This window comes from Durio zibethinus, chromosome 19, assembly GCF_047325235.1.
Source record: "Durio zibethinus cultivar Kanyao isolate XHJ-2024 chromosome 19, ASM4732523v1, whole genome shotgun sequence".
In the NCBI taxonomy this organism is placed as follows: Eukaryota; Viridiplantae; Streptophyta; class Magnoliopsida; order Malvales; family Malvaceae; genus Durio; species Durio zibethinus.
In genome coordinates, this window is record NC_143180.1 from 18,846,831 (window position 1) to 18,918,919 (window position 72,089).

Consider the following 72,089-nt stretch of genomic DNA (forward strand, 5'->3'; position numbering starts at 1 on the left):
ATTCTCTTTATATGTTTATGGTGTCCTGATTGTCACATAATAGTCTTGGGTAATTTCTTACATGTGATATCAAAGCATTGTTATATGATATTAGGACCTTAAAATCATGTTTCAAAATTTATTTTTGCTTATTTGTTTGTTTGGGGCGAAAATTTATGGTTGCCATAATCCTATTTTCGATTTTTTTAAAATTAATTTGGGGCTTTTGTTCTTCCTTGTAAGAGGATTAAAACCATATATAAATCGTTTCTTAATTCGACCTATGGATCAAGAAATTGGGGTTGAAAGATTTGGGTTCAAGTTTTAGTTTAACTTTAAGATTTGATTGAAACATTGGCATTTTATATACTTCATTGGAAATTAATTCTTGAATCATGTTTCTCATGTGTTGTGAAGTTAAACAAGAGTATTTAATTTCATAAAATGTTAATTTAGAATGCTGAATATGAAGAAAATATAATCGAGTTGAGTATGAGTTTTATTGATCTAAGAATTTTCCCAATTGATCTTGTTTTCATTGGTTTTTTATGCGTTTCTCATGTGGGTTTCACAAGAAAAAAAAAAGTTAATTGAGATTTAGGCATTTAAGTTTTACAAAAATAGTTAGAAAAAACATTAAAATTGAATAAAATTTTAAATTTTCGTAGCCAAATAATATCCATAGAGTGAGAAATAATTTTCGTAATAACACTATAACATAATTTTCTTGATACGGACAAAAAAAAATTATTTGAGCATGCAAACGATATTTATAAACCATAAAATTCAAATAATCATCCTAAAACATCATGCTTTGATATTTGAAAAGAATCCAATCAAAACAATACATGAAAAATTAATTTTCTAACATCTACATAACAACAATAAATTGCAATTAAAATAGTTTTGATATTATAAACAATCAAACAAACTTTTAATTTGTATAATCTATATTTAAAGGCTTTGATACTAATTGAAAAAAAATTATGCATCATCATATAGAGTTAAAGCAATGAAATTTTTAAAATTTTAATTATCTAAATCCAAGATCAATCAATAAAATTACATAAATATACAACTTTACAAGTTGTGTTAAAAATTTATATATATATATATATATAAATTATTAACACAACTTTGATTCTCCAAAACTATATCACTGCTTTAAAGTGCTAAGTTTTTATATATTTTCAAAATTATTCATTATATTTAAATTTTACCTTTTCATCTTAAAGTTACAAAAGATATATGACAAAGCAATATAATTTTTATTTTTTAAAATTTTTTTATATTTGATATTATTAGGATTTAAACTTTAATGATTAGATTTAAAAATTCTATACTTTATGATTTAATTTATTTTTTATTTTTTAATTTTATGAACAAAATTTATATATTTTTTAATTTTTTAATTTTTTTCTGCAAATACATCAATGATAAAACTATTTTTCATCCTTTTATTTTTTTTCTTTTCAATTTTATATCTTTTCATTTTTTATTCATCATATCAAACAAGGCTTTACTTGGTGGTCCTACCGACACGATTATGTCTTCTATGAAACTAACTGGTTACTTGGGGCATCATTTCGACAACAAAAATGTCTATTCTAATTGAGCTGAGTTTATGGCAATCCATTAAGCACTTTCAACTTTTTAAATGGGGCTTTAAGAAAAAAAAAACTTATTTTTCTTATAAATCTCATTCATCTAGAACTTTGAAGTTGAAAATTTCAAGATAAAAAATTATTTTTTTATCTACAAAATTTTAAAATGAAGAGGGAATAATTTGGTTGGAACCCGAACTTCATGTCTTATTTAAGATTCTTTTATCATTAAATCAAGAACTGAAAGATAAAATATCAAATTTCATATATGCTTTTGGAACATAATAAAACTTTACATTGTCGTAATCTGCTTTTAAATTTTGATGGGTCCTTGAAAACTCCCTCCTATGGAGCAACTAATTAAAGTTTCAATGCCAATAGGCCACCAAATGTCCTAAAAAAAACTCAATATGCGTGCTTTGCTTTTATATATAATAAAATTAATATCACTTTGTAGAGCAATACCTTTTTTTTTTGGTATACATATATATTTTAATTTGCAAAGAAAGAGATTCGAATCCAATTTTTTATTCGAGAAATACATACACCAAAGGGGCATAAGATTTATAGATTTTAAGATCAAGAAGGAAAGTGATTCAAGAGGAAATGATATTGAAAGAGAATATGTAATTTTTGAGTTTTATTAACCTAAAAAATATAAGATTTTTGTACTTGATTTAGAAGAAAATGAGATTACCTAATAAAATTTTTTACCAAATTATTCTTGATGACATTTAAATAAAACGTAGCATTCATAATAAGTTACACATGAATAACATATTATTTTTGTTGAAATTAAAGAAGTTTGAAAATATTTTTCATATTTAAAATAATATAATCTTACAATCCTAATTACTATTCTTACGTTAATTGTTTCTACACAAAGAAAATATGCAAATTGATCTTAAATTTTATAAGTAATAATATTTAGTAAAGAAATTTTACGTTATATTTTAATTTTGTTACGAGTAGCAATATCTACTATGTTTTTTTTTTTTTATTTTAAAAGCATTATCTTTATTAAAATTTCAAAATGTTGAAAATAGTTTCAACTTTCACTATATTTTTATCTTAAAAGCATAATTTTGTTAAAATTTCATAATTTTAAAAATAAAGCTTCAACATTTATTACATTTATTATCTTAAAAACGTAATCTTTGTTAAAATTTTATCCTTTAAAAAATATAGTTTTAACATCCATTACGTTTTTTATCTTAGAAATGTGATCTTTATTAAAATTTCAGAATTTAAAAAATATAGTTTCATTATTCATTACATTTTTTATCTTAAAAATGCAATCTTTATTAAAATATCAAAATTTCAAAAATATAGTTTCAACATCCACTATATTTTTTATCTTAAAAATGCAGCACTTGTTGAAATTATAAATATCAGCAATTACATTTGCTTTGTAAATTTAGGAGACTAGAAAGGATAATATAGTTTGAAAATAGAATTAAGTGAGGGTAAATGAGGTAAAATTTTTATTTTCTTTTCGGAATCTAAAAACACCTAAAAAAGATAAGAGTTTTTGATTCCCCTTATTTTTCACTTTTTTGATATTATTAAGAATCTTAAAAAAATCTTAGGAGTCACATTTCGTAAAACTAAACTAAATAATTAAATTATGAAAAATAAGATTTCAACAAAAAATCTTACTTTCCCTTGAATTAAACATCCCTCAATAATTAAATTATACTTGAGCATGTTACATATAAATTTAGACTATATAATAATGGTTGTATTTTCTTATTCCATTAAACTCTTATAAGTCCCCTTGTTTCATTTCAAGATAAAATCAAACACGGTTTATTGCTTTAATCATTTCTAAATTAGTTGTGACCATCACTAGGCACAGTTTATTATTTAGACCTACATTAGCATTACTATTGAAATTAGTTTTTGCATTCAAATTTTGTTTTTGACCTAACTTCAATATTAAACAATAAAAAATTTAGTTTTTTAGTTTAAAAGTTTGGTTTTAAAACACGAAGCAAAAAGCTCTTTAAGAGTTGTTTTTAGGGTGAAAAAATGTGTATGGGATAAAAAAATCACTATATTATCCCTATATTTCTAATAATTTATTATTTTATACATTTATTTTTTAAATATTTTAATTACTCACGATTAGAAATATTCAAAATATGATCATAATTTGATTAAGTAAAAACTTAGTTATAAGAGAAATCAAATTTAAGCTATTTAATAGCTTGAAGTAATGTTCCATGGTAAAAAAGGATTGATTCAAAACTTAAAAGATCAATGAAAGTTAACATATTATAGAAGTAGTTGATTGTTTTATCAAGAGTAGTTGATTGTCTTAGCAAGAGCAATCAATTGCCTTGTTCTTAACTAGAGGACCAATCGATTGCTTATGATAAATAAGTAAATTGTTTTGAATTTTATCTATATTTAATAAAAAATTTAATTTTTTATTTTAATAAGGGTAGAGATAGATATTATATTGTATGTATAAAAATAAAGATAGATATGATTTTATTTTTTTTATATGAGGATGAAAATGAAAATGGATAATATAACACTTGTTTCGTATTTGTACCCTACATATATGTTTATATATATTTAGTATATAAAATTTTTTATTAAAGTAATATAAATTATTATTTTATATTAATTAACATTAATATATTTTTATTAAAAAATATATATTAATATATATTTATAAAAAATTACTTAAAATATACAAAATAAAAATAAAAAAACACTAAAAAATTTTAGTTTTTGTTATTATTATCATAACGTATAGATTCATGGACTTACCATTAGATATCATTTAAAAGGGTCACTACTAATATTTTTTGTTAGGGTGTAATTGGCCACCTGACAGATTTTATCTTACTTAAAGAGGAATCTAAAGATTGTCTTAAGTATCTTTAAATAGTATATTCTAGTCTACGAAACTAGATTTTAGGTTTAGGAATACCATTACGTGTGAAGAATGTTATAGCATCTTCATAGGGCCCGTTTAAAATATGGTACCGATTTAATTTTAGATTATCCAAGTCTTAAACATGTTTATAATTTACCAAAATATTTACTATTGAAAAATTAATCTTAAGATTATTCTAATAGTTTGGTAGTAATTTAAGATAATTTTTTCATCTTAGGAGTATTCATGGAGACTAGTGTCTTACCTTGAAGAGGCTCTGTCATCGAATTTATTAATGGATTTAACTCAAGAAAGTAATTAATAAAATCCTCCAATAGTTTGGAAGGATTTATTTTGATGTAAATTTCTTAATAGTTTGATGAGATTTTATTGTAAAATATTTATAATATTTTACTTTTGATAAAATTCATTAAATCTTTCAATAGTTTGGTAAGATTTAACTTAAGATGCAATCCTTCAATAGTTTGTTAGGATAAAATACAAAATATTTTTGTTAACACTTTTTTTTTTGAAAATTCATTTATGTTATTTTTCAATAATTTGGTAAAATCCATAAAATTTAAATTCATGAAAAATCCTCTAATAATTTGGTAGAATTCATGAATATATTTGAAAAGAGAGTTTTTTTTTTAAATTTTTTAGAAATAAAATAATAAAAAGTAATTTTACAAAAGTATTTAAAAAGTAATAAATTACTTAATTTAAAATTAGTAAATAATAATGATAAATAAAATAAAAATAAAAATAATAAAACTAAAATATGAAAAATGCAAAAATAAAATAAAAAAATGAAAATAAAAAAGAAAAAAAAAACCTACGAACAGGTCAGGTTGTTCCACAGGCAGCATGCGGATCCTAAACGAGTTCATGTGAATCTTATGCTGGATGAAACGACGTCATTTGATGTGGGTATAAGCTTTTTTTCAGAAGCCTTTGGTCCCCTCTCTCTCTAGCCAGAATTCATTCTATCTTTTCTTCAAAAAACCCTACAACAAGCCACTGAAAACCGGGTAACTCGTTATTTTTGGAAAATGTCACTAGAATCTAGTCTAAAAATTTAAACTCCGCTAAAAAATTCAACCAAAAAATTCAAACATTCAAACAAAAAACCTAATTTTTCTAGATTTTCCCAAAATTTTCCAAATATTTCCTAAAAATTCAATCCAAGTCCAGAAATTCAAACTTTAAACCTACAAACTTCAAACCCAGAATCCCAGAAATGTTAAACCCAAAAACTTCAAACCCATAAATTCAAAACCCATAAATTTTAAACCCAAAAGGTTTAAACCCAGAAATCTTTCCCAAAAAATCAACCTTGTTTTTCTCTACGATTTTGTGTCCAATTGACAACCAGTTCTTAATAAAGTTTTAAAACTCGAACAAAACCAATCCAAGCTTGAATCTTGGGATTGGATTCTATCCAATGTGATTTAGACCTAAGTTTTTGCAAAGTGGTCTGATTAATTCAATTCTAAATTAAAAAACATATTCAATTTCCTTTCTTTTTTGTTAACACAGATTAATAATAATAATAATAATAATAATAATAAATCATTTGACCTGGACATTGATAGGTGTCTACAGCTGCCCCTTTTCACACATCCTTGTTAAATAGGAAAAATGCAAAGACCTAGACATCCATTCTATCTAGGTCTAAAAAAAGTCAAATCAGTAGCAAAAAATAATCAGGACTAAGCCACAAGTCAAAAAGATGATATGAATTGAGTCGAGATCAAAAATGAGTGACTGAAATCAAATCGTGAGTCAAAATGATGATTTAGACCGAACTAAGATTAGAACGAATAACTAGGGTTGAATCATTAGTCAGAATAATGATATGAACCGAGCCGAGATCAAAATGAACAATTGGGTTAAATCGTTGGTAAAAAAAATGATCTGGACCCAACCAAAATCAAATGACCAAGATTGAACCGCAAGTTCAAAAAATTAACCTAAACTGAGTTGAGGTTGAAAATGAATGACGAGATCTTACCGTGAGATAGAAAAATGATCTAGACTGAGTCGAGATTGAAAATTGAGTGACCGAGATTAAATCATGAGTCAAACAGATGACCTAAACCTTGCTGAGATTGAAAGCAAGTGATCGGGATCAAACTATGAATCAGAAAGATGACCTAGACTAAGCCAAGATCAAAACAAGTGATAAATAATAATGCAACGATGCAAGTGCATGCTCTATCTAGGATGCAAATGAAACTTCAATTATGGTACTAAAGTTCCAACAACATTTTTTTGTATTCTTATCTCTATATACTTATCATAAGGAGAGTATAAACTATTCTTCATTACTCAGGATAAGTACTTATCTTCGTCCAAAGAGAAGCTTTCAAAATTAATGACTTTATCATTCTTTGAAGATTTCATCTTTGGCCCTCATCCCTTTCAATTCTCTTAAAGTAATACACAATTTCTTATGATATTACTCAATTATTAATCATTATTCCAATTTCAAAATATAAGATGCGAATTATACACTTCCTTTATTCATGGCAAAGCATAAAAAGGGAAAGGCAAATATTGAAAGCGGGGCATAAATAAGATGAAATGAATATCATTTATTTGGATAAGAAGTAAATTACATATGATGGCAAAGGAACAAAATAAAGGTGTATAGGGATGGCTATTTGGTTAGTGATGCCCGAAGACATCCACTATATTTTAGCATTTTGAAAATATAATTTCAACATCCACTACATTTTTTATCTTTAAAATGTGGTCTTTATTAAAATTTCAAAATTTAAAAAATATAGTTTCAATATCCATCACATTTTTTTATCTTAAAAATGTAGTCTTCATTAAAATATCAGAATTTCAAAAATATAGTTTCTACGTCCACTATATTCTTTTATCTTAAAAATACAGTATTTGTTGAAATTATAAATATCAGCAATTACATTTGCTTTGTAAATTTATGAGACTAGAAAGGATAATATAGTTTGAAAATAGAATTAAGTGAGAGTAAATGAGGTAAATTTTTTATTTTCCTTCTAGAATATAAAAAAACCTTAAAAAGAGAAGAGTTTTTTATTCCCTTTACTTTTTACTTTTATGATACTATTAGGAATCTTAAAAAATCTTAGAAGTCACATTCCATAAACTAAACTAAATAATCAAATTATAAAAAATAAGATTTTGACAAAAAAATCTTAATTTCCCTCAAATTAAACGTCCCTCAATAATTAAATTATACTTGAGCATGTTGCATGTAATTTTAGACTATACAATAATGCTTGTATTTTCATATTCCATAAAACTCTTATAAGTCCCCTTGTTTCATTTCAAGACAAAATCAAACATAGTTTATTGCTTTAGCCATTTCTGAATTAGTTGTGACCATCACTAGGCACAGTTTATAATGTACACTTACATTAGCATTACTATTGAAATTAGTTTTTGCATTCAAATTCTGTTTTTGACCTAGCTTCAATATTAAACAATAAAAATGTAGGTTTTTTGTTTAAAAGTTTGGTTTTCAAACACCAAGCAAAAAGCTCTTTAAGAGTTGTTTTTGGGGTGAAAAAAATACGTTTGGGATAAAAAAAATCACTATATTATCTCTATATTTCTAATAATTTATTAGTTTATACATATATATTTTTAAATATTTTAATTACTTACGATTAGAAATATTTTCAAAATATGAAAATAATTTGATTAAGTAAAAGCTTCGTTATAAGAGAAATCAAATTTAAGCTATTTAATAGCTTGAAGTAATGCTCCATGGTAAAAAAAGATTGATTCAAGACTTAAAAAATTAATGAAAGTTGTCATACTATAAGAGCAATCGACTGTTTTAGCAAGAGTAGTTGATTGTCTTAGTAAGAGTAGTCGATTGCCTTGTTCTTAACTAGAGGGTCAATCGATTGCCTATGATAAATAAGTCAGTGGTTATAAATTTTATCTCAATTGTTATGAATTTTATCTATATTTAATAAAAAATTTAATTTTTTATTTTAATAAGGGTAAATATAGATATTATATTGTGAGTACAAAAATAAAGATAGATATGATTTTTTTTTATATGAGGATAAAAATGAGGTTGGATAATATAATATTTGTTTTGTATCTGTATCTTATATATATTTATATATATTTAATATATATTTTATTAAATAATTAAATTATTATTTAAGATTAATTACAATTAATATATTTTTATTAAAAAATATAAATTAATACATATTTATAAGAAATTACTTAAAATATACAAGATAAAAATAAAAAAACTAAAAATATTTTAGTTATTATTATTATTATTGTTATTTTAAGTTATGGATATGGATGACTTATACTCGTTAAATGCTCAAAAAAATAAGAATAAAAATAAATTTAAAATATTTGTTAGATATAAATATGAAAAAAATATAATATAAAAATTCAAAATCCAAAATTAAAAAATTCTATTTTACTCACACTTTACCTATCGACATCTATGTGATTTTCATGCCTCCATCAATCCACATGTGATAAAATTAATTAAATACAATAATTTAGTTAAAATCTTAAATTTATGTTGGGAAGTAAAATCATATGTGAGTACAATAATTTAATTGATTGGACATTTAATATTTAATTTATCTATATCCTATGACAACAGAATCTATTAATTATAAAAAAAATAACAATTATATTAAATTTTTTATATTTAATTTCAAAAAAATCATTTAATATCAATCTAACAAACAATTTAATCTCAGCCTAAACATCGAATAATCACAATATTCACACTTATGTACACTTTTATTTTTCTTTGGTCCTATTAAATAATACAAAATCAAATATATAAACATACTCTTATAGACATTCTTAATCTCTTTGAATCCCATAAGATTTTTATCCATAAAACTTTGCTCTTATCATTTATTAACCTCTTAACTTACACACAAAAAATGTCTTTTTTTTTTTTAGAATTTTTAAATTGTTTCTAGATATGAAATTCTTAACTCTTAAATCTTTTTATTTATCAAGTAATATTTACCTAATTTCTATAAGTCTCAAATAAATTTATTACCAAATATTTCGAGTTTTTAATTAGTAATTTTTATAATCTATATCTTGACTTAAATTTTGTTAAAATATTGATTTTCATAAAATTCTTAAATTTTCACTTGCAATGGATGTCACATAATATATATTTTTTCATCTTAATCAACCGACATCATAATCATCAACCATCGATCCGAATATAATCTTGATGCCTCTTGTTATGATTTCTTCCGTCTCTAATACTGTTATTAGATGAAATGCTCCATCAAGCAAGAGACATCAAATAATCAAATACAAACAACAAAATTCCACACAAATCACACATTCATTAACAAACTTTCAAATTACAATAAAGAGGCATTTGGTTTGGGAGAATTCACACAATTTTTTTGGAATCTTATTCTTGGGTATTTGATATCTTTATATTTTTTAAATGGTTAACAGCCATTGCCTATATTAAAGAGATTATAATAATTATTTAGGATTTAATATATGTGAATTCCCTTCAATTAAACGAGTAAATCTGAATAAAGAATGTCTTGAAAATGAAAAAAAAAACTCAGAGTATCGTAATTTTTCAAAAATCATACTTTTTTTTTTTAAATCTATGATTTTATGAACCAAATACCCCCTAAAAGAGTCACATGGTAATTTGGGCAATTAGTGATTTATGATTAGTTTTTGAAGCTATGCTGAATCATTTGGTACGTTGGAGTGTATCATTGATATTTACTAACTTAGATTATTATTAATGGTGTTTTCCTTAACCTTTTAATTGCTAGCTTCGTAACTTTTTAATTGCTTTAATAAATTTGGCTTATGAAAAAAAATTCTAATTCCTTTTCCATCTCACCAATCTCTCTTGTAATCTCACAGACCCAAAACTCATTACACCCAATTCTCTCTTCCATTATATAAAGGTGTCTTATAAATCTCCAAACAACACACACATAACCCTAACATAACCACATATTTATAAGATCCAAAAAATTCTGAAGTAAATTATCATAGTAAAAAATTTATTACAAAGTAACTTTTAACTAAGATAATTCTAACTGATAATGTCCTTATTGGACATGAGTTGTTACATACTCTGAAATTGTAGAAAAAGGGCTGGGAGGGATGGGGTGCCATTAAACTAGACATGAGTAAAACATAGGATCATATGGAACGGCATTTCATTGAAGCAATTATGGGAAAACTAGGCTTTAGTGATACATGGAGATCAATCATAATGCATTGTGTTATATCTGTTAGCTATAAAGTGGCACTCAATTGATATGTGTCTGATACAATTTTCTCAAAAAGAGGCCTCTTAAAGAGGATCCTTTTCATTATGTCTGTTTTAGTTATGCACAGAAGAATTATAGCACTCTTATCCAAGTACCAAAAGGATGGCTTGCTACAACGTGTTCGTGTTAGTGTACATGACCCAAGGATCACTCACATATTGTTTATTTATAAATTAAAATATAAACTTTTGTGGTTACGGTTATAACATGTCAAGTTGTTGCGGTAACTCTCGCAGAACTAGGTTTGTTGGATCAATACTTTGTTGTTGTTTCACTCGACCATTTGGCTTTATGATAAAATGCATGTCCTGACTCAAATAGTTGTATTCGATTCTTTGGTCTCAATAAAAAACACGATTAGGTACAAAATTTTCATTCTATTGGTGTGAGAGGTTCAAATTTATCACTAATATTTCTATTAATGTAGTTTTCCCATTCTAATTTTAAAATGCAATAAATTTCTTATCATATGTTTCGTAATGAATTTTGGTTCATAATCGTTAAACTTAAAAAAATAAAATTGTTACCAATTTTTTTATTAATGTGTGATTGGTTACATAAAATTAATTATCTTTTCAATTAAACTTTAAAATTAATTAAGATTTATCAAAAGACATTTTTGATTTACAAAATCAAACATGTGAAAGGTATTAACATTCTCATACTGCTTGTCTAAAAAATAGTACTAATTAAACATGTATTATCATTTTTTTTTATGATATGACTATTTTTTAATGTTTAAAATTAATTCTTTAAAAAATTTTGTTCATAAAAATATTATTTATTTATTTTATTTTCAAAAAATTTATTATTTAAACATTTTATAAATTCTTTAACACTTTAGTGAAATTTATAAAAAATATTTTCATTTAGAAAACTTTGAGAAGTTTAACTATTCACAAAATTCTTAAAATTTTCATCATGAGATATTTTTATTCACAAATTCAGCAAAATAACATAAATACATCAAATTAATCACACCTATATTATTTTTATAACTTATTATAGTTATTTAATTTTTGAAATAATTTGAAAAAATCTTTATTTGCAAAATTAATTTCAGGATGATAGCAAGTGAAATCCAAAAAATCATTCTTATTTGGCAATAGTAAAGAAAAAAAGGACTCTTCCTATTCTCCTTAGAAATTACATTTCAAAAGATTTAATCAAATAATCATTTAATATTATTTAAAATTTCCTTTTAATTATTTAAGAAAAATATTTATTTAGGAAAAATAATTCTATAGTATCCCAACTTTTTGACAAAATCTAAAAATATTTTTATTTGGTAATAATTAAAAAAAAAGAAGACTCTTTTCACTTTCCTTAAAATTCATGCTCGAAAGATTTTAATTAATATTTGTTTGTTATTATTATTTTACTATTTATTTATTTATTTATTTTAATTATTTTAAAAAATCTTTATTTAATAAAAATAATTTTAAATTATGTCAACTCTTTAGTAAAATCTAAAAATATTTTTACTTGCAATAATTAAAAAAAAAATTAAAACATTTTCGATTTGCCTTAAAAAATTACATTTAAAAAGATTTATCAAACAATCATCTATTTATTACTTTTATTTATTTTTATATTTATTGATAATAGTTTAATTTTTATTTATTGAAAATAATTTAATTTTCCGTAAAACAACATAAAATTTTTATAACTTAAACATATATAAACTAAATACAACTTTATTACAATTAACATTTTATTTTGATGATTTATTTAAATTGATTATTTTAAAAAATCTATATCCAGTAAAAGTAATTTTTAGATTATCCCAATTCTTTTTTATAATTCCCAAAAAAAAAAAATCCTTACTTGTAATAAATAAAGACAATTTGAACTCTGAATATTACATTTCAACGATATGTCAAACAATATCAATTATTCATTTACTATCACATGTGATTTTACACAAATTAATATTGGGCTTTTGAAAATTGAATTGCAAATGAATTGGGCTCAACAACGTATTGGCCAATGCGAAATAAGCCGAATTACCTAAAAATAATTAATAATTGAAGAATACTACTCAAATACCAATACAAGTTGACCAGATCAAACATAAAATTTCAAAGTACCCGGGCAGATATTATGGTTGAATCTAGAGAGTAATTAAACAAAAATTGATAAAAAGTGAAATGCATGTGTCATTGTCGTGATATAAAGTAAGCACAACGTATTTATTCCTAATTTGCCAGCCACACAAACTTTAGCAAGCACATAGAATTACAGATTCTTAAATATTGGACTGCCCACAGGAAAGTTTCGACCTGCTTTCGCTCATATACCTATTCATTTATTTTGAAGACGAGGCATATTGGCATCTAATGATCAGGATGAACTCCTCAGTCCTGTGGATGCTTGGAAACTCCAGATCCTTCAAATTTTCTCCACTGATCTTTTCCAAACGTTCTACCATGGAAGGAGTTAGGTAATCGACCCAATCACCTACCTCACCTTTCCTAAAATAGCATTTCTTGCCCTTATTATTAAGAAAATATTCAAGTAAACCTTATTTAGAAATTGTTATTAGCTTTGTATTCTTTGCTTTTTGCTTTTAGACATTCTCTCATGGTTGAGCTACAAAATTTTAGTTTTTCTTTTGAAAATTTTCATTTCTCATTCTCGTAATATTTCTAAACTCTTTCTATATGAACAGTTTATTTTTTCCATCACTATTGATAAAATGATTAAAGCTTGATTATATGATTGCTTGGGATCGAGAGTGTATGATGCTCATGTACTTTGGTATACGATAATAGCATACAATGCTAATAGAACTAGATAAAAATATTAGTTCGAATTTATTTGTAGGCCTTGGTATGTTTCTACATATCATATTTACATAATTATGCATTGAAATATTTGAATTTATATACATCAAATCTCTTTTAAATTTAGAAGATTGTAGATTGGGGTTGATTGGGGTCGACTTTTACTACCAATATTGTATTATAGTATGGCATAGTATATTATTTTAGTATTATTATTATATTATATTATCTTATTATCATAGTATAGTATATTAATATATTATATTATTACTACTATTATCACTATTTTATTATTATTATTATTATTATTATTATTATTATTATTATTATTTTTGCATAATATGTGTTTGAACCTAAAAAAACTAAAATTTGGAATTGAATTCACGCAGTCAGAGGTTTTAATTCATTTTTAGATTTAATCCAGATAAATCAGCAAGGAATTAGCCAGAAATCATGCTCGAACAGAACCAATCTAAGCTTAAATCCTGAGATTGAATTTTGCTTGATCCTTAAATTGATTGAGGATTGCTTATAAATTGAACTAGAAAATTTTAGAGGACACACAGTTGATTTTTTAAGGAGATAGTTGATTTTAAAAGGAAATGGTTGATTTTTAGGGAGAGTTGTCATTCTGAAAAATTTTTTACAGTAAAGAATTTTTGGAATTTTAATTTTTTTTCTAGGTTCAATTTGAAGTTTCTGGCTTTGGATTTAGGTTTCTGGAGGTAGGATTGAGGTTCTAGAGAGTTCTTGGAGGAATCTGGGCAAATTTGGGAAAATATAGGATTTTTTCTAAAAAATCTGAAATTTATGATGAATTTTTAAAATTTTCGGTGAAATTTTCCAACGAAGGTTGAATTTTTCGGTGGGATTCTGACAAATTTTTCATAAATTGATGGTTTTTCCAATTTCGGTTGAACTTTCCAGTAACTTTTCTAGAAATTGGTGGGTTTTCTCAGTTTTTGGTTGAATGTTTTTTAGGCTTCTTGGTTTTCTAGAGAGAAAACAAAGAAAACGAAAGCTAGAGAGAGAGAGAGCCGGGTAGTTCTGAATAAAAACAAAAGGGATTAGCTTTTATATAGTGCCAAAATGACACCGTTTTGCCAAGCCTAGTTCGCACGTAACCTGACTGGGATCTACGTGCCGACCCGCGTACTGACCCGATCCGATCGAAGGTTTTTTTTTCATTTTATTTTTATTTTTTGATTTTATTTTTTTTTATTTTCAGTTTTTTATTTTTCTAACTTTTATTATTTATTTATTTTTACTAAGCTATTTATTATTAAGCATTTTACAAAATTCCATTTTTATAAAAAAAAACAAAACAAAAAAAATATAATTTTTTTTTCAAATAAGTAAAAAAAAATCTTTTCAAATAAATTTATGGAATTCACCAAACTATTGAAAATTTTCATAAATAATTTTTTTCTAAAAAATTTAAAAAAAATTAAAAAAAAAATTTTTATCTTCTAAACTATTGAAATATGGCTTTCCAAATTAAATATCACCAAATTATTAGGGATTATTTTTCTCAAAATAAAAAAGGAAAAATGTTTGAATCCTTTAAATGATTGGAGGATTTCTTTCTAAATTAAGTCTTACCAAGCTATTGGGCAACTTAATAAAATTTTTAAAAATTTTTACAAATGTTTTTGAATAAAATCTTACCAAACTATTAGGAGATCTGCTTCAAAGTAAGTCTTACCAAACTATTAGAAGATTTTATTGATTTTTTCCAAATAAAAAAAACCTTAATAAATCCAACAACGGAATCTCTTTAGGGTAGGATACTATCTCTATGTATACTCATGAGGTGAGAGAATTATCTTAAACTGCTACCAAACTATTTGGACAATTTTAAGATTAATTCTCAATACTAAATATTTTGGTAACACATAAACATTTTTAAGGCTTAGATAATCTGGAATCAAACTGGTACCATCATTGAGATGGGCGTTGTGAGGGTGCTATAACTTTTTTCATGTATAACTGCACTCCCGAACCTAAAATCTAGTTTCATGGATCAGATTTGATCAAATGGTCAATCACACCTAAATAAAAAAGATTGGTAGCGACTCCCTTGAATTCATGTCTAATAGTAGGTCAACAGATTTATATGTTATGATAGTTTGGCGACTCCACTAGGGATGTCAAAAGTCAAACCAGTAAATAATTCCTAATTATCTAAGCCTTGCTTAATAAATTTGGGATTATTTTCTCTTTTTCCTATTTACTTCTATTTATACTTGCTTATTTATTTATTTATTTATTTATTGTATATATATGTTATTCATTTGCACGTATATAACATAAAGCTCTCTACTCGAGCTTTACCTTTAGAAGGGAGAAAGCACCTATGCCCTCGTGAGATTTTATATATCCACATGGGTTTGCGAAACACTTCTACTCAAATTGAACCCTTTTCGCTTGAAGCCTATGATAGGCAAGGATCAGGGTGTCTTACTAGTCTGTAATGAACAATGATATAACAAACAATTTGGAAACCTTTTAGAATTTATCTACACCATATGTAGTTAACTTTAAAAGCCTAACCATAGGTAGAACAATGCCTCTCCTTGTGTTAGAAAATCCTAAATAGGTTATATGGTTGGATGTCTATTATCTTTTTGTTTCTTCTTTTTTACAAATCCTGTATGCTGGTCTTTGTATTTATATTTTTACTAACTCTTTTCTTTTATCATGCATTCACATCATCATAAGGAATAATTACCATGAAATATTTTTTAACAAAAAAAATCTCAATTACATCCATGGAAAGCCTAGGCAAATCCTCTATTGGCCTAAAAAGAGAGTCTAAAAAGTTGAAGCTTGTAAATAAAAGGTTAAAAATGGAAGTCCAAACATTGGAGCAAGGAAAGGATGGATGGAGAAATTTGTGCATTGACCCTAATACAACAAGGTCATCCACTAGTCAAGAATTAGCCCAACTATCGCAAAAAAAAAAACAAGTAATTGCAAGCAAAAATACAAGAAAAGGATGTAATGCTCTTTAAAGTACAAAAGCACGTCCAGATGCAAAATAGAGTGGTGATGAGAATCAAAGTGCAAATGAAGGTTGTAACTGAAAAATATGAGCAAATGAAGGAAGCTTATGTGAAGAAGCATAACCAGTTGAAGTCTTTGCTTAACCGAATCATGGTGGCCATTTACAAATACAAGGACATGATAGAATGGATTGAAAAATGGAAGACAAGGGTACCACTAGTGGGAGTAAACAGTCAAAAATTGGTATATTTCTTTAACAAAGTGCAAAACTAGTATCGATGAGCCATGGGTTTCTTTTCACAGTAGTTCTTGATTTTTCATAGATGTAATGTTAGATTTGGTTACAAATAACTTTTTAATTCAATAAAGATTTTCTTTGATAACAATTGCTATGTGGTAAATTTTTTTATTGCATTCATGCATTTTTTTTTAATACTCATTCTCATGTATAATTTGAGAGTTCCATGAACATCATCTTAAATTTACATATTGTGGAAATCAATGTTCGAGGATAGCTCAATACCAATATTACACTTAGACTAGGGCTAATAAGATGGAGCAAGATAATGTAACTCATCTCGAAAAGATAGAAAAGGCCCAAGAGATACTTGAAGAAAAATTAAGCAAGATTTTCAAAGCTTTAGAAAAGATAAACAAAGGGAAAGTAGTAGAAGAAGACATTGCACATAAAGATATTGAGCCACTGTATCCTTCAAGTTTTGCTTTGCATTAGGCCTAAACCATTCCAAGCTTTCAATAACAATAAACCACATTCTCAAATTACAATCAAGAGAATGTTCAGAGCTATACCAATCCTATCTTCACTGAAAATACAGATAAGCCTATTCAAATCCTCAAACCAGATAAGACAAAAGAAAAGTGAAATTGCATATAGCTACACCTTCGAAAGATTCAAAGATTGATCAAGCCATGTGCATGATTAAAGAAAGATTACGGGCTATAAAAGGCATTGATTTCTATGGATCCATGGATGTTGCCAACCTTTGCCTAGTTTCAGATGTTGTGATTCTTCTAAAATTCAAGATACCAGAATTTGAAAAGTATGACGGTATCAAGTGCCTCATTACACATATCATAATATATTATCATAAGATAACAGCTCACACCAACATTGAAAAATGGCTCATACATGTATTTCAAGATAGCTTAACTGGGTTTACCATAAGGTGGTATGTTCAGTTGAATAGGACTCGCATAAAATCATAGAAAGATCTAACTCAGTCTTTCATCAACCAATATTGTCATATCATAGATATGGCTCATGATCGCCTTTCATTACAAATGATAAAGAAGAAAGCATCTGAGTCTTTCAAAGAATATTCCTAAAGATGACGAAATATCAATGTTTAGGTATAACCTCCCCTAAAAGAGAAAGAAATGACAATGCTATTTATAAACACTCTAAAGTCGTCATACTACGAGAAAATGATAGAGAACGGGACTAAGAATTTTATCAATATAGTGATTTTAGGGGAGATCATTGAAAATACAATCAAAAGTAGCAAACTGGAAGAAGAAGAATCATCTATTGCTAAAAAGATGCCCAAGAAAAAGAAAAGTGAGATTCAAGCTATGAGTTTTGATAAACAGTAATCTAAAAACTACCCTCAGCCAATCTATCCCATAAATCATTCTCTTGTAAGTCATGCTTCTATTGTAGTTTACCAATTAACTCTACAACCTTCTTATCTATCCATAACTAGGCTTTCTATTCATCCAACTGCCCCAACCAGTGGTGTGTAGGAATCACAGAATAAGAAAAAGCCCACATTTGACTCTATTCCTATGAGTTACATAGATTTGTACCAAGAGCTTTACAAGAACCATTTGATTGCTCTCGTTCTTACAAAACAGCTTGAACCTTCTTATCCAAAATGGTATAACTCCACTACTCACTATGACTACCATTTTGGGGTGACGGGACATTCCACTAAAAATTGTATCCTTTTGAAACATATGATGCAAAGTTTGATCAAAGAAGGGCTAATAAGTTTCGATACTAGTATACACGTGGCATCTAATGTCAGTGATAACCCACTGCCCAATCATCTAAAGGTATGATTTTGGAGAGTCTGATTAGAACTACTTATCCTCTTAGGATTTCTTGAGAATAGGGATCTTCTTTTATGTACTTAAATTTTGTCTTATTTTTTATCATCTTAATAAAGTGACAGATTTGATGCATTTTCATGACATTCCTCTTTTGGGTGAAACACCATTATTTATTTTTACCTTCTTACACTTTTTTCCATATCTATTCTTTGATTCGAAATAATGAATGTTTAGACAGTCATAATAATAATTCAGGATTCGACTTTGAAAACACCATTCATGATGATTTGATTGATAAATTAAAGATTGTTAGTTCATTGAGATTGCTGAATAAGAAGAATAAATCTGGTAAAGAATTTAAAAAATGATGCAACACATGATCTTTATAATTGCTTGTTCACAAGTTTACTCTTAGTCAATAAATATTCTTCATTAAGAGTATTTATGTCCGAGATGATAAATGGTCATTTTTCTTTTATCCTTAAAAAAGAAATAAAATTATCCTTTGTTACCTTATTTGAGTCTATTGAAGAACTCTAACCAAGCATCACTCCACATTGAGGGGCAAAGTTGAGAAGTTGGTAATTTCAAGGAAAAAGCCCTTTTGTGCTCAAATCTTCTTGAAAAATGATGAAAAGAAAAAGAAGAAAAAAAAGATAGAAAAATGAAAGAGAAATTGATAGGATAAAATGCCAATGTACTCCATATGAAGAAATGATCCTTGATTTGATTACCCTTCAAATACAATTTGAGCTTATTTTATCCCTTTCTTTTACACTGTTTACCCTAGCCTATGTTATGTCTCTTAAAAGTCTATTTTGATCGAATGTGAATACTTGAGCTAGAGAATCATGAATTGAACTAGGGCGAGCTTGCCATTAGATTGTTTAAAACCTTGAACGAAATGTCATGGATGGATCAGAGGATAAATGGGAAAGAGGTGTGCCAAAGAAAAAGAGAAAAAATTACAAAAAAAAATGAAAGCAAGGAAAAAAAGTTAAAAAAAGGGCAAGAAAAAAAAAGAAAAAGAAAAAGGAAAAAAAAAGGAAGACTTAAACTAAAAATCTAAAAGAGTAGTTTAAGTAAAGATAAAAACTCCAAAAAATAACTTCATGTAAAGATCCTGGGAATGAAGATGATGATTGGCTCAAAGATTAAAGATATGTGTTTTTAAAAGATGATTCTAAGTTTAAGTTCAAAATTATCTAAACAATCATTATATTGGATGTTAATATCCTATTTGAATAAATCACAGCAATTTTCCTTTGTTCACCCTTTAAATTATTATTGACCATATGTTTTGTTCTTTCAACAATAAAGACCCATTTTTCTTATCCTTCATTAAATGAATATTCTTTAAATGAACTAAGAAAATGTATCATGTCTATCACTAATTTGAATGATGGTAAATAAATGAATGACATTATGTGTAAAAGATTTTTTTTATTCTTTTGAAAGAAGTCCAAGATGGGATAAGTGACAGAAACCTAAGAAAATGATTTAAAAAAGGGCAAATAAAATGACAAAGATGACCTATGAGTTATGACCAGATGAGAAGAATGACATGGATTAACTAACAAAATTTGCTATGAGATTATTGATGTTGAGAAACTAAAAATGACTGGTGGAGTCTTAAGAACCTTGTCACCATAATTGAAATTTCATGACATCAACATTACATACATTGTGTTTACATTTGTATCCTAGATAGGACATGCATTTGCATCGTTGCATTATCGCTTATCACTCATTCGATCTCAACTTAGTCCAAATAATTTTTTTGACTCATAATTTCATCTCGATCATTCATTTTTTACCTTGACTCAGTCCTGATCATTTTATCTTTTAAACTCTCAGTTTTATCTCAGTTATTCGATCTCAACTCAGTCTAAATTATTTTTTTGACTCGCGATTTTGTCTTGATTATTCATTTTTAATCTTAACTCAATCTTAGTCGTTTTATCTTTTGGACTCATAGTTTCGCCCCGATCATTCAATCTCGGCTTAGTCCAGATCATTTTTCTAACTTACGATTTCATCCCAGTCATTCACTTTTGATCTCGACTTAGTCATGGTCACTTTATCTTTTAGACTCTCTATTTCATCTCGATCATCCAATTTCAACTCAATCTAGATCATTTTTCTGACTCGCAGTTTTGTCCCGGTCATTTATCCTTGATCTTGGCTTAGTCCAAATCATTTTTCGGACTCACGATTTCATCCCGATCATTTTTTGTTACTAATATGACTCTTGGATTGGGACAAAATGGACGTCTAGGTCTTTGCACCATCCTTGTCCAACAAAGATGTGTAAAAAGAGACAGTTGTAGACTCCCACCTATGCCCAGGGTCAGTTGGGGTCAATTTTTACTACCGATATTGTATTATAGTATGGCATTGTATATTATTTTAGTACTATTATTATATTATATTATCTTATTACCATAGTATGATATATTAATTTATATTATATAGTATGTTATATTATTACTACTATTATTACTATTATTATTTTATTATATTATTATCATCATCATCATCATCATCATTATTATTATTATTTATTATTATTTTTTTGCAAATTTTGCATTTGAACCAAAAGAAATTGAAAATTAGAATTGAATTCACACAGTCAAAGGTTTTAATTCATTTTCAGATTTAATCTAGACAAATCAACAAGAAATTAGCCAAAAATTATGTTCGAACAAAACCAATCCAACTTGAATACTAGGATTGGATTCTGTCCGATCCTTAAATTGATTAAAGACTGCCTATAAATTAAACTAAAAAATTCTAGAGAACACAGTTGATTTTTGAATGAGAGTTGATTTTAATGGGAAACAGTTGATTTTTGGGGAGAGTTGGTGTTCTGAAAATTTTTTGGTAGTAAAAAATTTTTGGAATTTTGATTTTTGTCTGGGTTTAATTTGAAGTTTCTAGCTTTAGATTTAGGTTTTTAGAGGTAGGATTGAGGTTCTTGAGAGTTCTTGGAGGAATCTGGGCAAATTTGGGAAAATCTGGGTTTATGATGAATTTTTAAATTTTTCGATGAAGGTTGAATTTTTTAGTGGGATTCCAGCAACTTTTCCAAAAATTGGTAGGTTTTTTAGCTTTTGGTTAAACTTTTCGGTAACTTTTCCAAAAACTAGTAGGTTTTCCCAGTTTTCGATTGAATATTCTTAGAGGTTCTTGGTTTTTTAGAGAGAAGACAGAGAAAATAGAAGCTAGAGAGAGAGTCAGGTAGTTTTGAATAAAAATAAAAGGGAATGGCTTTTATATGATACCAAAATGACACTATTTTACCAAGCCTAGATCTGCGTGTAACCCAACTATGATTCGTGTGCCAACCCACATATTGACTCAATCCTATCGTAGGTTTTTTTTTCATTTTATTTTTATTTTTTGATTTTATTTTGATTTATTTTTTTATTTCAGCTTTTTATTTTGCCAACTTTTATTATTTATTTATTTTTACTAAGCTATTTATTATTTGTTAAACATCTTACAAACTTCAATTTTTATAAAAAAAACAAAAATAATATAAAAAATTTTTTCAAATAAGTAAAAAAAAAATTTTCAAATAAATTTATGGAATCCACCAAACTATTAAAAATTTTCATAAATCATTTTTTTCAAAAAATTTTAAAAAATAAAAAGTAAAAGTAAAAACAAAAATAAAAAAAATATTTATCTTCTAAACTATTAATATATGGCTTTCCAAATTAAGTCTCACCAAATTATTGGGGATGATTTTTCTCAAAAATAAAAAAGGAAAAATGTTTTCATCCTCCAAACAATTAGAGAATTACTTTCTAAATTAAGTCTTACCAAACTATTAGAAAACTTAATGAAATTTCTTAAAATTTTACTAACATTTTTTAATAAAATCTTACCAAACTATTAGGAGATCTGCTTCAAAGTAAGTCTTACCAAACTATTAGGAGATTTTAGTGATTTTTCTCAAATAAAAAAATCTTAATAAATCTGATGACGGAGCCTCTTTAAGGTGGGACATTAGTCTCTATGAATACTCTCGAGATAAGAGAATTATTTTAAATTACTACAAAACTATTGGGATAATTTTAGGATTAATTCTCAATACTAAATATTTAGATAAAACATAAACATTTTTAAGGCTTAGATAATTTAGAATCAAACTGGTATCATCATTGGGATAGATGCTGTAAGGGTGCTATAATCCTCCTCACGCATAACTGTACTCTCGAACCTAAAGTTTAATTTTGTAGATCAGATTCGATCAGGTAACCAATCACACCTAAATAAAAAAGATTGGTGGCGATTCTCTTGAATTCATGTGTAGCGGTAAGTCTACAGATCTATACGTTATGACAAAGATTATTGTTTATTTTTCCATCATTCATCTCACCCTCAAAAGTAGTCTATTTAAGATGGTATCTGATTTTGTTTGAAGTTTAATTTTGATGTTATTTATATGCAAGCTTGATATACACATATGTATAAGAGTTGTGTATGTATATATGAACAAATATCTTTAAAGCTTCATGATATTATATAATTTTATTCTTTGAAAGGATAGATTATTTAAGTCGACTGTTTGTTCATTAATTTTCAAGATGTACATATGTTTCTTATAACACAATTTTTTTTTGTACATATAAACCATATACAATTATAGAGATCCTATTTTATTTATATATAAATGTTATTTACTTTTTAATTTGAATACTTTCACAATTTATTAGTTTAATTTATTGTCATAAAATATTTTACGCAGTGGAGGGCGGGTCAACAAACTAGTGATTACGAAAATTATACTTAAACTAGTGATTATGAAAATTATATTTAACTAGTAAGTACTGTCTTCTTTTACCATTATTTTTTAATGACTTTGAGAATCTCTACTGGATACACAATGTTTGGGGTGTTTTCGTTGCGTAAAAAGTTACTTAAAATCAATAAATCATATAAAAGATTATCAGATATATTAAAAATTTTATCAATTAAATTAAAACTTAAAAAGCTGTTACATAACTATTAGGAAATATTTGAAAAATTAATATATTTATATAATAAAAATATATGTAAAAATATTATAATATTGTTTGCAAAAATTTTACTAATGATATATAAAATTTGAATTTTTTTAACATAAAAAGATTGTAATCTAAAAATAAAAAAATAGTTAATGTTAAATTTTAAATTCAAATCTATTAAAATTTATTTTTAAAAATGATTGTATAAATTAAGTGGAGTAAAATCCTGAATTCATAAAATATGGAATATTAATATCAAGTCATTTCTATTTTACAAGATTGGTTTTTTAACTTTACATGTCTTTGCCGACGAAGGAAATTAAAGCAACATAGGCTGAAATGGTATAAAGTCTAAAGGCTCTCAAGATGGAGCTTTTAGGATTTTTAGCTTTTCCCTGCTTAAATAAATTTGAATTCAAAATGTTGGATTAATAAAATTATACGAAAGGAAATATGAACTGAAACATTGTGATTTTTTTTTTATCATAGTCAATCAATGAATGCAGCTGGTTAGAAATTTCCAAACGCATTTAGGACTTAACAAGTAAAGAAAATTTTTCATCTTCAATATTAATCATGCATTGGTATTTCTCTCACAAATTCTTGCGTCTTTCAATTGTAAAAATATCAATGGGGATGATGCCCCGAATATTACCAAAAGAAATGAGATTATATGAGGATTTGATTATAATTAATAAGGAGAAAAAAAATTGAACATCATATATAAAAATATCCAAAATAAAATCTGATTTTTATCATAAGAACCAATATTATCTAGGAGAATTATTTAAAAAGAAACAACACCTTAAAAGACGGTTTAATTTAATTGATTTGTATAATCACTTTTAAAAATTAACATCTAATAAGTTTAAATTCAAATGTTAATAACTATAATCCATTCTCCTATCCCAAACCACAGCCTCCTTTGAAAAACACATTTTAAAAAACAATTAGGTAAGTAGAAAGGTGAATGTGAGGTCTGGCTTGAATGATTCAAAGTTGGTAGTTATAAAGGGAAACCATTGATGGGAAGCATGTTTTTGGATAAGATTTTGGAATTAATCTTATCTCATAACGTGAAAGGCATATTTTCAGCGGATTCTGACCCTCAATATCTCGTAAAAATCCTTTTGTTATGGGAGAATAAGGGAGATTGGGTCAAACGCCTCTCTCAATAATTGGATGTACAAATTCGTCATTAAGCAAAGTTGCAAGTGCATGTTTGAGGTAACATTTAATTTCTTAGATTAAAAGGAAAAATTTGTTACAAGAACTTGTAATCATATAAAACAAAAATCAACTTTGAGTCATGAACATGGTAGTTCAATTTGAATTTTAACACCTATAAAAAAAAATTACAACGGTGGGCAAAATGGAGTTTTTAAGTTAATTCTGATGATAAAGAAAAGAGCTCTATAATTAATATCAATCACTAGCGGAAGCACTTTGTTAGCAATATTTTAAATGAAAAAAAGTGATACAAGAGAGTGCTCCCTTAAGATTGTATAAAAAGAAATTAGATAAAGGTAAAATCTGTAATACCCCTAATTGTATTATAAAAAAATAAAACAAAATGTTTTAGAGAAATCTATCCTTTATCCTTTATATTCACTCTGATTAAAATTTTAAAATAAAATGGTACAGGAACAACATTTCTAGAGTAATGGCATTCTATATTGTTCACTAGAAATTAAAATCAATGGTCTGACTTAAACAAACATAATTGTCTCATTGATGGCTAGAAACAGTAAATTTTCATCTTCAAATTCCTCACTTTGACTATGCTCTTGGAACTCATCACAATCGCATCAGGACGTACAAATCGAAGCTTGATGCTCTTTCTCATGCATTCACTAGCCTTGAAATAAATGTTGATGATCGACTGATCAACAGCCATTAGCATAACCGTGCATGGATCATTTAACTTTGTTTTCCAGGACAATATCTTGAGTTAACCATTAATTCTTCATCCAATCCTTACAAAGAATATGCTGAGTTCAGGGCCAGAGTTACCATCCGGATTCATCATATAATAAGTTTCCGAATCTCTAGAATTAACTACCCGTTCGAAATGTGCACGCATGTATGTCAACTCCCCATCAGGATTCTCCGTAGCTTCGGTTGGTATCACGCCAGCACCCATCGAAATAGGATGCAACGTTTGCATTACCATTAAATCTTCATCCGTCGGTTCCCTCCTTACTCCATAGCCTGATTTTTTACCATTACAAAATAATGTCCATATTGGCTCATCCAGGATCTTGATCTTCTCTGATGGTCGCTTTTCACATTCTAAAGCAATTCTAACAAGCCCCAACCCCATCTCCTGGAGGAGCTTTCCTGTTGTTATTGCAAGCTCAAGTACTAAAATCGGGAGGCACTTAGAGTTTTCTTGGATGGCAAGGTTAACCCTAGCTTTACGGTACCCAAATAGGGTTCCAGTCATTCGTGTCCCTCCGTGTATATGGTTGTCGTGTAGCCGGGTTCCATGGAGACTGACTGGGATCTTGCAGACAGGCGTTATGATCGGAAATGACCTGAAAACGGAACGAAAACGCCTAAATATCTTGGAGGATTTCGAAGGCCCTTTCTTGTTTGATGGTTGTTGAAGGGAGATTGTGGGTCGGGATGCTGATGGAGGGCTTATAGGAGGAGTTGTAGATGTAGTATTGGGAGATAATGTTTGAGAGTGATGCGGTGACAATGGTGGCGTGGATGGAATATTTTGAGCTTCCATGGGTGGATCGAGAGCTTCTGCCTGCTGGCTTGTGATGAAGGGGGTTAGGGGTAATTAGGCAGGCTTTGAGGTGTTGTGAATGGCATATAAACATTTGGGAGTTTATGGCATGCACGTTGTTGAGGTTTTCCTAACTGGAAATGGGATTTTTTTATTTATACTTTAATTATGTCCATACTCACTTATGGTTAGGCTTTAGTTTAGTTAACTAAAGATAGCCTTCTACTTGGATTTTTTTTTTTTTAAGGTTTTTACTTATATTTGTTTAAAGATTTTTTTTTCAACCATTTGAAGGCTTTTAGTTGGCTTAAAACTCGCAGTACGTTATAATTTTTTTATATATCCTATATGCATATACTACGTCTAAACCAATATTTTTTTGTTACAACAAAGTTTTTTTTTTTTTTGACCAATTTGTTACAACAACGTTTAGGTGAGGGTGGATCATTCCATTGCAGAATCGATACATATGGTAATTTTAAAAAAAAAAACTATATTGAATTTATAAATATTTTATAAAAAAAAACTATGGACATGAAAATTGAACCAATATCAAGTCCTAGAGACATTGGTTAGGCAAAAAGTTAGTTTTTTTGGATAAATGAATGTGATTTTATTCATTCAAAATCAATACAAAGAATTTAGTTTATACAATAACTGTTCTTGAGAAAAAATGAAGATGTGATAAGTCAATTAAACACTTACTCATCAAGATTTCAATTGCTACAAAGAAATCGATTAACAAAATTATCAACTAAGTATTAAATTCCATAAAGCCTATAGCGAACAAAGTGCGAGATGATTATGATATGATCAATTTTCTTTCCAAAAATTAGGTTTGAAAGAGTTATTTAGTTAAGTAATCTAGTCAATTAAAATAACAATAGATCAACCACCAGAATAGTTGAAAGAGTACTAAATTTTTAATTTTAATAATTAAAATTTAAATCCTAACAATTTTAATTATGTTTTTTTATCGACCATGGGTAAGGGTTTGTTTTTTTTTTTTTTGGTCTTGATTACTTCTTCTTAGGTGGAAGTCTCTTCCATTAGAATTGTGCTTGATGTTTTTTATGTTGTTTCCTATATGATTTGTAACTATGTTTCCTAGTGAGATTTATGTATCTCACTTATGAAGGTTTTTTTTTTTTTTTTTTTCATCTCTAATAAACATTTGGCTTAAGAAAAAGAAAAAAAAAAGCCTTGTTTATAAATAAATTAACAATGGATCATTTTACTTGCAGCAAGAGAACTACTCCATCCAACCAAAAGTAAACAAGAACAGCTTTTAGAAAATCCAATAATTTTATTTAAGATTTTTTTTAATTTGAAAAAAAAAAAAAAGAGATTTGAATCTACTGAGTTAAATGTTCTAGTATTTATTTATGTTTATAGTGTATATTAGGAATGTTGGATTAAGTCGGACATACCATTTCTCAGACCATTTAGCATTTAACAAAACAAATAATTAATATCAGTTTTGTAATCTTCAACTTGCTTGGAAGTATTTTTAATAGAGAGAAATTCATTTAATTTCTGATTACTCGCTTCATGATTTCTTAAACTTTGACTTTGTTGATTGGAACGATTCCAGCCGTCCATTGTGTCACACATTTTGTTTAATAGAATAAGATATTCAACTTAATTAATCAATGATTATGAACGAGTCCTATTTATTTGACATTATATATATATATATATATATATATATATATAAAAGAAGTCATAATTTGAATAGAATTCAAGTTTCAAATTCATTAAATGTTATTTTTTAAAAATAATTGTATAAAAAAATTTAAACATTTGACAGATTGTTTATTATATTATATGAAAGTGGACTTATATTAAAAGATAAGGTTTTTTAGAAAAGAAAATAAATAAATTTGTCAACAAAAATATTTTGTTTAATTTCAAACATATCAACTTGTATATTAAAAAATTAAATCTTTTTGTTGTCATAAAAAAGACACAATTTTTTTTTTCGTTTTTTATCATCAATTAATAATAGTATTCACTTTTTTATGAATTGAATTTCCCTTTTTTTTATTTTTTATTAGCTAGAAATAATTTTCTAATAAGAAAAGAGATACTCCTACCAAAATATTGTGGGAAGCACTGTATGAAATTTGACTTTCCAATCAATGTGCTATTAAAATATTTGCAAAGCACTAAAGATGCACCAGGTAGACCATTTTTAAATTAATTTTCAAAGCCAAATGTGAGGAATGAGATGTTTTAAATTACTGTCAATACTTTGTAAAAAAAACCTCGTTTCATTTGATCATGGAATCAATTTTAATGATATTTTTTTCTTTTTAAATTACTGTCAATACTTTTTAAAACCACTTCATTTGTTTCATTTGTTTTAAATTACAGCAACAAATTCAATAGAAGCAATACAAGTAAGTCAAATGTAAGAAAATACATAAAGTAATGCTGCAAATTGTAGTAGAAGTTAACCTCATTTTCTCTTTAGTGATTATCTACTTTGGAGAAGGATTTCGTAGATAGAGGTTTCCATGTTGATTTAGGTTGCTGGGTTCTGTTTTGATCGGTCATTGGCAAGACGGTAGAATGCATCAAGAAAGCAAATTTGAGTTTTATCAAACAACTGGTAAATGAAATGAAATACAAAGATTTTAATAAGAAGTTGCTCTTATTCTACTGTTTGTGAGTAGGCATATTTGAAGGCATAGGCATTAGTGAACAAATATTATCTTTATATCCTTATTCTTTAGATTAATTTCATGTTTATTTGTATTTAAATAAATATACAATTTTCATGTTTATTTGTATTTAAATAAATATACAATTTTCATGTTTATTTGTATTTAAATAAAAATATTTTTCATGTCTATTTGTATTTAAATAGACCTCATGATGACAGTACAACTGCTGGCTCAGAGAATGGCTTTTGGAAACAACTATGAAAACTGAACTTACCAACAAAGATAAAGATCTTTGGATAGCGCCTTAATAATGGAATTTTACCAGTACTTAGCAACAAAAACAAGTAGGGAATTGAGATGCAGGAGATATGCTAAATGTGTGGACAAGAAAAAGAAAAATCAATGTATGTGATCAAAAGGTATAGGGTAGCAAATGAAATCTGGAATATGGACTGTTGGGGAGAAGAATGGACTAATGCAAAACTAGAAAATGAAAGGGTTGGTTACACAACATGTTTGAGAGGGTGGATCAAAAAATTTTGGAAGTGGGGCTGACAACAAGCTGGATGATTTGGCATAACAAAAATATAGAAGTCAAAACCAATAATGTAAAAAAGCTGAAGAAACTGTGGCATTTATTAGTAGACATTAGGAAGAATATAGAGGAGCTCAAACTCATACAGTCTCTGATGTCACTAATGAAAGTATGATATGGGTAAGCACCAGAAAATGGATATGTTATGGCAAATTTTGATGGAGCACTAATTTCTTTATTTATTTTATAAATTTTACTTTATTTGTTATTAGATTTCTAGTTTTGTAATTTTATATGCCAACTGAGCTTTGTTTTTATGATTATGATTTTTATTATTATTATGATTTTTAGGAAGCATTTAGGAAAGCCAAATTGCAGCCTGGCCTGCCAGAAACTTTTGCTCTCAAGACAATTCAAGAGGTTATAAAACCTCAGGTATTTTGAATTATAGCATTATGTATAAATCCTTGATTTTATTGAAGTTTTTACTTATGTCAAAATCATTTCCTCTGTACGAAGCTTCCTTCCAATTCTTTGGTTTGTGCATTGTTATTGTTAGGTGCATAGAATATTTAATATCCTGTATGTTAGCGTGTGACGTGTCTTACGGTTTACGCTATATTTCACGTTGTACTTAATGATTTGTAAATGAAAAAGTTGCGGTAAGGGTGGAGTTGGTGAAGGGTTTTGAACTTGGGAGCTGGAATCTAATAGATTTGGAGCTATCAATTAGGAAAGGTATCAGACACATGCAATATCGAAATTATCATGAACTTAATCTCTGTGACTATATGCTTCACAGTATTTAACATCTTTAAATGGTTATCTTCTCTTGTTTGCAAAACCCAAGCTCAATGGTAAGCCAATCTTCTGTGAGTTTTAGAAAGGTTTGGCATGCATAAATTCCAGGACCTAGGTCATTTGGCATTTCTTATTTGGTGAATTGGTTCGTTTTGTTTTCGATAGAAACAAACAAAGTTAGCTCAAGATGAAAATTAATTGCTAGAGAACATGCTTCGAGCCTTACTTTAGGAATAAGTGGTATGCAATCATATCCAGTACATTTAGATGGTTTTTACAGGTTACTCGTATTGAGGTAATTATCAGCTATGCACTTTAGCTTTCTTCTACATTGAGTATTCTCTTGTTTACTTTCTTTTCCTAATAAATATGGCATGAAAGAAAAATAAGCAAATGCTGTAATCCAGAAGCTTCTTTCAACAATTAAAACACATGGATGGATGGGGCCTTTGTTTCTTAATTATCTGAACATTTCTACGTTATGCTATCCTGGTCATTGGACAACTCTCAGCAAGCTATTCCTTCAATTTTTCTTGTTAACTTCCATGCCAAATCTTTAGTTCATTTTCTTTCTTTTCTCAATAAATATGACAAAGTTCCATACTCTTTATTTCAGTATCTTGTTCATAAACTTACAACTTCCAATTCATGTTTGGTTGCATGGCACTGAAGCTGTCATTGTAGGTCATGTGCAATTTGCACATGAATTGTGTTACTGTCAAATATGTTAGGAAAATGGGGTCCAGTCCCATGTAAGTGGTTTTGGACCAAGTAAAGGCCATGGGCCTTGATCTTTTATTTTACACAGAGCCCTAGCTACTTAATAAAAAAGAGGTGGGATTGTTTTATGTGTGTGTCGACAACCAAGCAGAAAAAGAAGAAAAGCCAGGAAAAGCAGAGAGAGAAAAAGGAGAAGGGAGAGTTGGTTAAACGGAAGTCGATCCGTGGTCTGATTGAGTTAGAACCTTGTCAGGAGGTTTATGATTCAGAGTTATACATTCTGAACGGTGAAGATCGGGTTTGAAGCTCTCTAGGAACAAATCCAGGGTGTATTTGTTGAGTCACTTATTTGGTGAGATTTCTCCAATTGTTTCTCTAGTTGTTGATTAGCTCTAGTTTTAGCTAGAGAAGAACTTTGTATAACTATTATTTGATAGTGAAGATTTTTCTGGTGGCCCGTGGTTTTTTCCCTCTACACTGGAGGGTTTTCCACGTAAATCTTGGTGTGCTTTATTTTTCCTGCGCATTTGATTATTGATTGTTGTCTATTGCTTCTGTATTGTTGTGATTATTGCTTCAGGCGCAACAAGTGGTATCAGAGCGAGGGTTATTTTGAAACATCGATACAGAAGCATCCCAGGATAGAAGTAAATTCTGTTTGAGATCATGGAGGGTGATACAGGTTCCATGATAAAATTGACAGCATCGAATTATTCAATTTGGAAGCCTATGATGGAGGATCATCTATACTGTAAAGATTTGTATGAGCCAGTATTGGGTGATTCGGCTAAACCAGCAGATATGAAAGATGAAAGCTGGAAGAAGCTAGGTAGAAAGACGCTGGCTACAATCAGAAAATGGGTTGATATCAACGTGTTCCATCATGTAGCGTAGGAGTCAGATGCTCACATTGTTTGAGAAAAATTGGCAGCATTGTATGAGAGAAAAACAGGTATGAATAAAGTTATGCTTGTTAAAAAGATTACAACTTTACAGTACAGGGATGGACGATCTGTTACAGAGCACTTGAGTGATTTTCAAGATATATTTAATCGGATGACTACTATGGAGCTTAAAATGGATGATGAAATGAAGGCATTATTTCTTTTGGGTTCATTGCCAGACAGCTGGAATACTCTAGTTGTGACTATTCTTAATTCAGCTTCTGATTATAAGGTGACATTAGAGATGGTAAAGGACAGTATGCTTAATGAAGAAGCGAGGCGAAAAGATGTAAACCCTGGGAATCAAGCTCTGGTCACAGAGAACAGGGGTAGAAACATCGACAGAGGTCAGGACTCAAAAGGCCGTGGTAAGTCTAAACATAAATCCAAATCTAGAGGTAAAGTGAAGTGTTTCCATTGTGGTAAGGCGGGTCATATAAAACGAAATTGTAGAATCTTGAAGCAAGAGCGAAAAGATGAGAAAGGCAAGAGTTCAGATGATGGCAATATTGCAGCAGTGAATTCAGATAGTGATTCAGTTACTTTGATTTGTACACATGGTGATTGTAATCATGTTAGTGATCTCGGCATTGAGTGGATAGTTGACACAGGAGCGGCATATCATTGTGTTCCTAAGAGAGAGTTGTTTACAACTTACAAAGCAGGAGACTTTGGTTGTACCAAGATGGGAAACAAGAGTGTGTCGCAGATTGTTGGGATTGGTGATATTAGTGTACAAACTAGTACAGGCTGCATGTTGACTTTAAGGGATGTCAGACACATTCCAGATATGAGAATGAACTTGCTTGCTATTAATGTCTTTGATAAGGAGGGATATGAAAGCCGACAAAAGAATAGACAGTGAAAGATTCTCAAAGGATCTATGGTAGTTGCAAGGGAAAAACTATGCTGCACAATGTATAAGACATGGATGCAATTGAACGGTAACCAGGTAAATACCATTGAAAATGATGCTTCAGCAAACTTGTGGCACAGGAGGCTGGCACACATGAGTGAAAAAGGGTTACAGGTTTTGGCAAGGCACTCTCTCATTCCCTTGACCAAAGGTATGTATCTCGATTCATGTGATTATTGTTTGTTTGGTAAGCATCATAGAGTTTCTTTTCGTAAAAGTTCTCAGAGAAAAGAAAATAGATTGAAATTAATTTATTCTGACGTATGTGGTCCCATTGAGGTTGAGTCATTAGGTGGTAGCAGATATTTTGTTACTTTTATTGATGATGCTTCACGTAAGACTTGGGTGTATATGTTGAAATATAAAAGTCAGGTACTGCAGTATTTTCAAAAATTTCATGCCATGGTTGAAAGGATGACAGGGTTACCCTTGAAGTGTATTCGAACTGATAATGGTGAGGAATACACATCTAAAAGCTTTGAAGAGTATTGCTCAAAGCATCGGATCAGGCATGAGAGGACAGAACCTGGAACATCGCAGCATAATGGTATAGCTGAAAGAATGAATCGCACCATTATGGAAAAAGTCAGATGTATGTTGAGGATGGCAAAATTACCAAAGCCATTCTGGGGTGAAGCAGTCAACACAGCTTGTTATTTACTTAACAGGTCACCATCAGTTCCTTTAGGCTTTGACATTCCAGAAAGAGTGTGGACAGGAAAAGATGCTTCATACTCTCACTTGAAAATTTTTGGGTGTAAAGCATTCATGCATGTGCCGAAAGAGCAGAGATCAAAGCTTGACAGTAAAGCTACACAGTGTGTGTTTGTAGGATATGGTGATGAGGAATTTGGCTACAGGGTATGGGATCCAGTAAAGAGAAAGACAGTCAGAAGCAGAGATGTGGTCTTTCATGAAAAAAAAACCATAGCAGACCTTGAGAAAAATGAGAAGACTACACGAGTTACTGTTGAGTGTGATGTTTCAACACCGACAGAGATTTCACAGGAAAGAGCCACAGATGGTGAAAATGAGCCAGAAACAGAACTTGGGGATATGGATGAGCCAACTACAGTTGGTGATGAGCCATATGCTATTAGTTTTGAGCAGGGGGAGCAATCTTCTCTACCTGAGAGTGTTGAGCAGGGGGAGCTACCTTCGGCATCAAGTGATGTAGAGTCTCAGCCTAGGAGATCTACTAGAGAGCGCAGGCCATCTACCAGGTATCCAAGTTCAAATTTTATTTTAGTTACCAATGAAGGGGAGCCAGAAAGCTTTCAAGATGTGCAGGCTACTCCGGATAGAGAGCACTGGTTAAAAGCAATGAAAGAAGAGATGGAGTCATTGCGAAAGAATGGTACTTATGATCTTGTTAAACTTTCAACAGGGAAGAGGCCATTAAAGAATAAATGGGTGTTCAAGTTGAAAAAAGATGGTGACAAACTAGTGAGGTACAAAGCTCGATTGGTAGTAAAAGGTTTTTTTCAGAAACCAGGCATCGATTTTGATGAGATTTTTGCTCCAGTTGTAAAAATGAGTTCTATTCGAGTGGTACTGGGATTGGCAGCTAGTTTGAATCTTGAGCTTGAGCAACTTGATGTTAAAACTGCATTTTTGCATGGTGATTTGCAGGAGAATATTTATATGAATCAGCCTGAGGGTTTTGAAGTGAAAGGGAAATAGCACTTAGTTTGCAAATTGAAGAAAAGCTTGTATGGCTTGAAACAAGCTCCGCGACAGTGGTACAAAAAGTTTGATTCTTTTATGGTGAGTCATAGCTATAAAAGAACAGCAGCGGATTCTTGTGTGTATATTAAACAATTCCCTAATGGTAACTTCATTATCCTATTGTTATATGTTGATGATATGTTGATTGTAGGACAAGATGCTAGTATGGTTTGCAGGTTGAAAGAACAATTGTCTAAGTCTTTTGATATGAAAGATTTAGGTCCAGCAAAGCAGATTCTTGGTATGGACATTATCCGGGATAGGAGAGCTGGAAAGCTGTGGTTGTCACAGGAAAAGTATGTTGAACGAGTGCTTGGTAGATTCAACATGCAACATGCTAAATCAGTTAGTAGTTCACTTGCCAACCATTTTCACCTAAGTAAGAAATCTTGTCCAGTGTCTAAGGAAGAGCAACTAGTTATGTCTAGTATTCCTTATTCTTCTGCAGTCGGTTCTTTAATGTATCTTATGGTTTGTACAAGGCCTGACATTGCTCATGCAGTTGGTGTAGTGAGCAGATTTCTTTCTAATCCAGGAAAGGTTCACTGGGAAGCAGTGAAATGGATTTTTAGATATTTGAGGGGTACCTAAAAAATGTGCTTGACTTATGGAGTTTCACAACCAGTTCTAGAAGGGTTTACTGATGCTGACATGGCAGGCGATCTTGATGGTAGGAAATCTACTTCAGGGTATTTGTTCACTTTTGCAGGAAGAGCTGTATCTTGACAGTCTAAGTTGCAGAAGTGTGTTGCTTTGTCAACTACAGAGGCTGAGTATATTGCAGCAACTGAAGCATGTAAAGAAATGCTTTGGATGAAACGTTTTCTTCTTGAATTAGGGTTGAATCAGAAAGAGTATGTGGTATTTTGTGATAGCCAGAGTGCTTTAGATTTGAGTAAGAATACCATGTACCATGCTAGAACAAAGCACATTGATGTTAGATATCATTGGTTACGTTCAGTGATTGAAGAACAGCAGATGCTATTGAAGAAAGTCCATACTGATAAAAATGTGGTAGATATGTTGACTAAGATACTTCCCAGGGAAAAGCTTGAGCTTTGCAGTAACTTGGCCGGAATGAGTTCCCTGGCCAAGGTAAGTTCCAAATGAAACTGCTATGGTGATGAATCTCCTCCTAATGGGGCTGGAGGGGGAGATTGTTAGGAAAATGGGGTCCAGTCCCATGTAAGTGGTTTTGGACCAAGTAAAGGCCATGGGCCTTGATCTTTTATTTTACACAGAGCCCTAGCTACTTAATAAAAAAGAGGTGGGGTTGTTTTATGTGTGTGTCGACAACCAAGCAGAAAAAGAAGAAAAGCCAGGAAAAGCAGAGAGAGAAAAATGAGAAGGGAGAGTTGGTTAAACGGAAGTCGATCCGTGGTCCGATTGAGTTGGAACCTTGTCAGGAGGTTTATGATTCAGAGTTATACATTCTGAACGGTGAAGATCGGGTTTGAAGCTCTCTAGGAACAAATCCAGGGTGTATTTGTTGAGTCACTTATTTGGTGAGATTTCTCCAATTGTTTCTCTAGTTGTTGATTAGCTCTAGTTTTAGCTAGAGAAGAACTTGTATAACTATTATTTGATAGTGAAGATTTTTCTGGTGGCCCGTGGTTTTTTCCCTCTACACTGGAGGGTTTTTCACGTAAATCTTGGTGTGCTTTATTTTTCCTGCGCATTTGATTATTGATTGTTGTCTATTGCTTCTGTATTGTTGTGATTATTGCTTCAGGCGCAACAAAATATCTTTTTTGGCAGTAGATACCACGTCTTAGTTCTAAATGATGGAATTCTTTAGTTCAATGGGAATACATGCATGTCTGTCTCTTTTCCATTTGTTTCCTAAAATATGTAAATTGTGGGCCAACATCTACCTTTCCTCCATTTTTGAAATTTAAAAAGTATATCAGGCAAGACGCCAGCGGCATTTCTTCTAATAAATATTCAAAAAGAAATTGTTTCTTATAGATTATGCTATTTTAGCTACAAAGGTAGGGAAGGATTAATTTTACAATGCTAAGAATCTACTCTAGTGGAAGTGAATACCAGTTTGGGATGTCCCTAAAATAGAAACTAGGATATCAACTTTGGGATGATGGAAATGACATTTACTTGTTTCAAGTGGAAATAGGTGGCTAAGAAACATTTTCTACCAACTTCGATGATAAAATCCACTTTCAATAACCATAGCAGTTCAACTTTAACCCTTTTCTTGTCTTAGCTTGAGTTGGTCTATTCACTAACTTGAATCTTCTTTCTTTTTCTCATATGCAGTCATTTGGAGTACAGTCGGGGGGGAAATAATGCAGTATGAGAAGTCAATTGATGATGAGGACGAAACGCAGGGTGTAATTCCACAACTTCTAGGTTTGTAATTATGTTTACCTGAAAAAGTTTTGTCATGTTCTTTGTTTGAAGACACTATTATAAAATTTAGTTTGCAATTTGTATTACATTTTTATTCCTTCACAAATTTGCATTAATCTGGGATTTATTATTAGATACTTAAGTGAACATAGGGAAAGTTGTGAATGCTATTGCAGCATTTAATGGATTAAAATTAAGATTCATTTACAAGGAAAATCAAGCATAAGCATCAAGGTAGCTTGTTGATGGCTAGGTGGTTGAAGCAATTTAACTCGTGCAGGAAAATTTTGATAAGCCTACTATGTATACATACATACATACATACATATATATATATATATAGACACACACACACACAAATATAAATATAGAGGGTTCTAGTCTCAAGGAAATTAGTGCATTTAGGCCTATAAATTTAGTAGATTGTGGAACCAGGGTAAGGTTTTGACTTTTGAGATTTGACTTTGAAGCATTAGCTGGAGTAGGTAGTTTTGGTTACTTGAATTTGCAGTATGCTGCTTTCATAATTGTTAGGAACTGGTCTCACGAAATTTGAAGAGTTTAGGTACAGAGGATGCAAGACATAGGGTTCAATTCAGGATTTGACAAAGAAGAGGTAGATATTAATTTTCCTGGGGCCTGTTTCTCTGTTGTGAATACTAACACAGATCTCAATCTACATTAGCAATAGAAGTTTATAGAAAGGTTAGAAAGAATAAAATAATGTATCGCACATCCACAAGTTCTTTAAGATTCTAAATTGATTCAAATTATCATCTTTAACATATCAAAAAATACAAAGAGACACATTTAGGCATATAAACTCCAATCGCAAAGTTGGATTAGGATTTTCTGAAGTCATTAGAATTAGAAATAAGACCTAGCCCAAATGAAATGGAGACCATATAAAGGAGTCATCAACTTAATTTGACTCAAATAGGGCAGAAACGGGTAATAACAATAAACAAGCCTGCTGCATGACAGAGAGTAACCAAAAGCTCCTACACTCTAAGACTCAGTTAAACCACAAAAATACCAGCCTAAGGGTTCAGTGACCTACCATGGATACCTTCTCTTGGACCAAACGGATATTTTTGTCGTTGAAGTACTCATGACCTTAGCTCTTGGCTCTGTGGAGGATAATGCTTCTATAACCTAGTTATATATGCGTTAGTATCATCAATTTTAATTCAAGTCATTGAATTCTCTACTATGTGGTAAGTCAAGCAGTGCACTAACTCAAACTAGCTTGTGAATTTATTGGTGGTGGAAACTATGCCTTGATATCTACCTAAAGTAGTTGTAGTTCATATGTTGTGTGAATCATTCTCCTCAATTTTACCTTATCTATGTTCACTACATATTACATAATAGTGCTGATTGCTGAAATGAAAATATACCACTAAGTGTTTTTATTTATCATTTTGATGGAGAATCACTTAGTTATGTATGTTATAAACGGGGTTATATTTGCCACCTGCAGTTTTATTAGGGTTTAGTGTATAGCTTATAAATACAAGGTTATTTGAGGTTTTTCATTTGTTTTCTGATGTATGATCTTTATAAACAGCACATTTAGACTAGATAAGGGCTGATTTAGGACTTACAGTTTAGGTTCAAACAAAAACAATAGGAAGAATAAGACTTGAAAACTTTGTTAATATGTGAAAATAAGCAATCAGAAAATTAGGAAGGTGAAAATAAAGGAATTTAGGTGAACTGTGAAAACTGAAACCAAGGAAGACAATAATATCAGAAGACATATGAAAATTGACTGGCTATGCCGGATGCTGGCAGTGAGTAAATTTGGAATGCAATTTTAATTCCTTCCCTGTTTCTATGATATCTTGGTTGGATACTATTCATTGAATAGTCAGGCATTCAAAAGAATCTGTTTGCAGATACTTGTAATTGCAGTTTCTTCTCCATCCTCTCCATGTTTCTAAAATGTTCTATTGTTTGAGTAATGGACAGTTTCATCTTAACTTATATCCAAATTAGTATGTAGACAGAAAGCTTGCCTTTGAATTGACATGCTGATGATGAAACTTGTGATTGCTTGATTAAGATTTTGCTCAGTTACGATCTTTTTCATTTGGTTAGACGTTGTGCTCTATCTTTGTGAGAAAGAACATGTTGAAGGTGGTATAATATTCCAGTTTCTAAAGGACTTGACAGAGATGTCTACAATGAGAATTTGTAAAGACATTTTTCGATATATAGAGAGTGGAAGGCGCTTTCTTAATATCGATTCTGGTTTTTGTGCTGTTTATATATGTAAATTAAAACGGGAAGTTTGTATTCCTTTAAGGCTTCATTAGACTTTCTAACAATGGTGTCTAAATTATGCCGTGGTCAATATTTATTAAGAACTTGATGGCTGCATTTTATAAAGCAAGAGCTTTTTGCCTGTGGAAAACTTGTGATGTTGAGAACATGCAATCAACTTCTTCGTCGGCTGTCGAGGATAGGTATGTACTTAAGAATTTCTTTCTTCCAACGAACATTCTTTTGACAAAACATTTTTTAGTAGTGAAAAAAAAACTTCCTTAATCATCAGTGTTCTCTTCTCCGTGTGTTATGCTTGTCACTTACTAGTAATGTACTTTCTACATTATAATTTGGAAAACTTTTTCCCCTCTCTGTTTCTTCGAAGGAATGCAGTGTCTATTTTCAAATCAAATTTTGAATTGCATTTAGCTATTGTTTATATCTTGTGGTATTAGGTAATATTTGCTTGCTAATTTCTTGTTGGCAGATTAATCTAATTCTCATGATCTAATAAACTAAAAACACCATCATGATATGGAGTCCCTATCAATCGTAGCATATATGTACAGACTTGTATAGATTTCCAGCTCAACGAGGAGCAGTTTTCTATTGGTTCCACCAGCCTTGTCGTGTCTTTTTGGTGTTAGATTGTCTGGAAACTGATCTTTTTTTCTCTAGCCTTTATGTTGCTGGTCAAGTGTAAAGTACATAGTAGTTAAAAAGAAAAAAAAAAAAAAAAAAAAAAACTACTTGATACCTTTTCTTTTTCAGGTTGTAAGGTTTTCAGTCCCTGATATCTGAATAAGGTTAATCTCTTTGTTCCAAAAGGTTTGAGAATTCTATAAGTATGTAGAAGTAATCCATTTTTACAGTTGTCACCATATGGGGTTGAATTACATTTATAAATATTTATAAGTTCAATTTGAAAATTTATTCTGATTGGTTACATTAATTTTGTTAATTATATTTTTATCCCTAATTCTTGAAAATAGTTTTGCAATGCTAATTATTGATGGAATAAATGTCAATGTTTATGCAGCATTTACTTTGATTTGGGTACACCTATCCTGAAATATAAAGCTTTATTTGTTTTTCTAATTCAGTGGAAATTGACTTATAGGCGAATGATGTGGTATTTTGTGGGCGAATCCTAATGTTTCTGGCACACTTCTTTCCATTGTCTGAACGTTCAGGTAGTTTTTGTATTCAGCCTCGCTCTGCTCTTTGATTATTATTGTTTCCCTTTACTTTAAATTTCAAATAATGCTTGCAGCTGTGAATATAAAGGGAGTTTCTAACACATCAAATGAGACAAAATATGAGAAAGATAAAATTGGCAAATTAAAAATGTTTTATTAAATCAAACGACAGGAGATTTAAGCTTGAAAGAACCTCAGAAAATTGAGATTTGAGGTAATGATATACTTATACAAGATAAAAATGATAAAATATGGATATTTATCTATCTATTTCTTAACGTATATCAGTTTTCCTCTTTTGTTTTCCTCAAATTTATCTGGCAAATGGCCCAAGTGAACACCGGTATGTGTTCAAGGATTGCGAATAGTGTTCTGACTAATCCTACTAAAATCTTACCAGATACTGATTGAAGTAGAGTTCAACATAGCCATTCCTATACTAAACCACTGCAGTAGGGTCTAAGTGCCAAGAAAAATCATAACACCACATCTATTGAAGCCTGCGCTCCTAATTTTCCGGTATTTTCCTAAAATTCAATAAATTCTTGCCCTCTAGGAGTTTTCTTTTGGATCTTTATGGATAAGTACTGGATTACTATCTGTGACTTTTCGACCTTTGTTATATCTTTATCTGCCTTATCTCTTCTTCATAGAACACCATATCATCTATGTTCAAACAATAGTCTGAAAATATATCATTTCCACACAAATTTTACAACATAAATTGACATTTGTTAAGATGTTTGAACCTCAGCTGCAAATTAGAAATGTAAATTTGGATATGGGCCAACGTATACATACACCACTAAAAAAGAATATAAAATCACTGATTTTCGTTTCTTAAATTTACATTCCAGAAAGAAGAAATTAAGTCTTGTGAAGATCGAGTGAAGAACCAACTTGAAGTAACCCCTCCAAGGGGAAAAGATTTTCTTTATAGTATTGAGCATATATTGGAACGTGAAAAGAATCGGGTAAGCCCGAGTTCTTTTATATTTCTCTCATATCCTTGGCATTGTGAGGGTACTTGGTAGCTTGGTTATTTAATCTGAATTTTTGTGCTCCTAGGTCTGGTGGAAACTTGATGGCTGTCCACCATTTGGAAAGCAACCAATAGAAAAATGAACAGTTCAAGATGAAGCTAAGAAGCGGTATGCAAGTGCAAGTTAATCTTCTTGCTTACTTTCTCAATGTTAAATTTCCTCAAACTCTTATGTATCTGGAGAAAAAGTATTTAAGCCATGAGAGTGAAAAGAAATAGTTATCTATTCGCGCTCAACTTTTCTATGTTTTGTTATGCTTTTTTCTTTTTTAGGTCTGGTGCTAATTCTGTTCTTGCTTATTACATTATTATAGCTTAAATGTTTGTCGTGCTTGTTGTCTCTATCCACATTTTCTTACAATATATCTTTTCCAATTTCAGTCAACCAAGGTGGAGATGGGAAATAAAGAACTCTCTCAGTTGTGGAAGTGGGCAGATCAGAATCCGGTTTGTACTTATCAACTCAATCTTTTGAAGTTTTTCTAGACAATAAGAGTGTAAAAAACTCTTATATCCTTGCCCTTTTAATGAAACAGTATTAAGCATATTTTATACAATCTTATTAGTGATGTAGTGCACTGAACTCAGATCCATGGTTGACTAAACTATGTTGCTCCAACACCGGCCAAAAAAATTTATTATGTTGCTTCGACTCTTCATATTCCTTCAAGTACTTATGTCCTACATATATCCGATGGACATGGGTATGGAGGTCTGATCTTTCAAATACGTGCAAAAAAATAGAAAAAAACTGAACATACTCTTGTCGAATGCATATCCATATCCAACACTCACCTCTTAGTCTGAGCAACATAGATTGATTCTGTTGGATGGTTTGAAATTTTATTTTTTGGGTGCTTTTTTGTTTATGCTTTAAATATTTCCAAAAGGGGTCCTAGTAAATCAGGAATTTTGTCGATTTAATTCTTTCTTTTCCTTTATTATTAGCACTTCTATCAGCTACTGCTACTAAACTACTATTTTATGTGTTCTGGAAGAAGGCTGTTTTACAAACACAAAAAGCTTTAATTTCTCAGCTAGTTCTTGGAAAGCTTAAAAGCTGTTTGGTGACAAGATTTGTTAATCGATGTAATGTGATTTTGATTATTAAAAACAGTATGAAATGTGTAGGAATCATATCATGGAGATTTGTAGTGACGAATACAATAGTTATTGTTTAAAAGTATGAAAGATGTAAGAATGTTCCATTAATATCTAGAGTCATCTTTATGATTTATATTGTCTTTATTTCCATTTGAATTGACAAGGATCAATCATAACTTTTTGAACTGTTTAAGCCACCGAATGAATTCTGGAAAACTTTCTAGGCTATTCTCGAGAGATTAAAAATTTGGTTGACATGCTAATGGCGTCAAACTTTTAGAGGTTTGGTTACCAGAAGCAATAAGAGAAGAAGAGGTGCAGTGATGCATTTATTCTTAACAACATTTTACTGTCATAGGTTCTTCTTGGAAGCCAAATTGTCCATTAGACCTTGTTCTTGGAATTTTATTTTTCCTCCTGTTGGTTTTTAGTATTTAAAATTTCTTATTATTACCTTACCTGTCTTGTATATCATTACTGCACTTTCAAGGTTGAAAAGCATTGGCGTTGATTGTTTCATTGCATTACCTTAGATGTTCTTCAAATAGATTAATAAAATAGGGTTAGATCTGTATGATTGGAGTCAAAAGAGCATCAATGTTATTTTTTTCCTATATTCTCGGTAATTTTAATTTTATGTTGAACTTTTTGCGTGTTGGGTTGCATTAGTTTTATGTACTTCTAATTCTCTAAAATCTCTTTTGGCATGTCCAGAATGCTTTGATCGACCCTCGACGTGTTCGAACTCCTGCCATCTCAGATTATTGGAAACCCTTGGCTGAAGATGTAAGTACCCTTGTGTGGTTCTTTAAAGTTGATGCTGATATTTGGTTTTAACTGTCTTTTAGGGCTTTCTTAGTAGGAGATTATGAGTCTTTCAGCTTTTATCTCCTTGTTGTTATTCTGTTTTCAGCTTGTGAGCTCTTAGAATAAATTCATCCCTTTCTTGAAATTGCAGATGGATGAATCTGCAGGAATAGAAGCTGAATATCGCCACAAAAATAACAGGGTGAGTTTTGGTTATTTGGACTTAATGCACTTTCATACCCATAACCACATATATGAATGCACTTAACAAATGAATTCAAGGGTGCAAATTTAAGATGAGATGATTATGTACTTAAATGAATACAACAGTGTTTCTATCCTCCGGACGTTTCTATGTAAACTATGCATTGTCGGTTATATAGTGCTATCATTAAATCAATGGCCACCAAATTGTTTACAAGATGCTTACGTGCACTCCTACATGCATATAAGATTTTTTTAAAAAATAAAACCTACTAAGATTTTCAAATGTTGATATATTTAGATATCAAAGAGATCAAAATATTATAATCAGTATAGCAGTATGATGTTATTATTGATGGTTTTCTTTAAAAATTATGAGGTCAATATATATTCATCGATGTTGAAATTCCTTTTTTTTTTTTTATGTAGGTTTACTGCTGGAAGGGGCTTCATTTTTCGGCTCAGCAAGACTTAGAGGGGTTTTCTAAAGTATGTGATATTACATATGAAGATATTTTTTTACATATAATTTGGTTTAATCATGTAGCCTAATGAAATTTATATGGTGGTGATTTCAGTTTACTGAACATGGTATCGAAGGAGTAGTTCCTTTGGAACTTCTCCTGCCTGAAGTTGGATCCAAGTTCTAAAGTAAACCAAGTGACAGGTCTAACGTGCTAAAAAGGAGGAAACAAATCACACCAGGTTGAAGAAAGTCAGGTATCTCTTTGGAAACTCTGCTTTCCATGTATTTCTCATCTCTGGAATCAGCAAATTTTTGACATAGCATTCTAGACAACTTGGTCGTATTAGAGGAAACTGCATTACGCCAGATGGTTCGAACGGAAAAGATTACGTTCAAGTTTCAATCTTATTTTCTTTCTTTGGCTTATGTTTTATCCTGATGATTCAGTGCAAAATTTTATACTAAATATCAGCTTGGAGATGGCATTTCATAAATATATAGGGTCAGTAACTAAGTATAGGCTTATATATAATGTCAGATAAGTGGGTATAGATTATAGAAACACTAATTTATGCCACTCTGAGCCGAAAGAACATTTTCTTATGATATTCAAGTCTTTCCAGGTTTCTAATCTTTTCCTTTGTTTGGCTTCGTCTAGATTGCGACATCTGCAAGTGAGATTGATGGAGAGGGAATTAGAGCCGATATGGAGGCGTCTGCAGCACCAATGGATATGGGTGTCACTCCTGCAACTGGAAATAGTTCCCAAGGTGGCACTCCAACACCAGATGAGCATCGAAAGCAGAGCCCTGATACAGATGTTGGTCAAGAAGCTGGGCAATTAGAAGCAAATGCTGAAGTAGAGGCCGAGATGATAGATGGAGAAACTGATGCAGAGGCTGAGTCAGATCATGTAGGATGAGATTATAGAAATTAAAAAAAAATCAAATTATGTCAAAGGTCTTTGTACTTTATAAAAATTATGAATTTAGTCCCTATATTGTAATTTATAAAAATTTAGTTCTAGTATTATTTTAATTTAATAATTTCAATTCAATCATCAATTCCATCAATTTTTTGCCGTTAAAAATGTTGATATGGTCGTTGATTTTGTTGACGTGATATTGATTTGTTGACATGATAATTAGGATTGATGAAATTAATTGTTAAATTATACATATAATCTTTGTATTTTTATGGAACTCGAAATTTAATTTTTATATTCACATGAAATTTGAAATTAAATTTTTTTATTTACAAAATTTGAAATTTAATCCTTCTAAAACAAAATGTTTTTTGAATTTCTAGAAATTTTTTAGTTTTTTAAAATATTAAATTTTAAAAATTGTCACAATATTTTCTTATAATATTCTATCACAATATTGAAAAATCTATTATAATATTCTATCATAATTTTCATATATTGCCAATAAATCTATCATAATTTTTTGTTATCTATATAAAATATTATTACTAGTCCTGTCATTTTTTTATAATACACTTTTTTATAAAATATAAATAAGTTACTAATTTTGTTACACTTTTATGTCATTATTGTAGTATATTATGGTCATATGAAAAAAATTTTATACTAATCTATTAAAAATTTATCACAAATTTGTTAATATATGATACAAATCTATCACTATCTAATTTAATAAATAAATATTTTTTATTAATTTATTAAATAAATTATAATTATAATTCTATCTCCTAAAAGTAAAATTATCAATCAAATAGTGTTTCTATTCTTTTAAATTAAACCCTATTTAAATTTTTTTTTATAATAAAATTTAGGTGAAAGATTCTACATAAATTAAAGTAATTTACTAAACTAATTAAAATAATATTAATTTTGATATATTAATTTAAATTATTAATATTATAATTGATTAATATAAATGATAATAGTATTCTATTAATATGATATTATTAATTAATTATATATAATAAAAACTAATATATTTCAAAAATAATTTTATATTAGAGGAACTAAAATATTTTTAAAATTTAAAATTTTAAAAAAATTAAAAATTAAAGATATTTTTATATTAAAAAGACTAAATTTCAAATCTCGTGCAAATATAGATGCTAAATTTTAAATTTCATGTAAATACAAGGATTAAATTTTAAATTTTATATAAGTACGGAACATTTATATAATTTAACAACTAATTGCATCCATTGAAATTGTTACATCAATAAATCAACATTACATCAATAAAGTCAATGTCATGTGAGCAAAATCAATAACTATGTTAGCATTTTTAATGAAAAAAATTGATAGAGTTAATAATTGAACTAAAATTATCAAATTAAAATATTATGATAACTAAACTTTTTTGAATTACAATATAAAGATAAAATTTTAAATTTTCCTAAAATATAAGAACCTCTAACATAATTTCACAAATTAAAAAAAAAAAAACATTTGCTACGGGTTCTTAGCACTAAGTGTTGCTTTTTTATTTTTAAGTCAAGATATTCAGTAGGTTTATTTATCAAAATTTTTATGATTTTGTCAAGATAAATTAAAATTTAGTGACTTAATTGAAATGTTTATGACAATTAAGTTAAAAATGGTGAAATTGACTCATTTATTCGAGAAAAGAAATTGAAGTTTGTCACTTGATAAAATTAAATTAAAAACAATCATCTTTCAAATCAAATTTGTACTTATCAAAATCGGTTTTAAAGGGATGAATAATACCATTTACTTTATTAGTAAATTAATGGCTAAATTCACTTACGGATTAAAAAAAAATTTAGGGTGCTCAATTATAATATAAAAAAATTATTAATAAATTTATCAATTTTATCAATAGACAAGATTTTTAAGAGAAATATTTGATGGAATTCAGAAAAAAATTTTCTTAAAATTTTTTGTTTTCCAATCTTTGGATTTGGGTATGCCTTTGACAGAATCTTTTAAGTCATTTCTAAATCTTACTACTAACTAGTTTGTGGCCCGTGCATAGCATGGGTTATTTTTTTAATATAATTATATATAAAAATATTATTTTTAATAAGATATAAAATTTACATATGTATATATCTAAATGATATTTAAAAGTACCTTATTATCATATGAATACTATATGTAATTAAAAAGTTAAATGAAAAAAAAATTAAATTAAACACTTTTCCATAAGTGTTATCAAATTTGTCTTAATTAATTTAAGATTTCAACATGATTTCACCTATTTTTTAAATCAATTAGAGAAAATGCATAATTCCTTTTAATAATTATTTGTCTTTTTATTAATTTGAATATGCTATTGTCATAAAATCATGTCATAAAAAAATTGTATTGCTATTAAAACTCAAAATTTTAATAACTTAGAACATTGTAAGATATGTTTTGGAAAAAAAATAATTATATGCTGAAGTATAGCTAAACCAAAGTTTTATTATATATGTTTGAGAAAAAAAAAAAACCAAACATTTACTATATATATATATATATATATATATATATGTAAAAAAAAAAAAGAAAGAATCAAAGATTTATTATATATGTATGAACTATAAGTTGAAGACACAATATAAGTTCAAATAATATCAAATTGGCTAAACTTTATATTGAATCACATACAAAAAAAAATTAAGAATAAAACTGTAAATAAAAATAAATGAAGAACAATCTTTCTCCCTACTCATTACAAATGAAATATTTAATAATCAAATAAAAAAATGAGAAAAGTAGACTTTTAATCATTTTTTATTGGCAATTTGAATTATGAATTCATGGGATAAAAACACATAAATGCCAAATATTAATAATAAATCAAAAAATTAAAAAAATAATATATATATATCAAGTCAAATTATTCAAAGAGGTCTATAAACAAAATTAAACTTTTGATAAAAGAAATTCATTTTCATTCATATTCTTTTTTAACATTATAACTTTTTGTTTTAATATGAAAACCTTGCAATTATAAAATTGAAAAGAAAAGATTAATTATAAATTAATTTTCATAGTAAAATATTCAAAAACTCTAAACCAAAACTAAAATAAAAAGAAAAAAATTACATAATCATAATTAAGATTAATCTATTAATTCTAACTTAAATAATCAAGGAAAATATATTTACAAAAAGATAATACTAAATAAAATAAATAAAAGAACATGTTACAAAAAGTAATAATACTCACAAAGTTATAATCTTACAACACCCCTTTAGAGCTTATTATCAAATGTAAAAAAATTGGTGTAAAATATCAAAAAGTCATACTATTATTTAAATAATGTATCAAGGGAAAAAAAAGAATGAAGAATACAAATGAAAATTTTTTGACAACTGTTATTGTATGTGTTAGCTTTATCATATCACCATTATACATAGACAACATACATACAATCATGCCCCAAACCCAAAGATTTAAAATGTACAATGCCCGCATACTCAAGAAACGAATCTTACAAGTACACAAGGCAACAGATATCAAACTAAATTAAAATTTCAAATAATCTATAAAATAATACTTTACAGAATCGTAAATCTACAAAATTATACTCTTTGCAAGTTGGCCTAATATACTAAAATTTTTACTGACAAATATTTTAGAATCAATAATAAAATACTCACTCTAAAAGCAATACAAAATTAAAGACAGATGCTAATCTTGCTAACCAAGTAGTTGTCGAGATTAAGTCTTCCAAGACACAAATACCAAAATCTGAAAAAGTAAAGAAAAATAAAGGAATGAGTATGACTATTCAACAAGTAACTGACATTCCCTTAGTAGGATTAAGCATGCCAAAAACATTTTGACAAAAACATTAACTAAATGATTCAAAAATATTTTGGTAATCATGTATTCACAAATATATTCTCAAAACCAGATTTTCAGATCACAAAACATAATCAAATATTACAAAATTATAAATTTATTTAGTCTCTTTTAATATACTACTACCACACTTAACCCTTGTGACAAAAGTCAGAATCAAAATTTCCTCTATAGTGTAATGGGATAGAAATATATCAAAAGTAACTAGATCGTTACACAAACAATCATAATTAACCTGTTAGTGTAATAGGATAAAACAAAAATCACAATAACCGCTTTAATATAATGGAATAGAAGTATATCATTGATGGCATGGTGAACAAAAACCACTATTCTTAAACGGTGGCACATTTCGAAACTGATATCAATATTACAAACTATATATCAACATGGTCAACAATTAACCTCCATTGGCAAGGTCAAAACATAGTCATACTAGGAGATAAAAACCAAAATATATTTTCAAATTACCCAATATATACAAATTCAATATTTATAAATTTTCTCAAAACACAATTCATACAAAGTAAATTTCATAATCATTCTAAGCAAAAATTCATATTCCGACAAATGATGGATATATATATTATTACGAAATCATATTCAGAAATCAAAATAATATCAAACCATATTTTAAACTCATAACAAAGAAATCATATATATATTTTGCATGCTTAACTTGATTTACAAAACAAATGGACAAAATAATATATATTATATTTTTCAACTCTAAATATATTGAGGCTAATTTCTAGGGATATAAAACCAAATGGATGTCAAGTTACTTACCTGATGTACTAAATTGAAACTTAAGCAACAAATTACTCAATTCTTTTAATATCCTAATAATTCAAGAAATATTCAAAAATCAAAATTTAACTCAAAAACATAAATTTAAGAAAACAACCTTTCGCAGGTCATCCTCAGCAAATTAGGTTGTGTGGCAACCTTTTCAACAATTTGAAACTATTTGAAAATATTTTCTTTTAGCATATAAAACAAATTTCTTTTAATATAGCAAAATGCATAGAATTGAGTATAAATATGAAATTAAGGATTAAAACATAAAAAATCAGTAGCAATTTAAATTTTTACAAGTATTTAATTTTTAACATTTAATAGTAATAATTTTTCTTTTTACAAATCTGAATATAATTTAATAGCCCTTTTAATAATATTAATAACATGAAATGAGTATAGTAAAAATATATTAAAATAAGTAAAAATTCATTAAAATAATATAACTAAAATCAAGTAATTTATAACTAAATACATCAAATATTGGCTGGAAATAATTTTTAAAATAATTAAGAATGAGAATTTATAAATTCTGAAATTTTCGCATTTTGTGATCATTTTACTTATTTTAAGCCACAAAATCTTGAAAATTCTAGGTTCTTAGTGACAAAGGAAAGCATGAATTTAAAGTAAGAATGTAATACTACAACTTAGAATTTTGTTTCGACAAAAATGATTTCCAAAAACCTAAGATTTGAAGACTAAAACTTGATAATTTATCACAAAAAACCTAAATTTTTTGGGTTTTTAATTCATGAAATTTACTTTGGGGCTTCAATTCTCTTAGCTTATAAATCATTTGAACAAATCAATTGTATACTATTAAAACCACCTAAAGTTCGACCAAATCGGCATTGAAGTAGAAAGTTCTGATGGCTCAAAGTTAGGCATCTGTAATTGTGAGAAATCTAAAAATAAAAAACTTGAAACACTAAATGCTCAAAATTACTCAACTAAATGAAGTACCACACATACCATTAGAAAGATCTTGAAGAGACCTTTCCATTGGTACCCATAATTTCGTCGAATTGTCATCAAAAGACATTGAAATATTTTTTAAGTTGAAAAGATATAAAAATATAAATTGGGGTTTGTAGAAAATTGCATAAAACATAAAAATTCACAGGGTTTTAAGTACAATCTTACCTTAATCGATGATTTCTAGGATTGATTGCCGTACCTCTTCCTTTTCTCAAGTGTTTCTTAAAGTTTTCTTTTTTTTTTTCTGTCAAAGAAACTATCGAAGGAAAACTGACAAAGTTTTTCTTCTGTTTTCTTTTTTAAAAAAACCATATGGATTGGGTCAACTAATTAAGGTATGAAATTAGGCTTGGGTATTACATACTCCCCCACTTAAAAGAATTTAGTCCTTCAAATTCAAAATCTATGCCTCAAAGGTTTTTTGTTTCAATTTAATGTCACATGACATCCTTTTCATAAAAAAATTCTTGGTGTATCAACTTAATAACTTCAATCAAGTTTTCTCCTTATTATTTCTCATATAACAAAATCGATATAAACTCTAATGTATAAAATATATCCATTATAGCTTAATAAACAAATATTCTAAGTGTCCAATCTCAATTCTTGTTCCAACATCTAGTCACAAAACATAATTCTTTTGCAAATTTCATATACTCGTAACATACATAATACTCAACTTGAATCATAGCTAGGTAAAGTCACCTTAATGAATTTTCGACTCTTCAAATGATTCTTTACTAACAAAATCAAACATAACAATTATGCCACAATTTCATAACTTTTCTAAAATCTCAAATTTTTAAATATCAAAGTCTATAATCTCTTCACTATTAACCCATAATCAGTCTCCAATTTAAAAGAATTCATTATTTGCTGAAATACCAATAATCTAAAATCGTAACTTTCATCGAATCATGCTTCCATCGTGCACTCTGATATCATTCAAATATAACCCAAAAACATTAAATTTACTTTATAATATTTCTTGCACCAATAAAATCACTTGTCCATAACATCCCTTATATTGGAGTTTGTAGTCCATTCTCATAAACATGTTCATGTATGTCCTTAAATTTTAGTAACAATATCACCAAATAGCTACCTCAAAGACATTATATATTGATTCTTTTTTTATTTCTATCATAAATTTTTTTCTTAACCATTGTAAGACTGTGATAAATGTAAAACCAATATAATTGATTATATACAAAAATTCACCAAATAAATATAAATATAAAACTTTAAGTTCATGGTACAACTCCTTGTTCACATAACATTACTTTCCAAATTTCAATGATCAAATTCCACATGATCATTTCACTATTCATTAGGCTTATAACCATCTACTATCCCAAATTTTCTTTCAAAAAAGTATATTATTTATTAGCTTCAAGTTAATGTCCAAAATCTACTTCCAATAAGGAATCTTTTTATCAAAATTTCTATCCATATATTCTAAGAGTATAATTCATATTAAAAGTGCAATTACAAAACCACCCAAAATATATCGCTTCATATAGTGATTTTCTTAAATTCTTCAAAACTGCATCCATACTTCAAATTATTGAATAACAAAATCATCACTAAAGTTGACCTTATTATTATAATAGTCATTCTTTGTACTTATAACATGTAGTTTTTATACACAAAATATATCATAAGCCTATGATAAGTAAAATCTCCATAAAACATTATTCATCAACTCTTATATTGGCCTTCAATTTGAAATTATACACAACCTAATCCAATTGAACATTTCAAATTCCAACCACTCTAAAGTAAAAATAGAAAAGTCAACTTCAAACAATTCCATGGAACACCAAGTCACATAATCAAGCTTGCAATTTCTTCTTTTGATTGACAGAATATTTCTTATCAATATAATAATAGTAAATTGTAACGAAGATCAAGACAATGCTATAGATCATACCTTAAGTTCCTCGGCACAGAAATTCAAACATAGTCCATTAAATACCCAATATAACTCAAAATTCATATCTAAATAGCTTTCAATTTCTATAAGCCAATTATCAAATAACAATCAAAATCTTCACCGAACTTATAAGCTTATAACATCATAATGTTCCACAATTTCCTTGTGGTCCAACATGTCCTCTATGCTTATTTCATAATGATTTAGTCCTAACAAAACATAATTATAAAATTGTTAATACCCATTCAAAATCCACCTTTTTTTTTAAATGACATTTTCAAAGACAGTAACCTTAGTTTCCCTACAGCAATCATAACATATGTCTTGTACCATAATATAATATGTGATATTCTATATTAACATTACTCAAACAAGCTCATATTCCATCTTTATAAAAAAAACATATCACTATTTTTATCACATGATTACTAATAAATTCTTCGCCTTCCAAGTACCAATATAATTTTTACACTTCAGGCTAATCATATAAGATTCTAACTCTTATCATCAAAGACAAATAATTTCCAATAAAATAAAATATATCAATATAGACAAATGTCTTTATTTATGTATATAATGTTATTTACCACTAGTACAAACAAAATCCATTAAGATAAATTCTAAAACCGTAATACTATACCCATATAATAATCAAATTTTAGTAAATTCTCAAAAAATCAATCCCTATCATAAAGTTATACATTACTTATTGAAATCAAAATCACACTAATATTATCGAAATCCTCATTTGCATCATAATTTCTATTGATCCTAATTGTAAGTTTAAAAATCATAATCCGTAAAGCAAATTTACAAACAATAATAATAAATATCCTAAAATTGCATATCAATTCTTTTCAATCTAAATTTTTATACTTTATCTCAACAAAAATATTTCGTATCCACAATAAAAAATCAATAAAAATTCATCACAAAACTCTGAAATCTTAATTGATTGAAAATTTAACTTCGATACCATAACACCTTAAAATATTCAAATCATTCTCTACAATAACTCCTAAGCTTAAAATATCTTATTTATATAATGATTCTACCAAAGTCACTTCATTTATAGGCATATCACTTCATCGTATTTATAATATTTCATACTTTGGCTCTAAATGGTACAATTAATGTCATGATTAAAGATTCATCAAAACCCATAAGCAAACACAAAACAAACCACCAAAATAAAAAATTTCAACCTTAATTCTATATGATCTTCAAAGATAAAAATCCACTATTAACTTGAGCTTATAGTAACTATCTTATCAAATCTTCACACAAAAATCACTTACAATTTATCAATACTCGTAATCAACTTCATTGAACTTTCTCCTCGTCACAATTCCAAAACTGATGTTTAAAAATTAATCAGATTAGAAATTCTAAAATTCACAAAAATCACAAAACATCAAATCTCCATGGATCAAAAATCTAATATGTCTAAAACTTATAAAATTTTGACAAATCAAAACCATTCTCTATAATAATAATTGAGTTTAAAGATACCTTTTTCACTAAATCAACATCAAAATAATTTCATTTACAACCACCAATACACTTTATCAAATTAATCCAAATTTTTTCTTTAGTATAAATTTTCAAAACTAATATTTTCTTATTAAGTAAACAAAATAACTTAAAATTTCTAAAATCACAAACCTAAGCTATGATACCACTAATCTGTCATGCCTCAAACCTGAAGATTTAGAACATAACAACGTGCATACTCATGAGCTGAATCTCGTAAGCGTGCAAGGCAACATATATCAAACTATATCAAAATCTCCAATAATCTCCAAAATAACACATTACAAAATATCAAGTCTACAAAATTATATTCTTTGTAAGTTGGTCGAATATACTAAAGTTCTTACTAACAAATCTTTTAGAATCAATAATAAAATACTCACTTTGAAAGCAATACCAAACTAAATACAGATGCTAATCTTACTAATCTAAATAGTTGTCAATATTAAGTCTCCCAAGACATAAACACCAAAATCTAAAAAAGTAAAAAAAATTAAATGAATGAGTATGATGACTCAACAAGTAACCAACATCTTTTCAGTTGAATTAAGCATGCTATAAAATATTTAAGCCAAAATATTAACTAAACGATTGAAAAATATTTTGGGTAATCTTATATTCATAAACATATTCTCAAAACCAGATTATCATATCATAAAATAGAATCAAATATCACAAAATTATAAATTTATTTAGTCTTTTGTAATATATTACGACCACACTTAACCTCTGTGGTATAAGTCAGAATTAGAATTTTTTCTCTAGTGTAATAAGACAGAAATATAACAGAAGCAACTACATCATTACACTGATAATCATAATTAACCCATTAGTGCAATGGGACAGAACAAAAATCATAGTAACCCCTTTAGTGTAATGGGACAGAAGTATATCATCGATGGCACAGTAAAACAAAATCACTATGCTCAACTGGTGGCATGCTTTGAAATTAGCATCAATATCACAAAGTATATGTCGACATGGCCAACAATTAACCCTTATTGGCAGGGTCAAAACATAGTTATACTAGGAGACAAAAATTAAAATATATTTTTAGATTATTCAACACATGCAAATTCAATATTTATAAATTTTCTCAAAACATAATCCATACAAAGTAAATTCCATAATCATTCTAAAGCAAAAATTCATATTCCGACAAATGATGGATATATATATTATTATGAAATCATATTTGAAAATCAAAATAATATCAAACCATATTCCAAAATCATAACAAAAAAATCATATATACATTTTGCATACTCAACCTAATTTACAAAACAAATGGACAAAATAATATATATTATATAAGTCAACTCTAAATATTAAGGTTGATTTTTAGGGACATAAAAACTGAAAAGATATCAAGTCACTTACCTAATTCGCTAAACTAAAACTTAAGTAACAAATCACTCAATTCTCTTAATATCCTAATAATTCAAGAAATATTCAAAAATCAAATTTTAACCCAAAACATAAATTTAACAAGATAACCTTCTGCAGGTCATCCTAAGCAAATTAGTTTGTGTGACAACTTTTTTGACAATTCGAAACTATTTGAAAATATTTTCTTTTAACATGTAAAACAAATTTTCTTTTAATATAGCAAAATGCCTAGAATTGAGTATAAATATGAAATTAAGGATTAAAACATAAAAAATTAGTAGAAATTTAAATTTTTACAAATTTTTAATTTTTAACATTTAATAGTAATTTTTTTTTTGTAAATTTGAATATAATTTAATAACGCCTTAGCAATACTAATAACATGAAATTAACATAGTAAAAATATATTAAAATAAGTAAAAATTCATTAAAAATAATATAACTAAAATTCAAATATTTATAACTAAATATATCAAATATTGACTGAAAATAATTTTTAAATAATTAAAAACGAGAATTTTTAAATTCTGAAATTTTCACATTCTATTATCATTTAGCTTAAATTGAACCACAAAATCTTGAACATCCTATGGTTCCTAGTGACAAAGGAAAGCATGAATTTAAAGTAAGAATGTAATACTACAACTTAGAATTTTGTTTAAGCAAAATTGATATCCAGAATCCTAAGTTTCAAAGGCCAAAACTTGGTAATTTATCATATACAACCCAGATTTTATAGGTTTCTAATTCATGAAACCTATTTTGGGGCTTTGATTCTCTTAGCCTATAAATTATCTAAACAAACCAATTGTATCACTAGAAAGTTCACATTTCATATTATCAAAACTACCAAAAGTTCAACTAAATCGACAGCCAGAGTAGGGAGTTCCAATGGCTCAAAGTTGGGCGTATGTAATTATGAGAAACCCAAAAATCATAAACTTAAAATACTAAATTCTTATAAATTACTTAACTAAATGAAGTGCTACACATACCATTAAAAAGAACTTGAAGAGACCTTTCTATTGGTACCCACAATTTCACCAGATTGTCACTAGAAAGTCATTGGAATATTTTTTAAGTTGAAAAATATATAAAAATATAGGTTGAAGTTTGTAGAAAATTGCATAAAATATGAAAATTCCAAAGGTTTTAAGCAAAATCTTACCTTAATCAATGATTTTTAAGATTGGTTTGCCCTATCTTTTCCTCTCTTCCTCTTCTCGAGCGTTCTTAAAGTTTTTCCTTTTTTTTTTCTTTCAAAAAATCTATCGAAGGAAAATTGACAAAGTTTTTCTTCTGTTTTCCTTTTTTTTTTTTTTAACATATTGGTTGGGTCAACTAATTAAGGTATAAAATTGGGCTTGGGTATTACACATACTCATAAATGTGAATCTTAAAAATTGAGCTATCGATTAATTACATGTTATTATGAAAAAATTCATCTCCCTTAATTACATATTATTATAGAGTTTAAATTTTAAATACATAATTTAATCTATCAATTCTTTCTATTTTTGAAATCAAACATCCAAAATTAAGGTAATGTAAGTATAAAAATTTTAAAGACTTCAAAACGAAATTAAAGCTATTGAATGCATGGCCAATAAGACTTTTATTGTAACAAATAAAAAGAAATATTCATACTTAAAATTAAAAAAAAAAAACTAAAATTAAAGCCATTGAATAGTTAACAATATTTTTTGAACGATAATTTTGCATAAAAAGCTAATTAATTTGATCATCAATTCAAAAAATCAAAATTTAAATAAAAAGCTAATTAATCATGAATAATTTTGCATATTTATTAATCGTTACATATTAATTTGCAAAAACAATCTAATATACACACACAAAAGATAAGTTCAATATATTAACGTGAAAACAAAAAAAAAAATGAAAAATGAAATAAGTCTATGTATGTAGGATAATTTTTTAGGCATGAATAATGTCAAATGATGTCATGTGTTTAGATCATAATCAAGGATTCAAATTTCAAAATTAAAATTACAAACTAATTTAATCTTTAATATTTTTTTGAATTATCGTTCAAAAAATATTGTTAATTATTCAATATTCAATATTCTTTTAGCTAATTAATATGTAACAATTAGTAAACATGTAAAATTATTCATGATTAATTAGCTTTCTATTTAAATTTAAATTTTATGAATTAATGATCAAATTAATTATAATTGACTTATAGGAGGCAAGAATATTGATACATAAACATAATTAACTTAGCCATAATAAATTATTTTAAAATTAATTTTATAATCAAATTCATCTTATATAAATATATAAAAACCAAAACCTTTAACATAAAAGGAAATAATCCTACGTAGATAGGTTACATTTTTTACATGTGGAATGTTATAGGAAATAATCAAATTCATTAATTATATAACACATGTCATTTATCTATAACATTCCACATGTCAAAAATGTAACCTATCTACATAGGATTATTTTATTTTATGTTAAAAGTTTTGGTTTTTATAAATTGATATACGATTAATTAGCTTTCTATTTAAATTTTAATTTTTTGAATTAATAATCAAATTAATTATAACTAATTTATAGGAGACAAGAATGATATTTAAACATAATTAATTTAGTCATAATAAATTATTTTAAAAGTTATGGTTTTTATATATTTATATACGATTAATTAGCTTTCTATTTAAATTTTAATTTTTTGAATTAATAATCAAATTAATTATAACTAATTTATAGGAGACAAGAATGATATTTAAACATAATTAATTTAGTCATAATAAATTATTTTAAAAGTTATGGTTTTTATATATTTATATACGATTAATTAGCTTTCTATTTAAATTTTAATTTTTTGAATTAATAATCAAATTAATTATAACTAATTTATAGGAGACAAGAATGATATTTAAACATAATTAATTTAGTCATAATAAATTATTTTAAAATTAATTATATAATCAAATTCATTAATTATATAACACATAACATTTACCTATAATATTTCACATGTAAAAAATTTAACCTATCTACATAGAATTTTTTTTTATATTAAAGACTTGAATTTTTTTATATTTATATAACATTCCGTTTAATTGGTTCGATTTTACCAAAAAAAAAAAAGTGCATTACGATTTTCCAATTCACTACAACACAGAGAATACACCCCGGCGGAACCTTCATCTTGAAAGTCGTGAGTTCAAATCTTTAGATGGGATTAATGAAAAAATTTGAACGACTTACAATTCACTAATTCATAAAAAAAAAAAATGAAATGGTGGCTACCAATTGCAAACCCAATGTGATCACATATGGTATTATGGTTAATGCACTTTGTAAAGAGGGTAGTGTTTTAGAGGCTCAAGATATTCTTGAGAGAATAATTCAACAAGGTGTTGAGCCTGATGTAGTTATATATAATTCATTGATGAATCGATATTGTTTACGAAGTGAAATGGATGAAGCTAGAAAAGTATTCAATTCAATAACTTACAAGGGTTGCGAACCTAGTGTAATTAGTTACAGTATCATTATAAATGGATATTGTAAGGCTAAAAGGATAGACAAGGCAGTGGAGCTTTTTTGTGAAATGACTCGAAATGGATTAATCCCTGATGTTGTTACTTATGGTACTCTTTTAGGTGGCATGTCACATACTGGGAGAATTGCAGTTGCACAAGAAATGTGTGCTTATGGCTTACGCAAGCATGGTCATGTTCATGAGGCATTGGGATTTATTCGTGCAATGCAGAGCAGTGGGTTAGAACCTGATATTGTCCACTATAATATCTTAATTGATGGCTTGTGTCTAGTTGGGCAACTTAAAGTTGGTAGGAAATTATTTTATGCACTCACAATCAAAGGGGTACACCATGATGTTTACTCGTATACTACAATGATCAAAGGACTTTGTAAAGAAGGGCTGCTGAATGAAGCAAATGAATTGTTTAGGAAAATGGAAGTGGATGGTTGCATGCAAAATAGTTGCTCTTGTAATACCATGATCAAACGATGTCTTCGCAACAACGATATATTGAGGGCAACACAAATTCTTCATGAAATGGTTAAGAAAGGATTTTCTGCGGATGTTTCCACGGCAGCCATTGTAGTGGATCTATTGTCCAGTGATTCAACAGGTGAATCTTTTCGTGCACTAGTTCAGAAATTGTGAAGGCTATCAAAGTGTTAACATGGAATGATCTCTTCTCACTCAACATTGCCGCGGTAAATCTAGACAATATTTATAATGTGTACCTGCTAGTAAATATTGTAAGCAGTCCCGAACTGGATAGTTCGTTTTTATAAAGTTAAACCACCAAAAAATGGTGGAGAGAGTTTCTGCTTCCAACTGTTGGTGGATCTTGAAATGGACATGGTTACTATAACTTTTATGTTTATATATAAATATCTGGTAGTATTTTTCTTTATTTTGGATTTTAGTTTGTATCATATTTTTATATTTGAAAAATTGTAATTAATCATTCATATTAAGATAAATTATTGATTTAATTACAATCATATGTAATATGATCTAACAAGATACAAAATTATCGGATAGTGTGTGCTAATATGGATACATATGGTTTGTCCCTCTCTCTTTCTCTATATTCTATATTACAAATATGATAATGCAAAATTTTATTTTTATTTCAAATTGAAATAAAAAAATAAATTTTTATATTTTGAAAATTGATAATGTAACTTCTATAACTTATCAAAGTTAAAATAAGATAAAATATCGTATATTTTTTAATTATTATAAATTAAAAATTTTTTTACCTATTGAATTTTTTTTACAATCTTTTTAACTTCAAAACCAAACATGACCTTTTTATGTTTATTAATTTAGTTATAATATTTTTATATGCTAGGGTTTTGTTTACAGTAAATGATCAATTCTTTTTGTTTTATTAGCATATATTTTTGGAGTGTTTTTTAGGATTAATTTAGTGTTTAATAATTCTCTAGAATCTTAATAAATTTCAATCCTAGTATTAAACTTTCACAATGTGTTAGCCAAAAAAAAAAAAAGTTGAACAATTTTTTATGTTTAAGATTGAACTATATTTGTTCTATAAATCAAATACCCATCATATAGCTTTATAGAATAAACATAGTTCAATCAATGCATTTAAAATATATATATGATAATAAATAATTATACCATATGTCTATGTTACATTATGCCATCTAATTATATAAGGCATGTTTATAAGAAATATGGACGTCCACATGAATAATTCATATTCATAAGATATAAAAAAATTATAAAATTTATGATTTCATACATAATTCAAATATTAAATAAAACAACTAGGTATTTTTTAAAAAAAATATAAAGAATAAATTTAAGACATCTAAACAGAAAAAATTATACATATTTATTATCAAGAAAAAATCTTCTTTTTTGTAAAAAAATAAAATGTAAATGGGTAAAATCATAAGCTGCTGATTTGAGTGATAAAAATTTTAATTTTTTTAAATAAAATTTTGATTTTAAATTGTGTGAATAAAAAAAAAAATTTTAAAAAATAAATTTAAAAAAATTTACTCTCTTTATGAGATTTGATATGATTAAACTCTAAATTAATCAGATTCCTGATAACGCACTCGTAATAACATTTCAGTCCACACAAAACGACACAACTCGATACAATTAAACGACACCATTTAAAAAAAAACAAAACCAACTCTTTTCAGTGGTCCCCCATACCCACACGAGTCACCCTGGCCCGCTGGGCACCCCGTCCCAATTTCCAAGACTCGAAGACAATGACGATCCGCCGGACCGGAACGTCTCGGCCCAAACTCTCCGTTAAAATTCACTGTAACAGCGAAAATTGCCACCACCTTTCTAAAGCAGGAATCTTCGTCAATCGTCACGGCGAGACGTTGAACAATTTTGGCGGCAAAAAGCCAATCCCAACATTATGACCTGTCAAAATTTAATTGGCTAACCATGTATGCCATGTTCATGTGCATGTCCATCATGATGTCATGTTGGTTAGTTTTCCCGCGCTAAAGAGAAAGATCCTTCCTTGATAGGATTTCCACAAAAAGCGGCCCACAGTTAAGAGAAAAAAAATAAGGAAAATATGAGAAGGAAAAATTCTGGGTTCTTCTTGTTCTTAACTAAAACATAAATAAAAAGAAAAGAAAATTCTTTTTTTTTATTCTTTCTACTGGTTTTTCTTCTTCTCGATCCGTTAAAACGCTGTGTTTTGGAGGGAGGATTTGAAGCTAGGGTTTTCTGCTTCACTGAATCTGTAGATCCGAGATCCGAAAGGAATTTCTACCTCAAATTTTGTAAGTTTTCTTTTCAATTCTGTTTTAATTTTTATTATAATATTTTAATTGTTTGGCTGGCTTTCTTGAAAGTTAATTCGCCTTTTCTGAAGAACAAAAAAATGATTTTTTTTCTTCTAACTTTTACTTTCCTTTAATAGTTATAGCTAAAATTTTAAATTTTTGGCGTAAAATTTTTATTTTGGCCTGCGGGTTTGAGTTACTGACATTTTTGTGGATTTCTTTTTATTTTAAAGTGAATCTTGTGATTGTTTTTCATAATCAGCGACTCTATTAGATAGGTTAATCTTGAATATGCTGATTATGAGTTTCTTGTTAAATTTTTCGAGGGAATTGGAATCTTCAATTTTAAAAAATTGATAATTTTTAGATCAGCTGCTAGGGCTATTTCGAAGAAATATGGAAGACGTGAAGCCTTCAGTTACAACTTCAAGCAACGCGGATGGCGATGCCATTGAAGCTAGATTCACTGCTTTGTGTAAGGTAGTTATGTATTCTTTGTAGCAGTATTAGTTTAAATTTTGCTTCTTCCTTTTTTTTTTTTTTTTTTTTTTGGTGTGTGGTGATGTGTTTTTTCAATTTTATATTTTTATGATTTATAGAATGATTTATCTTTGGATGAGAAAACTTGCACGGAAGCTATGAAGCTCTTCAAAGAAACCAAACACCTTATATCGTCAAATGTGTTGGCAATTGGAAGCGGGACGGTATCTTTGAACTTCTTTTTATATGGAAATTACTAAAGATAGTTGCTTTTAGATGAGCTAACTTTGTTGCATTTATTCTGGATTAGCTTGAAGAAGCAGAGCGATTTTTGTTTTCATTTGTTTTATATTCGCTGAAGCGGCTAAGTGAAAAGCGTGGAGAAAATGTGCAACAAGAGTCTGGTGAAAGTGGGTTTACATTATGCCAGATATTGAGAGCTACAAAGCTAAAGTATGATTCTATTAATTTTGTGTACATACTTGTAGTTTTTGTGTTGATACCTGGTTTAACGATAGTGAGCTTTTTTGTCTTGCAGTATCGTGGATTTCTTTAAAGAGTTGCCTCAGATTGTGGTAAAAGCTGGTGCTGGTTTAAGTAACATGTATGGTGAAGATTGGGAGAGTAGACTGGAGGTAGTGGAAGAATATAGATTTATGGTTTAACTTGCTTTTTATTTCTAAAATAAAAATTGTTTGGCCATGTGACTTCTATTTGACTATCTGCTTATGTTACTTTAATCAATTAGGCAAAGGAGATGCAGGCCAATTTTATGCACTTGAGCCTTCTAAGCAAGTAGGTGCCCTTCTTTTGTATACTGTTCTAGGTTAGTTGATGCTTGTGCATATAACTTTGTAATGGCACTATCATTTCTCTTTTTTTTTAATATAACTATGATTTACTAAATTTGATGGTTTCTTTTGAATGCATGAAGCACCCCTAGCGAAAAGGCATATTGCTTCTCATTCATCAATTTATGTTCCATAAGGATGTAGATTCTGCAGTGTGCATTTTTCTTATGCCAGCCTGCAGTTTGGTTGTTTATGTTATCTGGAACCTTGTCTGAAATTTACAAGAGCAGGCCTATATATTGGTGTTTTTATTAAGTGTTTATCACCTGTGCAGGGGTTGGGGAGGGAGGTGCACTGTACAAGATACGCATATCAAAGATGTTGAAAAATTAAAAACCATAACCATAGAATACATTCATACATGCACACACAGACACACACCACAGACTCATCCTAATTATACCAGTAGCTGGTCATGCGGCCTGTTTATGGCATGTTTTGACTGTTATCTTGTCCAAATGGATAATAAGATTAAATTTAGGATAGTGATATATGTATGACATTGTCATTTAGGCACACTGCAGAATTATATTTTAATAATATATTGCACAGAATTTGTACTGTGTATTTGATGAATTTTTACTATCATTCACCGAGCAACTGTATCCTCAACCCAAATTTTCTGTGTACTTTATATAATTTTTCCATTTTGTAAAGTAAATAACATTTGCATTGCTATTTATTGGTACAAAAGGTCATACAAGCGTGCATTTTGGGAACTCTTCTTGACAAGTGATGCAAATATTGACAAGAAGCAAAATCCTACCCGTGCTTCTGATTATGTGTCAGAGTACCATCGTTTTGGGTGGTTACTGTTTTTGGCACTCCGTGTGCATGCATTCAGTCGTTTTAAAGACCTAGTGACTTGCGCAAACGGTTTTGTTTCTATACTGGTCAGTTACACTATTCTTTGGCTTTCTTAATAGTTGATTGTAGGAAGGCAGACTTGGTTTTACTAAAGAATAACATGTATCTTGTTTGTCGAATGAAACATGTTCTGATTATAGTAGTGCAGTTTAAGGATTAATAAAAACTAATCAAACAAATGGAAAATAAAGGTTGAAAGTTAAATTTAAATGTGTTTCAAAAGATTCAACTCAAATAAGCTATTGTCTTTGATGCATTTTCTCCTTATACATTTACTAGAGCATGTAGCAATAATTCAGAGGTTAATGTTTCCTTAGAATTTAATGTGATTTTTAACAGGCTATTCTGATTATACATGTTCCAATTCGCTTCAGAAACTTCAACATCAGTGACTCTCCACGCTTTGGTAATTATTTGCTATTTCTTGACAGTCGAAATTTTAGATATATCCTTCTTTTTTATATAGAGAAGGCATTTGTGATTTCTTTGCTGGTGTGTGTGTGTATGTGTTTTGCCAGTATTCTTCACTGGTGTTTAGTCCTTACCCTTTTACAGTTTTCTATTTGCTTTTCCTGTTGGAGATAAAATTGGCATTCCTCATTGTTGATTTTTTGACATGTAACTGTTCAGTTAAGAAAAGTGACAAAGGTGTCGACTTGCTTGCATCACTGTGCAACATGTATGATGCTTCCGAAGATGATTTGAGGAAAACAATGGAGAGGGCCAATAAGTTAATAGAAGATATATTGGAAAAAAAGCCATGTCCAGCATCTGAATGCAAAACTGAAACACTGGAAAATATTGATACAGGTTTGTCGCAAAGTCTTGAATGTAATTCCACCAGCATACTTTTATTTGCTTCTGCTTCTAATTATCTGATCTTTGATGCAGATGGCTTGATCTATTTTGAAGGTTTAATGGAGGAACAATCTCTTTCATCTAGTTTGAATATTTTAGCAAAAGATTATGATGATGCAATTCATAATAAAGGTGATCTGGACGAGAGGGTGTTTATAAATGAGGAAGATAGTTTACTTGGTTTAGGGAGCTTGTCTGAGGGTGCTGTGAATGTTACTGGCATCAAGGTGCATTTCACATTTGAGAAAGCATATTCTGCTTTGTTGGTTTTTATGCTTTATGTAGCAGTCACTTATTTCTTGGAATTTTTTATTCTGTTTTGAGTAGAGGAAATTTGATTCAATAGCTTCACCATCAAAGACAATCTCAAGCCCACTGTCTCCTCATTGTTCTCCTGCTTCTCATGCAAATGGTGTTCTTGGGCCTCCCAATGCAAAGATGGCAGCTACACCCGTCAGCATTGCAATGACAACTGCGAAGTGGCTTCGTACTGATATTTGTCCACTTTCACCAAAACCCTCAGCCGAGTTGCAGCGCTTTTTATCATCCTGTGATAAAGATGTTACCAACGATGTGATACGAAGGGCACATATAATATTGGAGGCAATATTTCCAAGTAGTCATGAATGTACTGGAAGCCTTCAAAGTTCAAACCTGATGGATAATATATGGATGGAACAACGAAGACTAGAAGCACTTAAGCTATACTATAGGGTTTTGGAAGCAATGTGTATTGCGGAGGCCCAAATATTACATGCACCTAATTTGACCTCTTTATTAACTAATGAGAGATTTCACAGATGTATGCTTGCTTGTTCTGCTGAACTAGTGCTAGCGACACATAAGACTACCACAATGTTGTTTCCTACAGTTCTGGACAGAACTGGTATTACGGCCTTTGATCTAAGCAAGGTGATAGAGAGTTTCATTAGACATGAGGAGTCTCTACCAAGAGAATTGAGGCGGCATCTAAATTCTCTGGAAGAGAGGCTTTTGGAGAGCATGGTGTGGGATAAAGGCTCCTCAATGTACAATTCTTTGATAGTTGCAAGACCTGCCTTATCTGCTGAAATAAATCGTCTTGGCTTATTGGCAGAACCAATGCCATCTTTGGATGCAATTGCGATGCATATCAACTTTTCTGGAGGTATGCCTCTGGTGCCTTCTTTGCAGAAGCATGAAAAATCATCGGCTAATGTTGGTAGCTCCACATTAGGTATGCAACATTGGTAGCTTACTTGTACCACTTGTTATATTTTCAGATATGGAAAACTTTGTGACCAGGATGTCTATTTTCTTCTTTACTGTAGTTGTTACATTTTCAGATATGGAAAACTGTGACCAGTATGTTGATTTTCATCTTTACTGTAGTAGCTTGTGTTATAGAGTTTGATTACAGTTATTCTTTCGCAAAGTGTTAAATTTGATTCTATCCTAAACTTAATTTACAAAGCAATGTTACTTTTTCAGGTCAAAATGGTGATGTCAGATCTCCCAAGAGACTATGCACAGACTACAGGAGTGTTTTGGTTGAACGGAACTCTTTTACATCACCAGTGAAAGATCGTCTATTAGCATTCAGCAACCTTAAGAAGGCTCCTTTGCAATCTGCGTTTGCCAGGTATTGTATGGTGTAACTTCTGGGGGAAGTAGAAAACTTGGCACTGGCTTACTGCATTTTAACTTGGGGTTATTGTTTTGTAGTCCAACACGCCCTAACCCAGGTGGTGGAGGAGAAACATGTGCGGAAACAGGAATAAATATATTTTTTAGCAAGGTATCAAAATATGAGATAAATTAGACTTTCATTTATTTTCTTAAATTCTTACATAACTATGGTACACCTATGTTTATACTTTTACAAAAATTTAACCTATTAGTACTGTTGTAAAATGTAAATATCCCTTGATATATTTTTGTGGTGGCAAATTGCACACACGCACTGACTTTTTAATTTGATTTAGCTTCAGTGATTATTGGTCTGCTCCATGTCTAACATGTTCTTTGCTCTCCACTGCCAGATTAATAAGCTGGCTGCTGTCAGGATTAATGGAATGGTTGAGAGGCTACAACTGTCTCAACAGATTAGGGAGAGTGTATATTCTCTTTTTCAACAGATACTTAGCCGGCGGACTTCTTTGTTTTTTAACCGTCATATTGACCAGATCATCCTTTGTTGTTTCTATGTAGTTGCAAAGGTCTGCTCTTCTTATGATACCTTCAGCTGCTGTTAAATTTATCTGCACTGTTTCCTCTTACTTTCTGAATGAATGGCCTGCAGATTTCTCAGTTGCGCCTGCCTTTTAAGGAAATTATTTACAACTATAGGAAGCAACCACAATGTAAACCACTAGTATTCAATAGTGTATTTGTTGACAGGTCATCAGCTCGACGGAATGAGGTATGATGTCGTATCTCTACTTTCTATGCTGCCTGCTTTTCGAGGGAATTTAAACCATTTTAATGATCTGAAAACAGAGAACAGGGCAGGATCATGTTGATATTATTGCATTTTACAATGAAATATTTGTTACTGCTGTAAAGCCTTTGCTGGTAGAACTTGGTCCTGCAGGAACAACTACAAGAACGAGCAGGGTTCCTGAAGCTAACAATAGTAATGATGGTAATCCTTTCAATTTTTTTTTCCATTATTATAAAGGGGATTATGATGTTATTTTCTTTCCTTGCTGCTTCTGCAAGCCATTCTAATTTGCTTCTACTATCTTTATTGACTAATTAGGTCTGTGCCCTGGATCACCTAAAGTTGCTCCTTTTCCGAGTCTCCCTGATATGTCCCCTAAGAAAGTATCTGCAACACACAATGTATACGTGTCTCCATTGCGAACATCCAAGGTACTTAATCTTTTATTTTTCTGCATTTGGTTGACTTGATTGATCAATTTTCCATTTACTAGAAAACCAGACTCGTACATTTAAGATTTGAACAGCCTCCTGGAACAAAAAAGGAAAAGTGTATTTGATTGCAAGAACTAGTGCCTCTACTATTTCTTTACTTTGTTTAAAATGCAGCACTCTTAAAAGGTACAAAAAGAAAAAAGAAGACCTTTAATTTCTGATATTTAAGTTTAATGAATCTTGTAGAAAAAGTTTGAATCATGGGTTTTGTTTCTTATTTGAATCTATGGTTACAGAGTTAAGTAAGTGTGTGCCCTTTTTTAATTAGATCTTGTTTTTATCTATAGATGGATGCTCTAATCTCGCATAGCTCAAGAAGCTATTATGCTTGTGTTGGAGAGAGTACTCGTGCCTTTCAGAGCCCTTCAAAAGACCTAACTGCTATCAACAATCACTTGAACAGGTGTTCTTCTCTTCTCTCTCAGGGTAACAATTCTTTTCAAATATAGAAATTCTTGTGATGCAGTAAACTAATGATGTTGCCACTTGCTTTGTTTCTTTCAGTACCCGGAAGATCAGAGGGGCACTCAACTTTGATGATGTTGAAGTTGGCTTAGTTAGTGATTCTATGGTTGCAAATAGCCTTTACCTTCAGAACGGGAGCTGCGCATCTTCATCTGGTGCACCTTTAAAATCTGAGCAAACCGAATCTTAGTGGAGCACAAGTATTCCTTGTAAATTCTGCCTCTCTTCCCTATTATTATATTCTACGTATTTAAGTTTATCACACGGGGTATTGTATGAGCGGTGAGTTATTGTAGAATAGCCGCCACCTCCCCTACCTGCTTACGAATGTTAGATTCACTACTTGAAGTTTGGCCTAACAAAATGAATAAAATGTGCCATTTGTTTTTTTGCCTGTTTTTAGCAAATAATAGCAATTTTGGTTATCATTTGTTGGTATTACATGCTCTTTCAAGGAGTAATCTTGGTATGTTTCATGAGATGTTTTAGAAGTCAATTTCTTGTTCAACGGTGTGTCTACGATATCAAGTAGAGGCATCAATTGCTCTATGTAAAAGGGAGCAATGATAACTCTGTCCAGAAGATTCATGAAACGATAACTAAAAGCTGTTGGAATTGAGAGGAATCAATGCCATTTTTTCATGGAATTGAGAGGAAGAATAAAGAGTGGAGAAATAGCTTTGTTTGTTGAAAAAAGAAATGGCTGAGCATTGTTGTGGAAGATGATGCCCAAGTCAATAGAAAAAGGCCAACCTGCCATCGATAAACTCCGCAAGTTGCCTCTTCTTTTCGAGATTTTACGCAAGAAAAGTGGAGTTTTAACCCTCTTGAAGAGTTGGGTAGAACCCTCCCTGATGGAAGATTACCCAACGCAAACATCTGCCCACAATTTTGAACATCTGAATTGATCATCTTCCAATTGATTTGGAGCAGCCTGATGGCTGATCGTAGAGAACAGTTCAAGAAGGGTGGCCTTGGCAGATTTGGTAATTTAAAATTAATGTCACAAAATACAAAAATGATAAAAAAAGAAAAAAAAAAAAAAAGGCAAATGAAACATGTTAAAATTTTAATAAAAATTATATATACGAGTTTAATAAAAATAAAAATATATATTTTTAATGTCGACACTAATTGTGATGGGTAGTTTTTATGTAAAACACAATATAAATATATAAATTATTAACATTTATATAATATAAATATACAAAGGATCATTTTACTGTGATAAGGTTATTACATTCTTATCAAAATCTGATGAGGAAACAGGTTCTAATAAAAAACTCAGTGAGGATTTGGTTGAAAATGGAGTTGAACCATATTTAACAAGAGCACAAAGTTTTCTGACCTGAGAAACATAGAGGAATATCATAATTTGGAAATAAGCCTGTCAAAAAACCCGCAACCGGGGAGGTTGATTTGGATTTGGATGTTGCCAAGGATCACAAGTCGAGTCCTCAACCTTATTCCTCAAGCCAACGTACATGCTACAAAACCAGAAGCCTCTGCATCTATTTATCTGGTGCGTCCCCATTCAAAGTACAGTACTCCAGACATAGTATGCTACAAAACAAGAGTGTCGTCAAAGGATAATGAAAAGGTTGAAGCAATTGAAATCAATAAAAAATTAAGAAGCCATTGCAAGCCTCAAAACCAGGTGCTGAGGGTCGTCGAATGCTCGTATCTGACTTTTATTTGGCTTTGTGAAGAAAGCTCAAGGAGAATTCTATTTACTCCCCATTTAAGGTTATATACATTCCACTTTTATATACATTTTAAATTAAAAACTTATTTTTATATTTCTATTAAATAATCTCTTCACTCACTTTTTATTTTTCATTTTTCATTGTCTGAAATTGATCTTATTAGAAATAAATATCCAAAAAATTTTGAAAAAAATTTATCCCGTTATAAAAAATTTATAATTAAATATATATTTAAAAAATTTATATATTTTCGAAAACAGATTCTAATTCGAAAATAAATGATGACTCTTGAAAATCTATTTTTAAGAAAATAATATAATTCTCGAAAATAAATTTTTTAAAAGGTGTGTTTTGATCTCGGTAAATTTTTTTTTTAGAATTATATGATTTTCTCGAAAATGAATTTTTAAGAAGATAATATAACTCTCGAAAATTTATTTTCGAGAAATATAAGATGGGTTTTAGGTGTATAAGTTATTAAAGATATTTTTATTATTTATTAATGATTAAAATTGATATTTGATATTTAAGTATTTTTAGAAAAAAAATTTTGAAGGTGAATAAAAAAATTTGATATAATATTTAGAACACCCCTTTTATATTAATCCATCAGACTTTGTTGCATCAGATTATACATCTAATTTAAGTTTTATTGCAGCGGAAAACTTGCACTGAACAGCCCCTTGAATTAAACCATATATTAAGTTTGGTGGATTTCTACCGGAGAACGTGGTCCAAAAACAACAAAATGATTCACGTTTCAAAGTCGGGAAAGTTTTCTAGTACATTGCTATTGGTAAATTAGAGTTATATATGTTCTTTACTTACATGAAAATTTTTAAGTAATATAAAAAATATTGCTTTTTTTATTGATTTTGTTTGGTTTTTTTATTGATTTTTATCATAAAATGTATTAGTTAGTATGTATTTAAAATTATTTGGTCTTTTCCAAAAAAAAATTTATTTGGTTTTAATTTTAACTTTTATACCATGTAGCATGCAACCTCATAAAAAACAAATCAATAGAATCGATTTAAACGATATACTCATAAATATGTAAAAGAAATAAATGAATATCAACTTAAATAGAATCAACAAACACCAATTAACATTTCTCATATATTTAATATGTATATTTATTGTATATTTTTATTTTTACTTAATTTTTAAATAATTTACCCAATTAGAAAGTTCTTTTTAACTCGTGATATGAACTTCTATTTAAGAACATTTATTAGTATAGAATATAGATAATAACAAATTGAAATCTTAAAATGTTTAAAAGTGTTGAAAATATCATAAGTTGTTATTTAAAAAGAAAATAATACTAGAAGGACATAAGTATAATTTATTCATTTTATTTGGGACAAAAAATGCAAAGAAAAAAAAATCTTATCACTTCTTAGAAGTAACATAAGTCCCACATAATCTAAGTTAAACAAAATTACTTAGACTGCCTTTGGTTTGAAAAATTTATAAATTTTTTCTTAAAATTTTGATGGTAAGTGTTTGATTCTTACGTTTGATTTAAGGTAAATTGATCACAAAAAAAAATGTCAGATTTTTAACAATATCTAAAATTCTGGAATCATAAACACACTCTTTCTTATAGTATTTTAAGATTTTGAGAAGAAAAGTTACCTTATTTTTAAATTTAATATAGATAAAAAATTATGACATAGTCGTTATCTTTTTGAAAAGTATCTGAAACTCAGTTGTAGGTTTTTGTCATTTTAAAATTTTTTTATATTACAATTAAGGCATTATAAAAAAATAAAAAAGATCATTTATTTACAAAAAGATTATTTAACGTGTTTCTGTATAGAACGTTATAAATGATCTTGTTATAAAAAAAATTAAATGATTGTTAAAGGCGCTTTTATAAATGATCCTTTTATAAAAAAAAAAATTAAAAGATCATTTAAGGTACTTAAATTATCTTTTTAATAGATTATTTAAGGTGTTTTAGTACAAAAACATTTTAAATAATCTTTTTAATGACTCATTAAAGGTATTTTTATA

The 72,089-nt window shown here is 28.8% G+C and overlaps 2 protein-coding genes and 1 pseudogene across 6 annotated transcripts; 2 read left to right on the plus strand and 1 right to left on the minus strand.

Annotated features, from left to right (window-relative positions):
• Positions 1-25,639: 25,639 nt before the first annotated feature.
• Positions 25,640-26,769, minus strand: LOC111309934 (MIZU-KUSSEI-like protein (Protein of unknown function, DUF617)). Its single transcript, XM_022908958.2, has one exon. The coding sequence runs from the start codon at positions 26,408-26,410 to the stop codon at positions 25,640-25,642; it is 771 nt and encodes a 256-aa protein (XP_022764693.2). The 5' UTR covers positions 26,411-26,769.
• A 2,757-nt stretch (positions 26,770-29,526) lies between these two features.
• LOC111309605 (THO complex subunit 1-like) lies at positions 29,527-45,105 on the plus strand (annotated as a pseudogene).
• Positions 45,106-61,701: 16,596 nt separating this feature from the next.
• Positions 61,702-68,755, plus strand: LOC111310474 (retinoblastoma-related protein-like). Of its 5 annotated transcripts, none has more exons than XM_022909973.2 (19): positions 61,702-61,921; positions 62,251-62,404; positions 62,524-62,628; positions 62,715-62,857; positions 62,943-63,039; positions 63,153-63,199; positions 63,950-64,148; positions 64,462-64,528; positions 64,753-64,932; positions 65,014-65,207; positions 65,308-66,196; positions 66,451-66,601; positions 66,685-66,757; positions 67,002-67,178; positions 67,262-67,381; positions 67,459-67,603; positions 67,721-67,833; positions 68,184-68,299; positions 68,401-68,755. In XM_022909973.2, the coding sequence occupies exons 2-19, from the start codon at positions 62,321-62,323 to the stop codon at positions 68,549-68,551; spliced, it is 3,051 nt and encodes a 1,016-aa protein (XP_022765708.2). In that variant the 5' UTR covers positions 61,702-61,921; positions 62,251-62,320; the 3' UTR covers positions 68,552-68,755. The 5 variants fall into 5 exon arrangements, with proteins under 5 accessions (XP_022765708.2, XP_022765705.2, XP_022765709.2 ...); XM_022909970.2 differs by having other exon boundaries at positions 62,292-62,404; XM_022909974.2 differs by having other exon boundaries at positions 62,292-62,404; positions 65,308-66,127.
• Positions 68,756-72,089: the final 3,334 nt, after the last annotated feature.

What these genes read in the sequence shown, in the direction of transcription:
- LOC111309934 (XM_022908958.2), bottom strand. Translation starts at nt 26,410, where the DNA reads ATGGAAGCTCAAAATATTCCATCCACGCCACCATTGTCACCGCATCAC.
- LOC111310474 (XM_022909973.2), top strand. Translation starts at nt 62,321, where the DNA reads ATGGAAGACGTGAAGCCTTCAGTTACAACTTCAAGCAACGCGGATGGC. An exon ending in GTTTCTATGTAGTTGCAAAG is followed by an intron (nt 67,179 to 67,261) that starts GTCTGCTCTTCT and finishes AATGGCCTGCAG; the next exon opens with ATTTCTCAGTTGCGCCTGCC. An exon ending in CTCCATTGCGAACATCCAAG is followed by an intron (nt 67,834 to 68,183) that starts GTACTTAATCTT and finishes TTTTATCTATAG; the next exon opens with ATGGATGCTCTAATCTCGCA.